Raw genomic sequence first — 71673 nt, 5'->3', positions numbered from 1 at the left:
ACAACTCTGCCTCTCCTTTAAAGTCTCACCATTAGAGCCACGAGTTTATGCATTCAGCTCTCAAATAGACTGAATCAAAACAGAATAAGCTATACATCTAAGATCACCAGCTCAACAACTAGTGAGAGATGCAGGACATTAAGTAGCCTGACTCTATTCCTGGGACAGATGCTCTATAAATATATGACGAATGGAGCAAAGGAGAAAGGTAGTAAGGCTATTTCTTCAGCGATTTAAAACAAGGAGGAGGATGTGGGCGGCTGTACCAGATGCAGTGTGGTGATTCACTGGTTTGCTGACCCAGGTTGGAAGACGAAGTTTCAGCAATTCACCCTGACAACCAACAGTATTACCAGCTCCAGACTGGTCCAACTGTTGCGTTAGTAATCAGTGTTGTAAGTGCGATGAGGTTCTCTGTCTCTGCAGGTTGTGATGGATGGAGCAAGGTCAGCTTGTGGAATAGACGCCCCCTCACCCCAAATGGAGAAAATAAAAAATCCAGTTTCCAGTCGGCATAACTAATAACTGAGACACTTATTCCTTCTAATCAATAGCTGCCCCTTTATAGGCTCTAGGTGATGATGACAATAAAGTCCTGGTCACATTAAACCAGAAATGTGGTGGTATTTATCGGCATGTCTTTATGAAATAGGTGCTGCTGGAATTATCAGGGTTTCTGTGGGTTTCAACAAGTTGAAATGGGAACTTTTTAAGACCATAATGAATAAAATTTAAGACCAAAGTCAGGTACAGCAGATATGAAGGAAGATCAGAGTCCCAGAATTCACTTCCTCATAATTGAAGATAAGGTTAAGTAGCTCAGTGGGGAATATGCTACATTATCTCTGTGGTGTACTGAGATCAGTTCTGAGCAGGGTGTTTGTGGACTATCAGCCATCAGTTCAACGTTGGTCTTGGTTGTAGTTTTATTGCAGCCTGTTAAGATCTATGTTATTGTGAGAGAACTACAACACTGACACACTCCAAACTAAGCACTCCACCAAAGCATTCTCTTTTTAAAAAGACCTTCCTAAATATATTTAACAGCTAGAATAAAACATTTTTATATTTTTTAAGGCCTGAATTTCTGATTATAGATTTTTGACTTTTGTAGGCTTTTTAAGAACCTGTGGAAACCCTGATTTGGGGGATGTAGGGAGTGCTCAGATATTAGCTACCTCAGTCACTATAACTTCATTCTATAAAGATATCTACCAGGCACTGGCAGGGGGCTTTAAATGTCTTGGTAAAGAGACAATTAGACGAAGAAAAGGAGGCAGAAAACAATATGAAGAGACGCAAAACTGCTACAAAGAGACAAATCCAGAGAGAAAAAGAAAGAGAAATGATGCAAAAAGTCCACCAAGACACCACAGAGATAAAAAAAAAAAAAGCCACCTAGTCGTCCCGAACAAGCACAGAGAAAAGTAGCATGACTAAAAAGAGACACAAATCAAATACAAAGCGACAACAAAGGACTACAGAGAGACAGTTATGCAGTGAATTGTCAAGCAGCAACCTGAAAAAGAGAAGAGACACAACACAAGCAGTGCACTCAGTGCATTGTTAGTCCTGTGACTAAGAGGATCCACATCAGTGGGTAGAACGAATAAAAGGAAACAGGAAAGATGATAGTTTAATCAAAAGGAAACATGTGACTATATGAATGAGTAATTCAGGGTTAACATTAATGGAGTATTTTTTTGTTAAAAGCAGTGACTCAGGAGTTATTCTAAGCAGCATGCCATATTCACCATTAAGAGATGCATTTTAAATATTAACTGTTGGATAAAGTCATTCCTCCAGTTTAATGATAAATCTGTCTGGGGTTAGCAGAGGGGACGCATGTCTTTCATAAGACGATTTCGCGGAAGCTGAACAAATACAAAGTGGGGAGCTTGAAGTTGTAGTCACCGATATTTCAATGTAAACTTTCTCAAAAGGTACAGCCAGCCCAGATCTGTGCATCGACTGAGAAAGCTCCCATCTCCAAGGAACTCCGGGCTTCCGACTGTGAACTATATAATGCGCTCTGTTAACATTGTTTGATCTGAAAAGAAAAAAAGGGAGGAGGACAGAAGGAGAAGGACGAACGCCAGGAAGGAAAATAAATGACCAGAGGAAAAAGTGAAACAAAATTTAAGAAAGATTTGACCAAGTGGAGATTTTGAGAGCATAAACAGAGAAGAGGAGATTGAGTATGGGAGGTTGTGGGGATTTGCAGAGCGCTGTTTACTCTCTGCCGTAAGGGCATGATGAAATATTGAAATATTGAACCAGATATTTTGCATGGCCAACAGGCTTTCATCAGTGCAGAATCTGTTCCCTGTAATGAGGCCACAGTCAGTCCTCTTATGTCACACAAGACAGATACAACTATGTGCTGTTGTATGTTGTCATTGATTCTGCTGCTGCTCTTTGCATGTGTGTTCAACCAAAGGCTCTGGTTGCTGACTTTGTGCAGGAAACAAAGCAGCTGAACAATCTTCCGCTAAATAGCAAGATGTTTTTTTCCGAAAAACAAATTTTTCATCATCATTTATTTAGTGACTATGATCAAACCCACTCATTAACTTAATTCCTTCACTTGACATCTTCCCCACCACAAACAGAAATACCACCAAACACGCAGCTATTGTAAAGAGTGCATCCTTGGATGTACTGCACTTGCCCACCCCCTGCACTCACTTCGTCCCGCCAGGTCTGAATATGATAATGATCATTGTGAGTTTGTTTTTGCTGAAGATGTGTTTGCATAATTGCGTCTGATTACAGGCGGAGAGAGCAGTGGGGTCTGCCGGTGAGGGGATGGGACATTTGCATAATGTCCCAGAGCAAGTAGCACAGGTGAAGAAGCCAGTCATTTAAAATGGACAGAGCCGCGGTTCACACCGTCTGACTTCTGGGTGCCGTGTGTTGCAGGCTGCATAACAACAAAGATGGATGAGACCTCATTAAGACCTTGTCGTCCCGGCTACCACAATAAATGAACCATTTTCTGTCATATTACAAATAATAATGCTTCGTCCCAATTCTCCCTCTACACAAACCCCCTGTGTTGTTTCAAAGATCCCTCTTGCCAAAGAGTTACACCTGATATGCACTCCACTATGGATTGGGACTCGAATTCATAATTATAACAGAGTCCATGTCCATAATCACATCTTAGGATGAGCTTGTGTTGTCTATTTATTTTTAGCCACTCACCTATGGTTTGTGAGTTACCTTTTTTCCAGGTGCAGGGATGAGGCGTTTCTTATAATCTCAACAAATCACACGACAAAAGGAATCAAATCTGGCATTATGCATTAAGTTGCTCCTTGAAGAAAGAAATGCTCTCAGTATAAAAAACGGCTCTCAGCCCCTGAAGAGAGGAGGCTAAAAACAGGGCTATGCTCACAGTCTCTTTAAAGCGTGTTCGAAGCTTTGCATCTTGCCAACATTTTGGACACACTGTAGCATGGGGAGCAATCTTTGATTTAACCCACTGAGCGGTTTGTTGCACTATAAACAAGATAATAAACAAGATGGGATAAAAGTATGCATAACCGTCCCGAGGTTCTGCTGCACAAACTAAACTACAACTTACATGAAACAGGGATGTGAATGTTTATCAAGCAGCTCAGCAGAGGGTATTACCTTAAATGTCTTCTCTGTGTTAAAAGAACAAACAGAGATCTCTGGTTGAGTTGCTTCTTTTAGGGTTCTTGCAGTTCCGCTGTAAAGTGGTTGATGTTTGCAAATGATCTTGCCGGATGCAGCATGTTTTACAGTTGAAAAGCAAAAAAATATAAAGGGCCAAAATAGTTTCTGAGGGAATCGGCTTTAGAAGCCAAACATGAAGAGACAGCTACCGAGAGGGTCATGTTCACTGGATAAGAACAGATCAGTGGTCTCTATGTCTGGATGTCCCTATGTCCCCTCAACTGCAGTTCTTTAAAAACAACCTGAAATCTCTGTTCTGGAGGAACCAGCTATGTGGAACAGAGAATAATGTACTGTTCTCCAAACCTGGATTTAGACATTTAATATATGTCTTAGAATTGTGAGGATCTGTAGCATTTGCAGGTTTGAATAAGACAAAGAAGTCTCCACATGCTGGTGGGTCTGTGAGGCTCAACATAGCTTCAGTGTTGTGCTGAGCTCTGTGCTAATTTGCCAACACAGTGCATGTGAGGCTGATGGACATTAGCTTGACAGGTACTGTTTATGCATTTCATGCCAATCACCGATAATTCTCATTAAAAACTACATATGTCAACCTGATGGTGTCGATTGAGAAAGAGTCAGGGAATCAACAAAGTCAGTCACTGAGGAACCATTAAAGCCTGTGTGACGGTGGTTCACCTGATTAGAGGACATTTGAGCAAACTGGCAAATCTAGAAGAAAAGTCAGGGGATTGATGAAGGTCCCTGGGGTTCATTCTATCAATGAATGTGTGTAATGTCATGAGACAGAGAACGATGGCTGCAAAATTGAATGCAGGGGTTTCTCCTGCACAGCATTTTAAATGTCCACTGCCCGGCTGTTGAGCTTTAACGTTCTGTTTTTCTATGCAATTTTTCTTACATTTTTATGGTAAATTGATGTGTCATGTTATTTTAAAATGTGACTTGGACCCTGATCTGTGGTGTACTGCATTTCACTCCCCTGTGCCCTGACATGTAATATGGAGGTGACAGATAAAGCTGAATCTAAAATATTAAATGAAATCCTCTTAGTGATTCTTCAGGACTACGCATGGGATCACCAATCAGAGCGTGGATACAAACATTAGGCTGTCAATTTCCTCTCGGGCTGGGTTGGGACATAAACTGCAGCCTAACCTTTTCACAGTGGACTTGATAGTCTTAGGACCACAAACAAAATCCTGTATCATGGCGATCCAACTCATATCTGTTCAAACAGTCTGAACCAACTGACATTGTCATCCCAAGAATAATTTCCAGTAGAATGGCTAAAACGGCGGGGACATCAGCAAAGGCAAATTTAACGGGGATGAAGTCCATTGAAATAAATGGGAATTTTATTGTAGAAAAGTTTTATTGGTTACATGTCCGATGGATTTTATTTGCAGGAAAAACAACATGTCTAATAATTATAATGATAATAAAGTTGAGGTAGTACAGGGTTGTATTAGCCTGGATGCCAGACGAACTTAGCCCCGCCCACAACATTTTAGGTCGGGCAGTTCGGTCTGGAGTCGCTCCGTTGAAAAAATTATGCCTGACCGGGCCAATCAGATTGTCAGGGCGGGCTTTATACGATGATTGACAGATGATCAACGGTAACGTAATCAACCACGTCATCACAGTGCCCTTGGGTTAATTTCGTTTTCAACAAACATGCCTGCCGCTGGCGAGCTGAGATGTGTAGATGCTGCCATTGAGTCTGTTTTAGAAGACATCGACAGCGCATTCATTTTGAAAGAGGAACACAGAACGTGGAGGCGACGCCAGAGCACCGCGCTAATCCCTATCGCCCCGGCGCTTGGCTGTTCACAACGGACACTGAAGCGACGCTGAACCGCCGGGCAGCGCTAATAATATCACCCGTTGATCCAGTAGATCGCTGCACGGCTTTGTGCCGGTCACACCGGAGGCTGAAGCACCGCGCTGCGCCATGGCTGCCTCGCGGTGCTTCAGCCTCCGGTGTGACCGGCACAAAGTTTTAACATGGGAGTGGATGGGAGCCAGCTGTTATTTAAGTCTTGGCGCTGCGCTGAAGCGTCCGGTGTGAACCCGGCGTTAGTAAATAACTCAGAATGCGTTGCTTAGCATACGTCACATACTACATTGCTCTGATTGGTTGTAGGTCTATCCAATTGAGCGAAGAAGAATTTTACTTCCTGGTCAGTTGAAACACGCCCCATAATCACAGCCCAATGGAGCGGTCTCAGACTCACATTCTGACTAGAATTGTGAGTCTGACAACGTCAGGCTATGGTTGTATATAACAAACAAAAAAATCTGCCTACAGTGCCTTGCATAAGTATTCACCCCCCTTGGACTTTTTCCCATTATGTACTGTTACTAACTGGAATTCAAATAGACTTAAATAAACTTTTTCCCGTTTGATCAACAAAACATGCATAGTACTTTGGAGGTGCAAAATAAATTTTATTGTGACACAAACAATAATGAGAACAAAAAAGTTGACATCTGTTGGGTGCATAAGTATTCACCCCCCTGTGTCAATACTTGGTAGAACCCCCTTTCGCTGCAATTACAGCTGCAAGTCTTTTGGGGTATGTCTCTACCAGCTTTGCACATCTAGAGATGGAAAGGTTTGTCCATTCTTCTTGGCAAAAAAGATGAAGCTCAGTCAGATTGGATGGAGACCGTCTGTGAACCGCAATCTTCAAGTCTTGCCATAGATTCTCTATTGGATTGAGGTCTGGGCTTTGACTGGGCCATTTTAAGACATTAACATTCTTTAATCCAAACCATTCCTTTGTAGCTCTGGCTGTATGTTTAGGGTCATTGTCCTGCTGGAAGATGAACCTCCGCCCCAGTCTCAAGTCTTTTGCAGACTGCATCAGATTTTCTTCAAGGATTTCCCTGTATTTGGCTCCATCCATCTTTCCCTCTATTCTGACCAGTTTCCCTGTACCTGCTGAAGAGAAGCATCCCCACAGCATGATGCTACCACCACCATGTTTCACTGTTGGGATGGTGTGCTCAGGGTGATGGGCAGTGTTGGGTTTTCGCCACACATAGCGTTTTGCATTGAGGCCAAAAAGTTCAATTTTGGTCTCATCTGACCAGAGCACCTTCTTCCACATGTTTGCTGTGTCTCCCACATGGCTTCTGGCAAACTCCAAACGGGATTTTTTATGGATCCCTTTCAACAATGGCTTTCTTCTTGCCACTCTTCCATAAAGGCCAGATTTGTGGAGTAGACGACTAATAGTTGTCCTGTGGACAGATTCTCCCACCTCAGCTGTGGATCTCTGCAACTCCTCCAGAGTAACCATGGGCCTCCTGGTTGCTTCTCTGATTAATTTTCTCCTTGTCCGACTCTTCAGTTTGGGTGGACGGCCTCCTCTTGGTAGGTTTGCGGTTGTGCCATATTCTTTCCATTTTCTTATGATGGATTTTATGGTGCTCAGAGAGATGTTCAAAGCTCTGGATATTTTTTTATAACCTAACCCTGCTTCATATTTCTCCACAACTTTATCCCTGACCTGTTTGGTGAGCTCCTTGGTCTTCATGATGCTGTTTGTTCAGTAATGATCTCCAACAAACTCTGAGTCCGTCACAGAACAGGTGTATTTATACTGAGATTAAATTGCAGACAGGTGGACCCTATTTACTAATTATGTGACTTGCAAATGTGACTTGTGAATGCAATTGGTCGCACCAGATCTTTGTTAGGGGTTTCACAGTAAAGGGGGTGAATACATATGCACTCAACACTTTTCAGATTTTTATTTGTAAATAATTGTGGAATCCATGTAATATTTCCCCCCACTTCCAAATGATGCACTATTTTGTGTTGGTCCATTACATAAACTCACGATGAAATAAATTTTAATCTGTGGTTATACCATGACAAAATGTAGAAAAGTCCAAAGGGGGTGAATACTTATGCAAGGCACTGTATATACAATGTGAGACATTTGTCAAAATAGGGAAATCAAAGGGATAGTAAGTGAAACGATGGTCAGGCAGAACTGGTTTAATGGCACAGCACAATGATTGATGGTTTGATATCTTAACTGAGCTAAAAAAAAACAACACAAGCATCATAGGCCCATTAGTATACAATCTTCTCCTGTGCTCCTCTGCCCTGTGGCACTAACAACTTTCAGGATTTGTGAGTGCAATAAAGAGACCATAGATTCAAGGTAATTTGCTCCACAATGAGGTGAGACCCAGAGCACTCGCAGAAGGCTTGCTACAATGCCACAGCAGTTAACCTATTCATCGGTCAAAAACAAACAAGCCTCCCCGTCAACTTTTATCAGCCCCTTATTTCATAACCTTGGTGCAGAAACGAGAGGCTCTCTGAGTGGTTTATAGGGGCGGCGTTGAATGCTCGGAGATGGGAGCCCGCCTGAGCAGCAATCGCTCTGATCTACAGCAATCTATTGATCCAACCAGCTTGTCCAATCAATACAAAGAGGCAAGCGGAAACAACATTAGAGGAGAAAATAGCCTATTTAAAGAGCCTGAAGAGTTGGACAGGGGGGCCACATATACATTTTGATAAAACAGGTACTGTATGTGGACGCACACATGGGGCTAGATTAGAGAAAATGCCTTTTTTCCACTGAGACCATAAGAAAAGCTCTGTATTATTTCCTTCGGAGTGCCAGGGATGTAATGAGAAAACGTGGATGGGGGGGGGGGGCTGCAGTGCAGGGGCTGGTTGGGATGAGATATGAGATGAGGCAATGAGGCATGGCCGACACACTGCGATTGAGTCGTCTGTATTAGGTGGACATTCCAAACTACATTTCTGTACCAGATGGAACAAATCAGGTCTGTCAGCTCTGCGTGCTGCTCTCTAGAAAGACAATAATTGTGACATCACAGGTTTTACTCATGTAACAACTGTTTCCACAAATAGCCGAATGAGACGAACTCTAACTTAGGAACAGATCCACTTCCTTTTCCCTCCACGCCCATCTCTCTGGAGAGAAACTTTGTGTTTGTAACTGACAGATGTTGAGATACTAAACCAGTGTGAAACAAAGTGAGGTCGGTCAGATACAAGGGAAGAGCTGAGGAGCACAAGCTCAGGAATAAAGCTTCTGATTTGTAAAACATCTATTGTTAACAAGTGAAGGATATCAGTGATGTTTGACTGTAAACATAAAGGGTAGAAGTTGAAGTTACATAACTATATTGAATATTTAGCATATAATCTCAATAAGGGCCAATACTAATATGTGAGATAAGAAATGTTTTGTTTTATTCAGTCTACATATAACTTTTGTGTTTCTCAACACCATGCTGTGCTTTTAATTTTTTTAAGTTTTAATAAATTAAAGGTGACTTCGACGATTTCACATCAGAAGAGGTATAACCAGTTGAAAGGGGGCATATCTCTGCAACCAAACACTGGCACCAATGACATTTCTTATCACAAAATTACCAATTTAGAACAAAAAATGTTGTGAAAAAATCTATTTTTGTTCTAAAGGGATCTACTGAATTAAACAGGCACAACTTCACCCATGCTTTTAGCCTTTATTTGTTGAAATTGGCACTGGTTCCATTTATTTCATATAAGCCAAGATATCAGTTCCTGTGACAAACAAAAATGACAATGATCTCAAACAAGTGAGGAGGTCTGGAGTGTCTTTGTCCTATAATTTGCCCCCTGCGATGTCTCCCCCACTAACATCTGCCTTCGACTCCCCCAGGGCCCCATATAGAGGTGTGCTAACCAGTTTTAGTTGTTAGCATGCTATCCGTGCTACATCCTGCCAATAATACATTGGAGTAAATTTCATCCCTTGAAATTGGGCGTGCAGCATTAAACACACTAATTAATTTTAAATGTTGACTGAGAGAAAACCGCCCTGAGTGCGCAGACTACCTTTGAGGGACATAGAGAGTGTTTTTAAGACTGGCCTAAAAACCTTTTTATTCAAGAAGGCGTTTTTACTTTGAGTTGAGTTTTATTTTTTTTATTTTTTATTTTTTTATGACTTTGATTTTAACTATGTGGCACTCTGAGATTCTCGGATGAAGAGTGCCTTACAAATAAAATGTATTATTATCATTAGAGTCCAAAACAAGAAAAGCTGTGATAACTTATAAACAGCACGTTCTGTCACGTGTTAGAAGCGGCATCAACCCCCCCACTCACTCGTGGTTAATCAGCGGAGGATCACTAGCTGTTTTCACACATCAACTTCTCATGGATTTCTGTGTAAAATATAAGTCAGGTCAGATAAAGTATGTAGAAACTACAGAGCGTCTTATTCTGACATTTGTGTCTCACATGCAGCTCCTCCGGAGAAAATACGGAGGTTCTGCAGAGTCCAGTGCATGTCTGATAGCAGCTTATGTCACAAGAGAATGAGCAAGGAAACGTGCAAACTTCCAGGATGTGAGCTAGCTCACAGATGATTTGTAATAATGGAGACTGTAGGAGTGATGCAACGTTTGGTATGGGCAAGGCAGGCAATTAACTGGAGCCTTGAGTTGAGTGTTGGCCCCTGAAAATAGCTGATTGCTTGCATCCACAGCAACGACTAGATGTTTGGAGCCCCGTTGAAATCAGTGATGATCGATGTACAGGAGACACCAACGGGACTGGAAACTCCCTAACAAGGCCCCATGCCTTTCTCATAGAACTTCTAGATGCATGTGTATGATACTCCTGAGATGGTCGTGGAAATTTACACTAAAAATACACTTTAGATTCCTTTAGGTGGATTTAGTTTACAATTTTGATACTGAGAGAATCTTGAAGATGTGATAGTTATGGGTCTCAAAAGTCCCTTAAAACACGTTAGCTCACCATCTAAAGTTGTTCACTAACTATCTATTTAAAAACTATATAATTTGCGTACCTTTACCACCTCAGTAAGCCCTCTGACTGAGAGGTGAAGCTAAAGTGTAGCTTCTTCAATGCACGCCTTCCATATTGCAGACCTAGTCAGTGCTATAGACTGGGTAAAAAGACGGACATCTCCTCAAAAGTAAAGAAAAGGGCACCTCAATCGCCACTTGGCACACATCATAAGATTGTTCTGTTCTTGTTTCTGTCATTGTAGGTTGTTTTGGTTGAGCACATATCTCAGCGGAACGGTCACTCCACCATCAATACTTCACAAGATGGCTGTGCTAGGAACCTTTCAGATGCAACTGTTCTTTAAAGGTTTTTACCACATCTTACCTCAGAGATGGTGTGCAGGTTCAAACAGTCGGTGCTGCCTTCAGGAAAAGTGTTTTTCACTGTGTATTTCATCCTACTGCAGTTGAAAGTCACTTTTTATTGTCTGTGGGAAAAGAGGAGCATCTATGCCACTCCTGCTGATTCACTTCCTGTTCTTTAACGTGGCAGTCTGTTTTCTCACTATTCCCCTGATTAAATGTGTTCTCAATAGTCATGAAGCTCAGTAGCACAAAAACAAGTTCAAAAAGAGCACTCTTGCAAGACATTGTGAGTTGTATCCTTTAAAGCCTGAATAATTAAAGTTGATATATAATTAATACGGCCAGGCTTAAAATCATAACAAAGAATCCTCTACATGCCACACTGATGCTGAGAATCTGTGGAACTGGCACACTAAGGCAATGCACTATGAAATCCAATCCAACATGCTTTCTGTCTCAGAGGTCATTGTCTGTTTCAATTTTCTATACTGCTCTCTCTCTCTGTGGAGAGCAGCCGTGTGTGCACGAGGCCATGTTTCTCTGTCTGTGTTCATATACTGTAAAGGACTCTCAGAGTCAGACGGGTTCAGGGCCGATAATTTATTAGAATAATTTATTTCAGACTGGCTCATTTGAACAATAAATCAACTCTGTTTCAAAAGCAGGAGAAATTAAATAATCCACTTCTCTCAAATAGATGGATAACACCTACGGAAGTTCTTGGTTACAAAAATCAAAATAATACTAAGTTTATTACACCGATAGAATGCTCCATCAAATAGAGAAAAAAAACTGGGAAGAAAAGAGTATGCACAAAGGACTTTAATGCTTTCTCCAAAAATCAATGCATTTCATCCAAGAGAGCTATATATGATAACCAGCTTGGAACAATTACATACACAGTAGCATTCAATTTTACAAATGAACACGTACAGATGTATATAAAAAGTATTATACTCTTAAATAAAAATTATCCTGACATGGTATTTAGTTAATAGTCACATGCAGAGAAGTGTGGAAGGGAGGTAGTGAGCAGTTAACATATTACCTCACAGGAAGCCTTTAATGTTTGAAAATCTTCTCTCTAATCAAACGTGTTCAGTTCAGTAACTCATTTTTCATTCCATCCTGCAGCTCCACTGTAAAACAAACAATAACGTTCCAGTTCCATCTCGCCCAGCAGTGTTACAATCAACAGAAATCATATAATGTTCTAAACCTACACGATTTGACATTTTTAGCCTCCTTCACAAAATAATACTGAGCCTGAAAATGCCAGCCATAAAATCGTAAAATATTACACATTCATTTTCATCAATTATCCTTCATTCTGTTATGAGGGCCTCCATATTTAACATTGACTAGGACAGTGGAGATGCAAAACAGGCCATTGAATGAGGATCTCATTACGCCACTAAGAGTCCCGTTCCCCCCCCCTCTAAATCATGACGCTGACGCGTCTAATAGGGTCCAAATAAAGTCAGTTCATTTATGAAGCAGTTACTGTTCAGCAGAACTCTTGTTTTTATAGCCATTATGCGATTCAAGACGATATTTCTCATTTTTCAACATGCTACAGTTAAAATCTTCTTCGCTTACAGTTTGCCGGAGTGAGTGAAATAAAACCTAACCGGGGCTCCAAGCACATCTCAACACAAGTCTGGAAAAAAAAATTGGCGGCAACTATTAATTTGGACGATTTGGAATTAAATACATTTGCATAATCTGAGCAGTGCTGCAGCTTGCCCTCAACAGCATCCACTCTTATGGCTGATTTCACGCTCACTGCTGCTCTGCTAAAAGAGATGCAGAAAAACAAATAATTAAATTAAGCACTTTATTTATGTAGCACCTTTCATATAAGACTTCAAGCTCCAACTGCGTAAGAGAAATTACCTATACATTGCAATAACAATTACTTTTGCTTACAAGGTACCCAAAACTGCTTTAGAGAGCTGGAGTAAAAGTAACACATAATATAGTAGCAGAAATGCTCGCTGGGGATAATGAAAACTAGTGATCAAAAGCTTTTGTGAATAGGTGGGATTGAAAGGAGATAATTAATGTAAGTAGTTTAAGTAAATAAAACCGAATTGAATTAAAAATTATTTAAAAAGTAACGATAAATCGAGTAATTATAATAAAGTCTGTATCTGGAAAGTTATTGACAGTCATTAAAGACTAGAGTAAAGAGATACGTTTTTTGCTTTATTTTAGCAGTTTTTTTTCTAGCTTTCTACCTTGATATCCATAAATGCTGTATCCCCAATTTTTATATCCACTACTAGAAACTTCCAATAAACCAGCAGCAGATGATCTAAGGGTCAGTGTGAGCAGGTAATGCTGACGTGTCCATAGACGGTATTTGGATGTGACGTACCACCTCTTGGGTCTGTACACAATAATAGGAGCTTGAAGCATCTTTCAAAAGAATATAATTCAAGTGTCTTCTCTTTGTCTCTCTGTTTCTGTAATTCAAAGTCAGAAAAAGAAATGGCCTTGTAACATGTCAAGATAAAAGACACCAGAGTGCAGTGTTATTATTTGCTTCAGCTTGGAAACATTTAAAAACAAATCTCAGAGATGAAGTATACTGCATATGCACGACAGGATGGAGTTGTACAGTGGATATTGCTCAACCTGCAACAAAGTGCACCCCCCCCCCCCCCCCCCCCCCTCCAAAGTGTAGAGATGATGATCAACCATCTAGTCTTTGACTTTGTGAAAATTTCACATCATATTGAGTAGTTATAGCTGTAGATAAATCATTCTCTGAACAAGCGTTACAGGGGGATAGAGATACAGATAACATAATATCTGAGGCTGATTTTTCAACCTGCCACATTATGTCCTCCCCCGTTCTAAAAAGCCCAGATGATAACCACCTATTAAGTGTTTGGTTGTGTGCATATTGGCCGACAAGCTGACAGGCAATTTGAAACTAAATCAAGCACACAGACGGCAGACCACCCAAAACAGGAGTCAAATGAATTCACCTACATCACTGTCTATCTATCTATCTATCTATCTATCTATCTATCTATCTATCTATCTATCTATCTATCTATCTTTCTATCTATCAGTCTGTCTGTCTGTTGTCTGTTTTCTGTCTGTCTGTCTATCTATCTGTCTATCTATCTATATATCTATCTTGTCTGATAACATGATTAACAGACCGTCTGTGCCTATTGGGCTCCCCTAACTGGATCAATGAAATGAATGGGTGATAATAGCCTGAACCCACTAGGTTTCAAAGGCCCCTACTGGCCCACATGTACATTATGGAACAGATGTGTGTTGATAGTGGACATTCAATGGCCTGAACACAGTCGGATCAGGTGGTTAAACTGTCATCACCCTCGGGTGACACATGTTTTGCACATACATGACTTTCAGAGGACCAAAAAAGAAATTGTATCTCACATTGTCACTTCTCATTTGAGTTCTTCTCAAACTAGTAAAATAATCTGCCGGGAGAAGTGATGGTTTTTCTTCTTCTAACTTTGTTGCTAATATGAAGAGAGTTGGGTTCAATTGACAATTGTGTGAGATTCCTGTCTCATTCAGTGGAGAAAAATTATTGAAATTGCTTCATGTGCCGGAGGAAGGTGGAATCATTATACTCCAAGGCCAGAAATGTTTCACTTATCTTGTGAAAAATTTAGGATTTCTAGACTTACAATAAGACTCAATACATTCTTTACTAACTTGCATCTTCTTCTTGTTGTTGTTCTTCTTCTCAGCCTCCTCACATCTACCTTCTTGCAGCTTCAGACTCCATAGAGGCCAAACCCTTGGGGCCCAGCACTCTATCCTCATCCATCATCCTGAAAGTGGGAAAGGGAGATTCACGTTTCCTTAGGGCGGGAGCCATCGCTGTGACTGTCAGCTAATGGTGATTGATGGGCGGGGTTACGACAGGGCACCTGGGCCAATGCACATGGCCTGTCCAGGGAGCATGTTGGCTCTTCAACACCAGCTGGGCACTATTCCCTGTACAGTACAGACACTTTGGAGCAGAATCTGTAGCAAGGCAGTCAAGTCACTAGGAACAGCAGGGGGTGTTTGACAGAGACCAATTCTTGTTAACAACAGTTTCAAGGCGCCAGACATTGCAGCTACGGAGAGAGCATCTCGGTGAGAGAGTGACAGAATATAGAGAGAAAGAGAGAGCGACTAACATGAGTGTGCACTCAAGATCAGTAGGGGGCAGCCATGCGCCTGTAAGCCATATGCCAACCGCCAACAAAACCCCAAAAGACGAATAAGGGACAGGCATGACAATGGCGAGCTGAAAGCGTGCGCAAGTCCACACATACAATACTAGAAATATATAAACTAGCCGGTGCAACGTGTCAAACTTTAGGAAACACCTGGTGTTTATTTATTTTTTCAACATCGGACGCTAACATTAGCAGCGACAAAGAAGTTTTGAAGAGACCTCACTTAATGCAGCGACATTAAGTGAGGTCTCTTCAAAAAATTCATCGCAATCTTCAGGTAATTAATTAGCTAGTTTGATTAAGTCTTTGTTGAAGATAACTGGGCTTTTTTGGTTTATAGCTTAGCATTTTTTAGGGCCATCACCTATCCACTAGCTGCCTGCGGATTTGCTTATGTGCGGACACAAATTCTCGACCCAATTATCTAGAGTTTGGGATTCACATATTGAATATAGCAAGAGATTTTTCGAGTCAAACATGTTGACAACAGCAGGAAAACGTCCAGACAAGAGGTGTGCCATCAAGGGCATGCAGGAAGCAAGATGCGTTAATTTGGCTGCAGAGAGCATGTGTTTTTCATTGGCTCTTGCATGCATGGCACCACTTTTTCATTCTGAGGTATTCGGATTCGTATAAGGTTTTCTTTTAAGTTTTGCATCTTTGGCATGATTGAAAGTCATCAAAACACCCTGTTGCTCAATGCGTATGCTTCCCTGCTATATTCTTAAGGGGCTGATGAGAAGTCTCTCTAGAATGTCAGGAGAAACTGATTTAAGGAAATGTCCTGTTAATAACATGTCAAAAAGCAGCCTGTGAGATTGTTTGATGGGTCGAAATTGTATTATGAAACCAATAGTACATAAGTTAGAAGGAAATATTATAATTTGCTCAACAAATAACAGAAAATGCAAGTTTTGCAGCTACAGAGAGAGAGAGAGAGAGAGAGAGAGAGAGAGAGAGAGAGAGAGAGAGAGAGAGAGAGAGAGAGAGAGAGAGAGAGAGAGAGAGAGAGAGAGAGAGAGGAAAAAGAGGAAAAAGAGGAAAAAAGCAAGCAAGCAATACAAAAGGTGGCATTGGCCACCAGTACCGAGTTCCACAGTTCAAATATGAACGGTAACCAACCCTAAAGGCAGCAGGAGTGAGAGAGTCATCCAGACACCCACTACTGGAAGGATGACACATACAAACACAGACACTGACGCTGCTGTTGCAATACAGTAACTAAGCAACTGGATAGCTCACACACTGACCATTGACACATAGTATTAGAAATATGGGTTAGCATCTCTCTCTCTCTCTCTCTCTCTCCCCCTCTCTCTTTCTCTCTCTCTCTCTCTCTCTCTCTCTCTCGCTCTCTCTCTCTCTCGATCCTGTACCTCCCTCTTCTCTTTCTCATCCCAGCCTCCTTCTCTACGGAGACGTGCACCACATCGCTCCCCAGATTTTCAAATCTTCTCTGTGTTCTGTACCGCCTTCTCTAATGTTGCAGCATTCAACAACAACTTGTTGCCCACCTCCCCCTCCTCCTTTGTTCGCTACACTCATTTCATTCCCTGCACCACCACCTCATCCTACTTTGCTACTGGGCCCTGCGCCTCCTTGTCCATCTTCATAGAACTCACTTTCTCCTTCACCTCCTCCTCGGAGACTCCTGCCAATGCAGCAGACAGGTGTGCATTTCACACGCTATTTGTTTCCCTGTTTTGTCATTCTACTGAGCTCCAGCGGTCATCGTTAATAACTCCAGTCCCTCTCTGTGCCTGTTTCTGTGTCTCCAGGCTGCTGTTTCCTCCAACCTGTTGGCAGCGCTGCCAGGCTCCGAGCCTCCGCAGCACAGAGAGATGGAGGAGTTAGATCGGACCAGACACACAGGTAGCTAAATCTGGACATCAAGCTGCACGCCGCAGCACAACAGCCAAAGGTAGCCTCCAGAATGCTAATTGAGACGGTGATGGTTCCACATACAGCACACAACAAAGCAGTAAATGAGCAGGGGTATAACACTAAATCAAGTCGTTTATTACACTTTTATGAAGCCAGAAGACAGAGAAATAATAAAGAAGATAGAGCACATTCTCCATCGTTCCTTATTTTTAATGAATTGTAATTTAATTGTAACTGATATGTGACACCAACATCACGTTGATTTTATATCAAAGTTTTCTTTTGGTTTGATGGCATTTGTGACAGAACAATCTTCCCCTCTCTGTTCTCATGGGTTTGACCGAGAAGGTTGTTTTCCCATTCAGCTGGTGAAAGATTTGAAAAACTCCCAAAAACACTTAGATTATTTAATGACATCAAAACTAGTTAAGAGGAAGACCGTGGTCAAATATGAAAGAGTGATGAAAAACCATGAGGCCTTCAGAGTAACTACACTAAGAGTTATATGTTTAGTGACAATAAGGACATCCTGTGTCCAGTGTCTAAAATAGACAATTTGCTTACTCATAGATTTTGGGATTGAAGTAGAAGAGATTCTAACACTTAATCCACACTAATATGTTTTAGTTTGAAAACACAGCACTTTTGCCAAGGATACGGGGTAAAACAAACTCAGTGTAGCTATATTAGAACATCGAGCTTGAGTCGGGTTCGGACACAAAAAGCAGAATGCCTGGTGGGTTCGGTTCTGGCTCGGTCGAATTCCCTCAGGCTTGGATGGGTTTGGACAGGCCACACGCTTGTCACCATTACTGTGGAATAGTTTGACTCTTAAAATGGGGACTGTTTCAGTTTGAAAACTCAAGGTTTGTGTTGATATATATTCATATGTATATATATTTTGTGGAACTGTGTACTTACATAATCAGGAATGTTTCTATCAATGTTTAAATTCAGTGAAATCCTCAATTTAAAGGATTAAATGGGTAAATGGGTTGCTGTATTGCTTTATTTTAGTCGTATCACATGCGCTTTAATGTCTCTGCTCAGGGACAAACGATGAACGAGGAAGAAAAACACCTGTTGGTTGTTTTTTTCCTTCTACTGTTTGTATTGGTCACTTGTCATGGACCTTGATTATTCAAGGTCCATACTGTAGCCTTGTATACTGTATACTGTAGTGGTCTTTGAGCTGGTTGGTTGGCCGGCATGTTTGCAAAGGCTCATGGGACTGTTAAGTGTGCTAGTAAAATGTAGCTGTATCGGTCATTGTGTTAGTAGCGTAGTTCATTTTCTGACTTTCTGACTTGGTTTGTGTATATTTTTGGGAGTTCTAAGTTTAGTTCATGTCTACTGATCAATGCAGTGTGGTGTCAAAGACGGGCTCCAGTCACTGTTCAAACGTAAAGAGTTCACTAAGATGTTCCACCAATTAGCTTTCCTGCTTTCGTGTGGTGCGGTGTGTGGGACGCAGGTCGACTGATGAAAGAAAAATATTTGTCTCAAGTGAGTTATTTCCCATGAGCTAGATACAACACTTAACATCATCCGTGAACGGGATTTGATCAGGTACACATTCGTCAGCAATGGAGGTGAAGAAAATAACTATTGAATTTCGTAATGCTAGTAACTGCAGTTTATGATGAACTAATACTTAAGTGATCTGCAGCATTTATAATGTTCATGTCCAGTTTACATGACAGGTCATGTTACAGAGCCAAACTGCTGCTCAAATTAGGTTTAAAGTATTAGTGTCGATGTAGACTAGGAACTTTTGTATTGAATTTCAGGCTTCAAGCTTCTGGCAAATATTGTAAGTGACATATTATATTGTCTGTTTCTTATTAGTATTATTCTGTAATAACAATTATTTAAACTTCAGGCATTTCTCCTCAAGCTGGTGTCTGCTCTCAGCCAAAGAAAATGAAACATCAGTCTAAAAATAACATAGTTCATCATGTCATTATGCACTGAACCCGTGAATCTGGGTTAAGTAGCTGAAGTAAAAATAAAAAGATAAAGCTAAATAAAATAATAATAACAAAATATAAACTGTAAAGTTAGTGAGCTTCACCTGTTATTTACTTTGTTGTTTCAGTCAAATCAAATTTTCAGGTTATATCTACCGGTAGTTCTTCTAACTCCTTGTATTTAAACTTAACTTACTTGCAGTGTGTCTAGTGTGTGCGGTGTGTGTGTGTGTGTGTGTTGTGTGTGTGCGGTGTGTTTGTGTGTGTGTGTGTGTGTGAGTGCTCTTGTACAAGCCTACAACCAACAGAGTGAGGACATTTTGGCCGGTCCTCACTTTCTGACCCAACTTTAATGGACTGTTTAGGGATTAAGACTTGGAACTAGGGCTCGGGCTAGAATGAGGTTAAGGTTAAGGTTAGGGTTAGTCATTTAGTTGTGATGGTCAAGGTTAGGGTTAGACGCTAGGGAATACATTAGGCCAATTAGTGTCCTCACTAAGATAGAAGAACAAACATGTGTGTGTGTGCGTGTGTTAGCCCCATAATGGACTGACCGGTCATCAAGGTTGCTCTTATTTTCTCTATAATATGTACACTGGACAGTCAATAGTTTGCTCTTACTCTATGCTTTACTGCCAACCTTTGATTTTATCATTATATAATTTCCTGAAATGGGCAACTGTTACCCTACGGCCACAGACACAAATACAATCAAAAGCCTAAGTAGTTTTAAGGTACCATATATGCACTCGTGTCAAATCTCCCCTCCCATGCAAGAACATCAATTTCCTTTTAAGAGTGGCTTTTGTGATGCTCTGGACTCTGACATCACTACATTTTCCAAGTTTAAAAGGAAGGATGTGGGTTTATCTGATTGATCATGACTAAAGCCAGATGCTCAGCTAATGTATTACTCAAAATTCAACCTAATTTCCCGCTACACTGTTTGCCTCGGGGCTTAAAATGACCAAAAAATCAATTGCCACACCCCATGCACTCACAACCCCTGCCACTGATTCGCGGAAACAGAGCCCAAAGTGAGATACGGAGGAAATACATATGTTCCCTTTTCTTCTCATCTGTTTCATGACAGCAGCCCTTCTTCACAGTTAACTCAGTGATTACAGGGTTATGTGTTCTTTCCCTCATCCTTTATTTTTTCTTCTGTGACTTCCCTGAGGCCTTCCTTCTTTCTTGCTTCTCCTTTCACTTCCCCTATCCGACAAATACCTCACCACAAATCTGCTTCCCTCTTTCTTTATGCTTTCTCTCTGTTCCCTTCTTTTCCCACGTCCCTCTCTTTTAAATCCATTTTTTCCTCATTCACTTCTTGCTTGCGGTCAGGTTTGGCGAGGTCATGGGAGAATCTGTGTCCCTTGGCCTCTGTGAGGCAGTGTCCAGTTGTTGTAATTATGATGGATGGAGTAATTTCCAGAGGCGCCTTTTGCCAAGAGGGTTGAGCCCACCATGCTTTCTCTCAGTTTTAATGACTTTTTAATAGAGCTCTCTCCCAAACCTACATCACAGTAGAGTGTGAGCGAGAGTCACCGACAAATCACTGCTGTTAAAGCAGGTAATGGCACAGCAGGACACGGGTGGTCCAGGCTTTTTAAAAACAACTGTCCCCTTAGGTAGCAGTGGTTCAGTAGATGTGTGTTGTGCTCTCTGTGTTACCGGGTCCACACCCAGCTGGAATCATTGAGTTAAGAGCAAGGTGCCTGAGGAAGTGCCAGCTCCTTTAAAAATTAAAGTTAAATGCTGGAAACAATAGAAAACTAGAGGGCCACTCAGAGAGTGCAGCCCGCCACCAAGGCTGCTTGGCCACTTTATCACCATATTATGCAGTATTGAGAACAGATGCATCTGGATCACCACCAAATATAATCTGATTACAGTACTACTCTACACATGACCGTGTGGTAACTCACCTAATATCCAAATACTACTGTGGGGTTCAACATTAAATACAAATCTAGATATAATCAACACAATTTTGTTCCCATTCCAAAAAGTGTGGTTTACATATAATTGTCAAGATGACAAAATACCATTAATATTCACGTACTTAGTGATGTGGTCATTGATCAGAATAATCATACTTGTGGTTCTCATCCAATGTAAAAGTATTCACCAGCAGCGACAATAAACTGAGCAGAAACAGAGCAACATCAGGTCATTTGTCATCCAACGCAGGTACAAAGTCAGTGTCTGACAAGTGGAGATGGTTCTCCTCCCTTTCATTGCTGCTGTTGCTCCTGTCAAAACAATCGCTAGTACTGAGATAATATTAGATCTTGTAACTACCACATTGTCACAGTCTGTGGGAGATAGAAGACCAGTCAGAGCGCTCAGCATCGGAGTTCTGAGCTTCAGTTCTCTACAAGTGTGTATGTGAGCTGCTACTGAGTCTTTACCTTTTCACTGCTGATAAAATACTTCAATATAAATGTTAAAATGTCAATGTGCTGCATTGCTGACTAATCCTTCTGTTATAGGGGCCTTTCATTCTTTGTAATTGTATAGACTAGATTAGGCTGAGACTGCTACGTCAGCTCTTTTATACAAAGGCCAAAACAACAATTTACAAAAACTCTTGTTTAATTGTTCTCATTTAACTTTTTTATATGACCTTTTTATCGTTTTTACCGTAAACCATGGGTAAAGATGGATGAGACATCTCAAGCTCCTCCAACTGTTAAAGATGAAGCCAAAATGTTGCAGATGTGAGTGCTGCTTTTTATCTTGTGCTGATGACGTCATGTGGAACCAGAATCTGAGCAGTAGTGATCATGGAGTCGAGCAACGGTAGTACTTATCTACTTGCTCGACCAATCGCAAGTCAGAGTCAGCTTTTACCAATTATTCATTTCACTTTTACGTAATAGATACATTTTCATCATTAAGTTCTTCTGAATATACTCAGTTTTAATACAATTTGTTTCAGTGACTTTTGAAATTCAAATTATTCAATTTAAATTTCGAATCTTAAACCATAGTGTTCTGGGTTGAAGGCCTCAACACCAAATAAAGTCTGGTTCCAAATAAAGGACTAAAATACAAAGAGGGAAACTTACCACCCACAGCATTCATTGTGTCAGTCAAACTCACCCCTCTGTTGCATTGGGTTTTATTTTGGGGCTATGAATGCATGTTTTAAACATCTGAGGGAGTTATTCTTAATCTGAAGTGTCGTATTAAGTGGCCCTGTATAAAGCAGAGCTGGTGTGCTGAGTTTGTATTGCTGTAAATGACAGGAGCAGCAATTAACACACAAAAAGGAGCAGATCAGAAAGAGCTTATTACTAACAGGTTAAACACAGAACTTAATGAAAAAGAAAATGGAAATTAGAAATAAAGCGGGGTGTTAAAAAAAGGCATGGCTTTCTTCTTCTTTAACCAAGACACACTGTTGACTTTAAACCTACTAACCCTTTATAATCGCAGCTATTAAACCTCAGTGTGTGTAACAGGCACGCTGCCTCAGAAAATTTACTTTTACCACATTACCATATTCATTGGCCACAATAGGATATTACATTCACTTACACTGATTTCTTGGGGACTTACTCTAAACTGAACCATAGTTACTAATTGCCCAACCCCATAAACAGACCCTAACTTAACCTTATCCTAAACCTAACCTTAGCCTAAGTTCAGGACATGTTTTCAACCTAAAATGTAATGATTTATGGGGACTTGATTTTTGTTACATTAGGAAGACAAGTCACCACACACACACACACACACACACACACACACACACACACACACACACACACACACACACACACACACACACACACACACAAACAAGGTAATTTTGTTTTCTTAACACGTAAGTACAAGTTACATGGACACAATGCCAAGTGTGTACTGGAGAACGGCTGCTCCTTGACATACACTGTGTGTGTGTGTGTGTGTGTGTGTCATGTGAGTGGCAAATATGTGTCAGATGCATTACAAATGAGAGTGTGTGATGGAGCCACAAACAGCCACAAGCTCTGTGTCAGCAGTATTCTGCTTTACACCCACACAGTCATAGACACACATTCACACTGGGGCACTGCTTAGTATGACCGCAGTGTTACACCCCGTGCCACCGAGCAGCTCCACTGGAGAAATGAGGGGACACTTCCACGAATTTAATTACATTACATTACATATCATTTAGCTGACGCGTTTAACCAAAGAGACTCACAAGTGAATTCAACTATGACTGTACAAACCCAGAACAGCAAGAATGATTTCTCTACATTAGCTTCAAAAAGGCCAAACTACAAAGTGCTACATGTAAGTGCAACATACAAGTGCAACTGTACCTTTTTTGGTGATTTTATATATATATATATATATATATATATATATATATATATATATATATATTACATAATTTAACAGTATCAAACACAGTGGTTGCTACCGTTTTTACAAGCAGCACATGTGGGAGCATTAATGACAGAATAACAAAACGGTGACTGAAAGAAGACATTTACCAGGGGTTGACCCAGCAGACCTGACCCAGCTGATTCAGTGGCTTTCATTCTGTTGAGCTTTGATTCATTTGTGTGAGGCTCGGGCCTGAGGTTCTGCAGGTGCCTCGGGACCAACTGGACCACTTCAGTCTCCACCTGTTTTGTGAACCTGAATCCCAAACTTTTTTTTTTTGTCTGTTTCATTCATAAAGGATAGTAGAGAAGAAATATGGATGGGTGTTCTAGATACCCAAACAAATTAATTAGCAACAAACATAAAGCTAACAACATTACATACAAATACAAAAAAAAATAACCTGCTCACCCTCTCTCACCAACAAGAGCTCAGCTAAAGGACAACAAAAATATCAAAGAAAAAGTTGATTTAAATTAAATTAAAAGCACAGACATGTAGATTTTCAAGGAACAACAGAAAGAAGTTATGCATCTAAAAAAAGAGGACCATTTTTCAAAACAGACGGAGCCTTGTACTTGAATGATCTGCTTCTGATTTCTTTGGAAATTCTGGGGACAAACAAACAGGGATATTGCAGTTGTCTGAGTGGTCAATATATCAATAAATATTGATAAAGTGTGGCGCCTGGTAAACGACTGAAAGTGCTTGCCTCCTCTTCCTCCTGTAGGTTATGCAGTTGCTGATGTCCACACCTACACATCAAGGATTTCATCCAAAGTCCCCTTTTTTCCTTTTTTTTTTGCCGTGTCAGCAATTATTGCACTATGTATTATAGAAACATTACAGGTCTTCGGTGGCCATCCCTGTTTATTTTGATTTGGGAACATAAAAAATCTGCCACTCTCATCAGAACTCTGGTTTTTATTTACCAGTGACTCAGTATGGTTTGTTTACCCGATTTGAATTTTGTATTGCATATGTGCAAAAAGAGTGCATCATAAAATACCAAGAAGTCAAATCTGAGCCACGACACATTCGTTGCCTTTTGTCAGCCTCATATCTTTGAAGCTTATTCTTAAGCTGTCTTCTTCCAGTTGTCTGTGTGTCACCTTGTTCCTAGGTCCAGCAGAGTGTCCTCACACAGAAACAGTGCAGTGATTTCATCTTTAGCTGCAGAGGCCCCTCGTTTCTTCATTCTCCCCCGGTCCGACTGAACACTGTGGGGTAAAAAGGCTTTGTTTGCCTCCACATTTTCAGTCACTGCTTTTATTTTGGCGGCCTCAGCCTTACCTGGGCTGATAAACTGTGTCTTCACCTGTGGATCAACCAATGCTTCAACACCATGTGGGTTGTCCTTTCTTTAACAACGTGGAGACCGATGTCTTTGGGTTATTTGTCAGATGTGTATCGTCACTGTTCTCCTCAGAATGTGTGCTGTGAAGAGAAAGATGTTATGTGTTAAGTTTGAACACACTTCCGTATGACTCAGCAAAGAGTGAAAAGGAAAACTCCAGCAGTTGCAGACTGGAACACATCAAGTGCCTGGTCTTCTTGTCAGAACTGAGTGAGGTGACCTTGTGCTGGTAGAAGACTCTGCCACCAGCTTTGAGAAGAGATATATGAGATGTTCTTTCAGTGCAGCGATCTGATCTCCTTTTTTAAAAGTGATCACCTTGAATAGCCATAATTTCTTTTTCTAGACATCAAGAGCTCATTTCCTCCTCTCGTAGTTGTCTGCTCTTCGAAGACGAAAGTCAAGTTGAGATGTATAAGAACATTAAGCCATTATAAGTTAAATAAACTTTGAAGAGAGGATATAACATTAAATCAAATACAACTTGCCTTGTATATGGCTTTTAAACACTGCATTGTCTTTTTGCGCTAATACATTCTTTCTAATTTTATTGCCATTGTTATTGCTCCTCTGCATTTGGCAATGAGGCAATGAAGCAGTGAGACAGGAGATCACTGCTGAGTGCATCCGCTGCCCGAAGCACTGCAGTCGGGTCCAGTTGTTAAGTTAAATGGCCTTCAGTACATTTGTCCCACTGTCAGCTGTAATGCAGACTTGTCTGTCTTGACTCAGTCCCCAGGAAGCCAGCGCCTCAGTTAGGAGTCGGGCAACAACCTTGCCTGTGTGTCCTTCAGGAAAGTAAGCTCTTTGCACGCTTGTATTCTGAGCACTAGTTGATGGTGACCACAGATCAGAGACAGTGGTGGGGAGGAAATGTATTATTGAGCCGTCTTCCAGAGAAATGTAAAGGGTGAGGAGGGATGTTTTTTAACAGAAAGCTCAATTATTTTCAACAACTTCTCAAATCCCCCGTCTCCCACTGTGCATGGAAATGAGGGATTAATATTAATTTCAGTTTTTAGTTAGTGCCGTTGCCTGACCGATCTTAACCCCAGAGATGTACTGGACTCCACATTGGCAACCTCACATGAATGAAAATAGCTCATCTGGTGCACAAGTGCAAATGTTTTCAGAGTTTTCTCCCATGTTGTGTAGCATTTAGACTTTGCATTGGGATGATGCCACACACTTTAAAATCACCTTCTAAGCTCAAAAAGGTTTTACAAATATAAAACCTCCATGGACTGTGCATCGTACATTATCTATAGGGTCGTGAGGGAGCTGCAGTCAATCCCAGCTGATGTTGGGCTGGAGGTGGATCACATCCTGGACACGTTCTGCAGGGCTGACTCCAAATTCCTAGCCTGCTTCAGAGGCAGAATTTGAAGAGTGAATGAGTCACAGTGGTACTTTGTAACTAGACAGTGGCCGACCAACATGTTATTTCGTCTTGGAGGAATGACGGCTCCGATGGGTGGATCCTTCCCAGGATTCATTGTGCTTCGGTCACAAACTGCGGAAAGCAATGAGACGAAAATATCGGATGCCCACACTTTTAAGTATCATTCTTCAACTCAACCAAACAGCTAATGGTAAACATATTACAAAATCAAGGGGGGGGGGTTATGATGTTGTTGTTGTGTCAAACTGCAAAATGTGTGATGCGGGAAGGGCGTGATATTCCGTTGATGGATATCCCAGCAAATCATGTACCTCCACACAGAAAGACCCTGATCAAGCCAGGGTTCAAACCAAGAATGTTCTTTCTTGCTGTGAGGTGACAGGGCTAACTACTTATCTCCAGGCACCCCAGAGTGAATAGCAATAATTCAAAACTTATTTGCAGTTGAAGGTTTTAACAGTTCAAGGATGGAGGTGGTCTCTGGGTGAAGTGCTCACCAACTTAACAATGTATTGGTAAGTGGAAGCACCAGATCTTAATAGATTCATCATGAAGCCTCTCAGTTTTTTACTGGTTTATACGACCAGCAGCTTATGCGACCAATAGACGGGCAGCAGAGAGAACAAAAATACACACAATTACCGCTCACCCCCAAACAAACTAACAACAGTCAGGCTGACATTGTGAATCCTGATGGGCTGCAGATCACATTTATCTGCGCTTCACAATTAAGCTGTTTGTCAGATTGGGCAGTGATCCTAATTTAGAGCTGCTGTTGTAGTTGAAACGATTCTTGATTGAGACACAGTTTATTGTTGAGCTTTTAATTAATGTTAGCTCAGTTACAGAGAGAGAGTTCTTGCCTCGCAGCGTCAAACACACCGTGTATTGATGCTTTGGTTAATAATAATTTAATGAAGGCTACATTTTACACTCATCTCGAATGGACGCAGAATCCCGGGTTTCTCCTGTGCATTTTTAATGTTCACCTGCGAGGCAATTACAAAAAGGTTGATTTTTATGTAAAAATACCAGTGTTTTCTAACTTGCCTGTAGTTCTCTCTTCCTCTATTGTTTGAATATATGAATCCACGTTTTCCTTTTCATCTTCCACCATCACCCCCCTCCTCAGAATGGTCTTCCAACTCCCCCTTCTCCTCATGGATCTATATGTCATGTTTTGCTCAGCTGCCTCCCCCACATGATCTGCTTCTCGTAACTGTCGGCCTTGTATGGTGGCTTTAATGTTCCACCATTCACTCCAGCCTGTTTTTCCCATAAATATGTCATGAGAGTGTTTCGTAACCTATACACGGACATACAAATAAACCACAGTCGTTAACAGGCTCGTAACTTAGAAGTGGAGATGCGCTTTAAAAAACCGGCATCCTCCTCAAACCTCAGCGTGGTCAAGGAGCCTGCAGGGGCCCGAGACAGCAAAGAGGCTGATCAGCAAATTGCCTCTACCCCTCCACCTCCTCCTCGACACCAGCCCATCTCCTCCTCACCCCAACCACAGTGCTGAGCTGTGGACTTGCAGCCTGTAAAGAGGTTTAGGTGCAAACAAACAGCCCATTTAGAAGCATCTCTTCTCCATTTAGGCCGTCATTATGGCCCTGAAGGCCCTGGCTCAGCACTGAATTATGAATTAACTTGTCAGGAGAGCCTCTGCTTATGAGCTGAGGGGGTCATTTAAATTTAATTTGAAAAGGGATTCTGTTAAGAATGTATGCTCAGCAACCTCCTGTGGAACTTCTCCATCAGAGTGAGGAGGGGTAAGTACTGACAAGGGCAAATGAAAAAAAAAATGGCTGGAAAAGCATTGACTTGCTGTGATAATGCATAGTGCATGATGTGATGAAAGTTACAAGACACTGACATCACCAGGGAGGGGATCTGAGATGGTTATCAAAGTCAGAGTAAATGCCTGGAGTTGATCTCCTTTGTAGCAACCCCTGCTTTTGCTGGCAGAGGTCTTGTGTGAGGTGTTGCCTCACTTCGAGCATTTAAAGTTCTGCTGAGCTGACTCCAACTCACCAGTTCCTCCAGGATCACTCCAGTTTTTGCTGTTGTTGTTGTGTTTATAGCTGCAGAGAATAAAGATATTGCGCAGCAGCTTTTCAGAAAGACTGTGTTCATTTGACTTTGTAATGAATTGCAATCATACTTACAAAATGAAACTCGCCTAATCAACTTAGTAAGTAACATTTTTAGGAGTGTGGGTTGGACATCTCCTCGGGCTCGAAAGAAATTGACTCTGACATTTTTATATGTGTTCTGATGTTCACATAGATCAAAGAATAGCTCAGCTACGGAAAAGTTCGTTAAAGACAATCTAATATCTAGTGGTTTTTGCTTGTTCTTTCTGCATTTTCAGCAGCATTTATTGGTGTGGTGGATGTGTTGCCACATCGATAAAGCTCTTTTTTTTATTTGCTTGTGTTTGAGTATTTGCATGACATTCAAACGGTGCATGTGGCTACCTCAGCCACCTTAGATTTGGCAGTTTTTTGTCAAGAAAAAGCGCACTTTGTAAAACAAATACTGTGCTTATAAATTACATAAAGAAAGAGAAGACGCATCTTCACTACTTTCCATTATCAAGAAATGAAGCTAAAGATACGAATGAACCCAAGATACGAACGCCACCATCTGGCCATTTGGAGCCAGAATAGATGCAGTACCAATGTAAAAATGGCGCCGTAGATACATATGCTCAACCAATCGTGAGTCAGTCGCAGGTATTAATCTTGACATTTTACCCCTTATTGTTTTTTGTACACAAAACTTGCCAAACAAATTTGCACTTTAAAAAACTTCACAGAGAAAGGAACCATCTTTGAGGACATATATGTAAGGTACAGCAGATTTGCAGCAGGGGGCGCTGTTGTTAGTGACAAGCAGTTGCCCAAGGACACTTAGGCATATAGATCGAGGAGACTGGGATCGAACTGCTGACCTTCTGGTTGGAGGACGGCCGCTTCACCCCTCAGCCACAGCTGCCATAGTAAGAGGCGGGTTGTATGACCTATACTGCAGACAACCACCAGGGGGCGATCAGGACGCTAGCAGTCATGTCGTCCATCCGTAATTAACACAAATGACACCTTATAGAAACCATAAATGGAAACTTAGTTTCTTGCTGCTTGGTCTCGGGGAAGAAGCTGAACTGCAGACACTTAAAGAAATGGGACTTCTGCACGGCTGCCACCATGCATACTGTATGCAACACAGTCTAACATCCTGTTGTCCCTGAGGACTCCCCATCAAAAGCTCTTTGTCTCTTATCATCCCAGTAACGTTCTGCAGCACTTTGATGGAAAGATACAGACGTCTCTGGTGTGGTGTACTGTGCCTCGCCGTTTGCAGTTTCCGTTAATGATGATAGAACCATCGAACATGAGCCTCGTTGCCACTCTCTCTCCCAACACCCTTCTGGACAAGACTTTGACTTTCCTACCATTCTGCCAGATGCTGGGTCCTGCTGTAGCAGATGTTGTCCTTCCGATCCCGGGGGACCTGAGACAGGAGCCGCTGCCAGAGAGTAGCTGCTCAGAAATCCCCCAGGGACCAATGATAGTCATCAGAAAGGTCTTTGCAAGGGGACTCGCCCTTTCACAGGCCACTGCCAAGAAACTCAACCCGTATCCATGAACATACTGCATGTGACTGTACAGCATGTGGGAGGTTTCCATTTAAACAGCCAGCTGACTGGATTTGGCTTCATTTGCTTCTGTGTCGCCAGTTGTTTCACATTTGTTGCCCTTTGATCACACTGAAATCAAACACCTCTGCCTGCTCGCTTTATACATTATACAATGTTGAACCAGTGCACTTGTTCCAGCCTACTTTCCATATGCTCCCAGTGACCTGGAGGTGAGATGACGCGCCGCTCCAGCTGGTGGCTGGTGGTGAACTGTTACCCCTCGCAGCCAATGAGATGGCCTGAAGGCTAGAAGGAGAGGAGGAGGGGTGCTTGGAGCGGGTGACAGTGATGGAGGGAGTCGGGGTCAGCGGAGGGGGTTGTCCGTCCTGACATGATGCCATCTTACCGCACAGTTCGATGTGACCTTAACCCTCCTGCTGTCCGTTCACACTCTCTTCTTTGTCACCCCACCTCCAACCCTAGCACTACATTTGTCATCCATCCATCCGCCTCCACCCCCCACTCAACAGTCTGTTATTGGAGTGACAACTCCCCGGGTAAGGAGGAAGGATCTGGGTCATACAAAGGAGCTGGTGGATCCAGACAGTCAGAAGAGGGGAGGAGGACTTGGCCTGTAGGCCGGACGTCTGCCTGCCAGACACAGTATGAACAGGGCGTGCGTGTTTGTGTGTGTTTGTTTGTGTGTGTGTGTGTGTGCAAATGCTACTGTATGAGGTGGAAGGGATGAGGACAAGAGGGATTTATGCGGAGAAAGAAAGTGTATTTTATTTCTACAAACTCTTGATTATATCACTTACAGTAACTTACAAAAAAAACTAAAAACAGATAAATTATGCAGGGCTTAACATCTCACAGCAAAATAAGCTAATGTAAAAATGTATTATGTATTCATAATGCAAATGACTAAACACAACTTTGGATGGAGGGATGGGGGGAGTAGGGCGAGGGGGATGGAAAGACGGAGGTGTGGAGGACTAAAGTTTTCTCCTGCAGAGTGGAGACAGGGACAGGAGGAAGCAGGAGGAGTGTCTGTTGTCTCCAACTGTTTCTCCACGGCAACATTGCACACGATCTCTCACTCCTTTGTAATACATGCACATTCATTGGAGCTGGACTTGCACAAAGCAGGAACAACCAAAAGTGAAATATGAGCATTTAGCTTGATGATTTAATGTGCTGCTTCGAATTAAGATATGGCATCGCTGTATACTTACTCTGTTGCAAATAAAATCTCCCTCATGAATTAAAATTCATACATTAATTCCAACATTTACATTTTTCCACATTGAAAATAACCATTCGTAGAAAAAATCCCCTTAACAATATTAAAAAAATATAAATACATTTCAAACACTATTTATCACTGACATTAACTTGCATGATTCTTGTGGAACACAGGTCTGTTTGAGCGCTGGGACCTCCGATTAACTTCTGCCTCTTAACTTATTTACAGTTTGCTTTTAGCATGACAACGCTTAACAGCAGCCTGCGGCCTCAAGTGGTAGATTCATAACACACTGAAATAGCTTTCAAAGATATTGTCTTGTGGACCTTTGCCTCACAGCCACCATGGACAATATTTTACATAAACAAAGAATGAAGAGACTAAGTGACCTGAACAGTGTTGCTCATGGCAACATAACCAGATTCAACTATTAACAAAATCTGCAATAGAGCATTTGAGCCTCTTTTGACTATTATAATTATTTAGTTTTTTCAGTCAACAACTTGATGTTGGAGAAGCTTTAAAAACTCATTGAATCATCAAATGTCCTACACTAAATAGCAGATAGACAAAGTTATCAACAAGTTCATGAAAACAGTGCTAAGAAATAAATTATATTTATATATAAGGACGTTTTGGAGACGAAAGCTTCAAAAGAACAGAATATTGGACTTTTGTATCTGTGAAGAATTGCTGCTTTTATTGCTTTGTGTCACCTGGATTTGTACAAAGCAACATTTGTCCAACACATTATCCATGTCAACTTTTTAAAACGTTATATTTCTATTTTTTAACTGTGTATTTGAAGACATGATAACTCTTATCTGTGACACACTAAAGGGTTCTAGTGCTTTATTACATCTGAAGTATAAGTCGTCTTTTTCTTCAATTGTATTGGATTCAGCTGCAGCGCTGTTTACCCCTGAGACTCCAGAAGTCTTTTGTGAAGATTAGCATCCATGTCACTATTATCTAGTAGCACTTTTCTCACAACTTATCCACATTAACACTCATTATATGAACACAACTTCCCTCATCGTAACTGTGAGTTCTGAACTCACAAGTTCCATTTGAAGGCAGCAATATTATTAATTTGTATGTATATATTAGTCAAAATATATTTTATTGCATACATATTGTCATGTTAAACAGTTCACACAACTTATACGCCTGCTAGGGGCTTTCCTCGGTTACTCCATAAGGTAACCATGGCCTTCAGCCAGGGGCAGATGTCATTGGGTGGTAGCCTCTTAATGACCTACAACAGCGTATATAAACTATATTCTTGACGGGAAAGATTACCTGTGAGGTCAGAGCAACGATTTACAACAGTCAGGCTGGAAGAGCCTATGTTCTGTAAACAGAAGCGGGGGAAGAGAGCCTAATGACCAGGCTAAAGACTAGGCTAAAGGCTAACTCCTACAGACCAGCGCTCCAGAGTCTGTTCTATGTCAACACCAAGTATCTTACAAACAAGATGGATGAGATCAGAATGAGAATTACGATACATTACCTCATAATGGTTTGGTTTGATATTCCAGTCAACTTTGAGCCTCTATACATTGAGTGACTTGGTATTGCCCACAACAAGAGAAACATGCTTCTGATGTTCAGAGTCTAGCCAAAAAAAACAGGAGTTTCCTGAGGGCATCCATGTTTTCCCGAGCAGATGCACTGGAACGCATTTAGATCGGAATTCAGAAAAAACTAAACGGAATTATCGACTTCCGACTTGCAAAGAACACAGCAATACAAACAAGATGGATGAGATTGGAATGAGGATTAGGATACATTACCTTATCGCTGTGCATCCTGCAAACAGCTGTATAATTTCAATATTGTTAGAAGATTGCCTTTACTAACAAATGGGTTCATATTTTATGTATTTTTTTTTTATTAATATGTATTTCAATTTTTTAATCCCTCTCTGCACATAAGAGGATCTCAACATATGCAGTTCTTGTTCATGTTGTATCTTTAAAGTAAAAACAATTCAAAGAGAGCTGCAGTGTCTGAGTGTCTTCTTGGTGTGTGACTGAACTCGCTACATGTCTGTCTTTTTTTCACTTCTTCCTAAACAAATGCAAACGCTGACACAAGGTGACAATGGGAACAATACAGCTTCTGAATCCGCTTCTCATTGCAACCAATGTTATTCTGCCACAGTTTCCATTATTTAATTTGAGAGATTAAAGTATTTTTGTGTCTTTCTGCTTTTCTCACTGGTTTGAAGTGGGCAGGGCTGGACAGATAGTGATGGTGATGGTGTTGGGTTGTCTGCTTTGTTCTAAAGGGCCACTGTTGATCTATTCTATTATAAAAGTCCAATATTTTCAGCGTTTCAAGCTGGCTTCAGGGGATCTTTGATTGGGGTCTCTTAAGAGTATTAAACTATAAACACTTGTAGAAGATTACAGAAGGCTGTTAAAAGAAAAAGATTGTTTGCAGTGTGCTCGCTAGCATGGACTGCTTCAGGGTAAAGCCATATACGTCTTTACATACCTCCACCAAGGAGGTTATATTTTTACCCCTATCTGTTTGTTGGTTGGTTAGCTGGTTTATCGAAAGGATTATGCAAAAACCACATAATGGATTACCATGAAATGAAGCTAGAGTCACCAGCAGGCATCTGTTTACCAAAAATATTCAGGCGAAAATAAAAACCTTCTACCTCACTGTGTGCCAACTGCTATTACTCAATGCCAGTAGCACTTATAGTGATTCTGACTGTTGGGAAGGGAAGATCAGAATGTTACCTTTCAAAAGAGCATGTACTCCAAATGGTTCAAGAACAGCTTTCAATATAATTTGGGTGTCCTCAAACAGGCGTTTTAGGCGAATTTCACCCTACTCTTAAGAGGTTAAAGGAAGAATGTGGTGTGAGTGTGGAAAGAAACCCGTTAGATTTAGGTGTGGATATGGATCTGTCGTCATCAAGCCTGGCTTGTGCACAGATTAGTGAGAATCATGGCCTATTCAGTTTTTGCGTAATCCTGTTAACTAACTAATAAGCAAACTAGGTACTCAATCAATTTCCATGACATTTTGTGAAGGGGTGGGACTTGACCCAAAAGAGAATCCCTTAAATTTTGTGGCAGATCTTGATCAGATCTTTCATAAGATTTTCTTTAGCATTGTAAAGTACGCTGTTTTACAGCATTTTCATTGATTTCTCTGAAAAAGTGCAAATCCAAATAAAAATCCACATTTAGTGAATTTGAATGTGCATATTCATAAAGGGACTGTTGGGCCTTTCACTGTTTGACATTCTAGCCTTTGCATTGTTTATACTATTTTCTAAATCTGGTACAGTGCTTTGCTGCATTACTTTGTCCTGGTGTCTGTGAGTAGTTACACTTTGGTTTAATCTAATTTAATCTGTTGTTGGAGCTCAGGTAGTAGGAGCACTGGGGAGTGAATGCACTTGAAACACAGTTAGCAAAAAGGCAAAATCTTACACAGCAGATGTCTGTATCAGCGTGTGCAGCTGTATAAAGCCAAAGCAAGATGTGGCTGAAAGTGTGCGTGCTTAGCTGACTTGTCACTGAATGATTAAGGGTAAGAAATATAGTGCAGTGCTGGTAGCATTGCATGCTGGGAGAGTAGAACTAAGGAGGGTGCTGGTTAAGGCGCTTAAGGTGGTCCGGCTCTGTTGGGATCCAGCAGCCTTGCTCAATCCTTTACCTGCATGTTCCTGTGCTTTATTGTGTCTCACATAAAGAGACTTAATAAGCGTCTTTATCAAATGTGTCGGTAAGCTGCTGTGAGCAACCGGCCTGCTCACGTCCCACCCACAGTCAGAAGAGATTTGCATAAAACACAAAATAAAGAAATAAAACCACTGCAGTGTGTAAACACACTTTAGAGAGACGGAGAGGGGGCTGCAGTATTTTTTATGTGAGTGGTGATGTGGAGCAGTCCTTCATTCTCAATAAGTCAGGTTTGAGTTGTAACAGAGCTGCTGTGTTTCCTACAGATGGCTGCTGTCTTCTGGAGCCAGGCTCTGTACAGAAGCACAGATGATTCTCCGCTCTGACAGGTCAGAGCGGAGAAATTTGACTGCGTCCTCTGTTGCTCACCTCGCTACCAAAAGGGTCCAGATTTACTCTGCCCAGTATATTTTCCTAGAAGTTTGTGTATTAATTATTACGCGATAAATGAACAAGATGTTGCATCCACGGACAGGAAGTGCAATGAACAATTTGGAGGATGCTTTTACCCCTGATAGAGCCTGACAGTGCCACAAGTGGGGGGGCTATTATTAGCACAGGTCACCCCAATGGAACTGAGCCCCTCAGCCTGGCACTGCCTCACTCAGTGCATTGAACTTCAAAGGATCACAAGAATAAGGTTAAAAAATTTCAGAGGCTGCTTTAAAGTCAGTTTGAAATCCCCTGCGACAACGGGGCCAGTGTGAATGTGACAGTGAGGCAGTGGAGGTAACATCCTGCAGCACGAGTTGAAAAGCGGCCATCAGCCACCTCCGAGCTGCGTGGCATTTACCCTTTCGGGTGGCGAAAAACTGTGAGACCTTTTCTTTGACATTTGTTATCTTGGTTTTTCCTGTACTTTCTAATTGGAGGACGAGGTAGACTGTGGACCAGCTTCTGGCAGGAAGAACAGCTGAGATACTTTAGTGGAGTGAAGTCGGGATCTTCTACCTCTGTCTCACCCTGCTGTTCAGGTGCACCAGTGTGTCTGTAACTTTATGTGACAGCTGATGTGTGCTGAGCCAACAACGGGTAAAAACTCCTCGTAATAATAGAAAACCGTAGAATTACTGTAAACACACAACACAGGGTAAATTCACTATTCCAAATAATTGGATATATTTAAATTAATGTGTCAATGATTTCACACGAATTTCAGGGGTACTTATCATGAGGAGTACTTTTCATGGTGAAGTTGAAGCATAATGTAAGCTACACAGTTTTCTGTCCCACCAAAGGGACCTTTCCTTCAGGGACCACTGTGATGTCATAGTGAGGTCATCAAGGTTAGCTCAGATTGGGCATGGAGACAAAAATTAAGAAAACATGAGAACAAAATGATGGTTTAGAGACATTAATCTATTTAAGAGCAATTCTGCCTTGTTTGGTCTGGACCTTCTGACCTTTCAGTTTAGTCTGAACAAAAAGAACAGGTGTGAAGGTGCCTCAGACCCCCCACAGACCAACAGACCAGTCTGACCAATAGAGGTGGTCTCAGTGCGGATCGAAGTGAACGAGGGTTCCGTTTGTTTGTGTTAAAATCCTTATCTAGAAAGTTGTGACTTTTGGACCAATTGCAGACGTTGAGATAACATTAAACATTAGAAGAAGAAAAAGAAAGTTAAGTGTCTCACATGATCACTTCTCCAGTCTTTCGTTTTCCAATTATATTATGTCGTTTGTAAACAAACAAATCTCTGTCAAGTATAGTTAGACGCAGTCCATGTAGCTGATGACAACAGGACTTATGTATAATCATACAAAAGTCTTTAGTGCCCTCCCTTAATTGCGATTTGAATCCAAAACTAATCGGATCAAATGTAAACAATGTAATAAAGACAGTTATGAAAACGTTCCAGCAGTCAGGGATAGTCAAACAAAAGATGCATTCAGTGCAATGTGAGATCTGGTGGTTTTGAATCTTCTCAGGCTCCACTGGTTCAATATTGTTTTGTAATGTCAAAGACTTCAGAGAGGCATATTTAAAAAAAAAAATGAAAGGACAAAAACTGAATCAGCAGTGTAGATTTGTATTCCTTCTAACTCTCAGCTCTACAATTCCCATAATGCAACTCAGTGGTATGTATTAGTTTCACCCCACCGAGTTAGTCATCATGATTATTTTCTGAGACGTGACAAAGCTTCTCCAGAAACGTGGAAGACTGTGTTCATAGGCTGAGTGGTATCCTTCTGACGAGTAAACTAAACATCATGTGTTCAATCTGTGCACTGCCCCTTTAAAGAGGACTCCTGAGACTCAGTGTTGCACTCCTCTAATGTTCAGGGACTGACAAGAGACCGAATTCTAAAAGGACATTCTAAATCAAAGCAGAAGAGGCTGGGATATCCTGGCCTTCATCATAATACACCTAAATAAGGTCTTCTACTTACACACCTTAATACATTATTAGCAGCTCTTTTCTGAGATTTGAAAAAGGTCATCCAAGGCCACTGAAGTTAAGTAGGGCCCCTCATGACTGTTGACTTTGACATGCAGAATTGGTAGAGTGGTCCTTTAATCTGTATCTATCCTGCATCTAATGTTAAATCCAACATGAGCAGCTACTTCTCCTTGTTATCGCCGGAGAGGTTCCACAGGAACAGATGGAGCTTCAGGTGTCTGCCTCCAGATAGAGAGTTTCTGAGTCCCATCATTAAGGGATGGTTTCAGGGCTGCGATAGACACTTTCATCACACTGTTGCTTTCTCTGTACCAGTGGTAATACCTTTCCACGTCAGGTACCAGGACTAGACTGACGGCAGCAGGAGGATATTTTTCACACCTGAACTCTTTTCTGTGTCCAATAGTTAGAAACGGCCTTCATCAGCTCGCCCTGACCTTCACATCTCCCGTCTCAGCTGACAAAGCGTGGCTGCTTCGAACTCGGCCAATCTCACAAACAGCTCGGCCCACAGGCTTTCACCAATCCCCGAAAAATAAAGATCTAATGCCAATGTCTACATCATTAATAACTCCTCGTCCCAGCAGACACAAATAGAAAGAACAGGCTGATAGCAGGCACAGAACGGGTCGGGAACATCAGAACGCTCTCACCTAAGACGAATTATCGGAGCTATTCTGAAGGAACATTAGCCTGCTATGATGGATATTTTGAGTATGAGTAGGAGGAAGCACAGTTGATCAGAAAAACTCTTTCTGCAGTCCCCCTCTCGAGGTCACACACACACACACACACACACACACACACACACACACACACACACACACACACACACACACACACACACACACACACACACACACACACACACACACACACACACACACACACACACACACACACACACACACACACACACACGCGTAATTATACAGCAGTGATCGTCTGCTGCTGGTGTGCAAATACTGCCATCTACTGTTGCCCAAACACAGCACTCCGAACAGCAGCAGTGGTTTCACTGCCAGATGCGTTATGCTGCAGTTCTTTATAAAAAAAAAAAAACTTACGAGTAGAAAAACTGCTACATTAAGTGGATGTGACATTTATTTGGACCAGAGGAATGTGTTTTTCCTGGAAACATTTCTGATGCTCACTAAGGTTTAACCGAGGACCGAGCAGAACCAGTAATTATAAAACATTAAAAAAAAAAAAAAACTATATATTTTTATATTAAAATAATTACATTTAAGTTTTAGTATTCGTTCAACACTTTTTGAAAAAAAGAATATGCTAAGTTAGCTACATGTTTTTAGTTTCTCGTATTTATTCCAAACATTTACCCATTAACTGTCCTACTCCCGAGTTAAACATAATCTCAATACTGTGTGGGAGTATCTTATATGCTTTCTACATTATTTGTACAATGTTTGACTCAACTAAATCTTAACATTTGAGGGTATATAACTATAGTGTTTCACAATTACCACATCAAGTGATAACTCCTTTTCTATCCGTGTGGTTTCCATGAGAATTGTCCTTGATTGACTTACGAGTCAAAACAATCACAGTAAAAAGCACCATTCAGAAGCTTTGTATAATGAAGCTAAAGCTACTTTTATTTATTTCTATGTGATTCCTCCTTGACGACTGAATTGACTTTTGAGAGTTTTTAAATAGCCACTACAAGCATGTCGCCCAGAACTGTCCTCATTTAAATGAATCTGGATCCACTAACAAATGAGCACGTGTCGCGTCACAGCTCGTCCTAATATTTGGGGCCAACCTTTCACTTTCAATATAAAGAGGAATTTAAAAGAAATGCATATTCAAGTTATTTCCTGCTATAGTTATTTTGACAGTGTTAGATATAAAATTTTGGTTAAGAATAAAAGTAGTGAATAATTTGGTGAGACAGCTATTAGTGCTTGAATGTGTTACCTACATGTGTTTTTCAGGAGAACAGAACTGAGAGTTTGAACTAAAAATGAAGCATTTGCATGAATACTAAATAATCCATTTAGAACAGGTTTGACACAGCAATGACATGCCGCCCTTGGCAGCCTGCTATTGGCTGACTAGTCAGGCATGAGAGGGCATGTTGAGGTGTCACTGCAGTTAGTAATGGGAAAAAAATCAATTTGCTAAACGTTGCCTTCAGCTTCTTTATACAAAGATGTTATATAAATACTAATAAGTTAAAGGTTAGGGTAAGGCTAGTGTTTTATCAACATTGGTGTGGATGGTACATGATCATATCGGACACAGCTGAACACCCATGATGCAAATATGTGGAAAAACAGTTTATTTAAACAGTTAAACATATGTGTCTTATTGACTGAGAGAACATTATATATTATAAGGACAACAGATAAATCACTGATATACTTTCTGGGACTCATAAATATTATTCTGTAAGTCAGTGTCCCTTGTAAATGTTCCAGGCTTCACAGGTCAAGGATGAAGCGTTCGACCTTCATCATGTATGCTGGCTTCAGGTAGCGCTGTAGTTCACTTTTCTGCAGCCACATGAAGGGGCCGTTTATGGCTGTGGTGGGAGCGATGTCTGACAGAACGGCTTTGAAGAAGAACACCTTTGTTCCCTCAGAACTGTCCGTCCGAGCAGCTTTGGGCAGTTTGTACTTGTACACTCCGCAGGGGGCATTGCTCAGGAAGGTTGCACTGAAACCAGCTGCTGTGGGCAGAGGACACGCTGTGAGTTCATGCAGCTGGAGACAAAAGGTGAGCTTAAGTGCAAACGCTCCTTAACTTCACAGATCAGGTGATGCTGCACTTGTATTCCCCTGGATTACGAGCGTTTGACTGCTATAATGAAGTGTTATATTACCCTGATACTCCGTTTCCCATTCTCACATTTTCCTCAATTAAGTTTTAATGTACTCTCATGTTATCTAAATCCCACGGTCCCAGTCGGCTCGACATGCAAAGTGAGGCAGCAGCAGCAGCACGGCCATGTTAGAGATTCAATCCCCGCTCGGTCCAGTGATATTAAAAATGGATCAACTCCTGCTACTGTACGACACTTTAAATACAACCCTGCACGAAATGGCACACGCGAATGTCAAGTGGAGGGTTTTAATGGTAAGTGATTGATGGAGTTGTCACATTAATAGTTGATAAGCAATGTTGTGAAACAGTTTTGGATACTCAGTCCCTGGCATTTTATTTCAATACTTAAGAGTTTAAAAGCTTAATTAGCCACTCACAGATTTCTTTTTCTTTTACAGCCGATGTTAAATATCTCACATGAGGGATATGCTGCATTTCATCCTTTGCAAGCTTTGACCTCTGACCCTTAACGTCCTCCCCATCAGTAGCTTATCATGCAACTGATGAATTTGTTGAAGTCAGAAGTACAGCTGACATCTCTATCGTTCTGGATGCAGAGCCAATCACAGACAGGGACAACAAACCAAAAACATGATGATCATGTAGTGAACTCGTCTGTGTGTCCTCTTCATTTCTTAGCACAGGATTCAAATTTAAAAAAAACTCCTACAGTGTTTCTAAATCGTCCTGTTTGAAATGGACTGTTCTCTCGGTGTTAAAGCCCCGGTGCGACTTTGTCCTCCTTAAACATTTCTACAATATACTGTCACTTTTTATTGTTTGTGTGCAGAGCTTTTAATAAAGCTTGAGTGATGGTAGAAAAAGCTGTGTTCATCCTACCAGGTTTATCTACAATGTTATCTATAAAAAATGAAACTTGTTTTTATTACTGTTCACATGTGTGGCTTGTATATGAGAATGGTTTACTGAACTGGTGTTATTTTTCCATACATTACATGTTGACTATTTCAGAGGTCTTCAATCTTCATACCCAAGTTCACAAGTTTTCACAAACATTGGGCTTTTACTTTGAAGACAACTTGCTAACCAGAAAGTGGCTCTTTGAATGTTGCTGCCATGAGGAAGATCAACACCTGCGATTCCTGTGAATGCCTGTGCCAGAGCACTGGTCGCTTGTGTATTAAAATGTTATTTCTAGTGAACAAATTGCTTGTCCACATCACACCTAACTCTGTTATGCACTTCCTTGGGCAATTCACAACACACAAGCCAAGAGTGAAGTCGATAAAATGAATGGTTTGCAATATGCATTCCACATGTAGACAGACATTTGTGGAATTAATAGTAAACACATAAATAAAACAATCTAATATTTACTTCATACCATCATGACTTTCAGATGCTGCACTACGTGAGGGAGAAGCTTAAGCTACGACTACTATGCTATTCTGAAATTCAGTTTCCAAATGAGTAGAAAATCAATCTCTGGTTTCAAATCCACTCAATTTAAAGTGAATCAACTTCCGTGTGTTGGTGATAAAACCATATGAGTCATATCACAGTTTTTTATGTTGCAATGCAAAGGAAAGATGTAAACGTCTCAGGCCTGTGTCTTTATTAAATACTGCAGTGCAACACCAGGCAGCCGGGATTACTTGTCATTGAAACTGCGATTACTTGTCAGGGTTTAAAGCATGATCACATTAGGGGGATCTATATTAATGCCTGGCCTTTAGATTTCCAATTTTCACATTGTTATTATTTCTTTATTTTCTGACCCTGACCGGCAGAAAAACAGTTTGCAGATCCAGGACTCTAAAATGCAGCACCATCGACAGTTACATTAGCTGCAAGGTGCAAAATGACAGGGTGAGAGAGAAGGTCTGCAGCTGTTATGATGAGCGGGCCGATGGGAGGAGGTGGGATGTGTCCGGTGAATATTTTAAAGGGTAGGCTGCTCTTGCTGACTTTCCATGATTATAATGAAGCTTGAACGTGGGCAGCCTACACAAGTGGCCTACAATGTGGTGGGCCTTTACACTTGCGTACTGATGAGTTTCACTCCTCAGTCAAAATACACTGAGTCCACTAATCGGAGGGTCAAGACACTGACCGTAATTTGCCCCTGACAACTGTACCGACAACGTGGTGAGATGTTATCTGCACTTTAAGGCTTTGAGGGGTCCTAAGTCCAGAAGAAGACTTGCAGCCCATTAACCTGTTATTTAACTTTCCTCCACATATTTGCACGCACACATTTTGAAGGGCTTGGAACTCTCCAGTAGTATGGACGACAATCAGAAATATTCTAAGACTATGTAAACAATGTATTTGCGTGGATGTAGACTCAGTGGCAGTGAGGGTTCCACTGGAGGTGTCACAGCTGCTGCTGCAGCCACGATCTGAAGCTGCTCCTGCTGTCAGACTTCCTGAAGCTAGACTCATACTAGGGACTAAAATTCAGCATTTCTCTGCCTCTGCTATTTGATTTTGAGCGTTCTATCTGCTAGTCACCCAATCACAACTTTGGCACCTCACTAACAACTTTGTGCCACAAACAAGCCAAAGTTGTTGTGGGAAGTCAACTGAGTTTGCCAGTGGAAGTGCTACAGAAGCTGCCACTGCCACTATTTGAGGCTGACTTATACAATACCCAAAACGCTAATAGGTAGCATCAGTTACTATATTAGATATTGAATGACCTAAGCTCTTAATGGCAGTATTACAAAACGCTTACAGAACTAGTGACAGTAGAAACAGTAATATGAAAGATAACAGTATTATCATATAATAATTATAAACATGGATTTAGCTGTCTGATTTAGGATATTTTTTGATTAACATAGTCCTCCCTGACAAGAGATAAGTCTATGCAAGACTGAAGAAGTTTCATGTTTAATTTATTAGTTATTTGATGGTAGTTATCTGTGCATTAGAGTGCAACATTTCCAACTGAAATAAAAATGTTTTCAGGATTTATATTCTGTGATTTAACAGAGTCCACAGGAAATCCCTGAAAACTTAAAACTTCACAGATTAAATATTAGATTAAAATATCAGCAGCTTTATTTTAATTTGTCGGTGTTACCTGGCAGGGAGGCGAGGGCTCTCTCTGCGGTCTGCCGCAGCGTCTCTCCCTCCTGCCACGGAGCCTGAGGCAGCAGCCACAGCTTCCCGCCGCCGACCTGCTGCTCAGCCAGAAGAACCAGCGAGTCGGCCAGACAGCGCTGCACAGAGGACAGGTCCTTATCTACATCAGCTAAACAAGAGAGAGACTGTCAGCAGCTTCCTCCCTCTGAAACTGTCGAGCAGGATTTACATAAACTTTGCAAACATCAGAGGGAAAAAAATGCAAATCAGGGAGGGAAAAATGATTTAGTTAAAACTCAGATGCCTTTATAAAATCTGTTTATAACAATGTCTTTGCTGTTCTGTTTCTGCCTAATGATTTGAGGGAAGACAACAGACTATTTCAATGAGTGTATTTATCATATTTTGATACATGTTTATATTGTGAATATTCAGGTTTACTAGTTTAGCCCACAAGTCAAAGACTTAGTTAATTTGTCCATACTGACCGCTGACCCTCGGTGCTGGCTGGAAGTTCTTCAGCTTCTGCTCCCAGGAGTCGTCCAGGTCCTGAGCTAACACGATGTCCTGGTCCCTGCCGCCGTCCTCCTCATCCGAGTCATAGTCGTCCGACTGCTTACGACTCATCCTCTCAGCGTCCTCCAGCAGCCGCAGCTCGTGGTCTGACAGCAGGCTTTTCTCCAGCTCCATCTGAAAGCAAGTCAGCGCAGGTCGGCATGTCAAACTGCAGGATAATCACTCTCGCTGTGTGTCATCTGATTACTGTGGTGGAGAAATATGGCCCACATTGACCCTTCTTCCCTCCTCATAAATCACAGCTCAGCATTTAAATCAGAGAGCGCTGATGTCAGATTATGTAAACTAACAGAGGGTGTCGGTCTACAGCAACAAAAAGAGACAGTATCACAGAGAAATGTGGCCAATCAAACAGCACGATAATCCTACATTACTCCACATTTAAAGAATGACAAATTAAGGCCTATACACAAACTAGATGTTTGACCATTGGGACTTTCTGAAAACATATCAAATTAGTCTCAATGTGAGACAGAATCTTATTTGTCTCATTATTAACTTGGGCAAATAATGTTTTTAAAATCTGAATTATTTCATCAGGATATCATTATGATAAATGTATTGTGATACAGCAATTTACTGCACTGAGGTGTCCTCAGATATTCAGAAATGTGATGAATCATATTTATGAATGATAAAAAAGCATGGCTGGAGCTTTGGGGGAGTGTGCTGCTGTTGAGCCACTAGTGTAAACGGAAGTTTCATTATTGCCATACACAATACTGTGGTCCTGTAGAGCTCGAATGGTTAGTTGTTGTCAAATTTATGGGAAATGTAAAGATTGTTTTCATATGTTTAAGCAATAATGCCCCAGTTTTCTAACAGTTAACACAACATATTTGTATATATACACCTCTGAATGTTGAGATAAGCATTTTCACAACTTTGACATTTATACTTGGATCATTTGATCCATAATCAAAAAAAAATACCTGTCAGATGTATTGATACTGAAAACCAGCGTCACGTATTGCCTTACATTACTCATATGAATAAGGCTGAATACAAGACAACTTAGAGCAGTTTGATCAAATACAACTTTACAACAAATAAGCTTCAACTTTAAGTAAAACAATTAAGGGTCTTACAATAAGAGTGTCTCTACAAAGCAAGGGCCACCAGACATGGGGAGGGGCCACCAGTTGAGGTAATATTTTACTCCAATGGAGCAAGTGTCCAATACAGGTGTAAACGATTGCACAGAAATGATAAGGATTCAACTTGGGGCTTCAGTACCCGGGAAGGTGCTGGTTCTGCCCGATGTGTAACTCAGCTGTGTGAAGCAGAGCCCTGGCCATGTGACCTCAGCAGAACTGATCAGCTCACAGATTTCCCTGTGATACTGTGACAGGGAGTATGAGGCCATTTCTACCTGTAGCTAATGCGTCCTTTAGTTTTCCTCTACCTGCCGCCTGCTCCTCTTTGCGGCTGAGCCACCTCACCTGCTGTATCATGTGTCTGAAGCGCTGCTCCAGCGGGTTGCTCTCCGCGGAGATGACAGGCAGCCTCTGCAGACACACCGCCGCCATCAGGTTCCAGGGGGAGGTCCCTCTCTCCGTCGCAGTCGCTGCCTGAGAAGCTGCCCGACACATAGAAGAAGCCGAAAACTGACGAAGCCCCGTCCTCACTGCCATCGTCCTCCTGAAACGGGACAGAAACTGCCCCAGAGGCCGACCTGCCATTCCTGCACAGGGGGCCGCCATCTTTTTCTGCTGCGTTCAGAGCACAGGCAGAAAAATTGTAACGCTGGCTGATTAGTTTGAAATCACACGGAACGCGGGACTTTCACCCACATTATTCCACTCACAACCCAAGAATACACAAAATAAAAAAATAGGTGTTCCTGTTGTAAACTATTCTCTAGTAATATATCTGGATCAAGAAGAATATAGATTTCATATGGCGCCTATAAGTGAGGAATTTCAAAGGTATGGTCCTATTTACGAGGGTTTGCGAAGAACTTGAAAGCAGCATATTCCTATTTCCTACCCACAATCCTTTGTGGAAGAAAGAACAGTCCATTCTGATAAAAGTGGGGTACGGGGAAATTAGAATGCCCTTTAAAACACGCAAACACATACTGTTACGCACAATTTGGTATAACATAGTATCTATTAGCTTTATAATTCTATTTTACGATCTATTTTGCAAGTTAATCATATATATTTTGTGATAACTATAACGTTATAATTACTTTACGACCCGTCAAAACACAACGTGTTTAGTGGCACGGTCTGTTACGTTAGCATCTTCAATGTCACGTTTGTGGTGTTAGATTTAGCTGAATGTGGCTGCATTTGTTAAAGAACCCTATAGAAGATGTACAAATTTAACTGTTTATTAGTTGGCTCTGTCGGTAACGTGTGTCGACAGCTGGCTGCCTCCCTGAGTGGGAATGGAAGCTCCCTGTAAGTGTGTTATTGATACAGTGTGACTAGCATCATGCTAGCTGTCACAGTCTGCTGTTCGCTCGCAGCTGTGCAGCATGTGCAGCATGTGTTGTGTTGTGTTTTCTCTCTGAGGTAATGGACGGTGCTTTGTGTTGTTAATGAACTGGTGTGTGTGTGTGTGTGTGTGTGTGTGTGTGTGTGTGTGTGTGTGTGTGTGTGTGTGTGTGTGTGTGTGTGTGTGTGTGTGTGTGTGTGTGTGTGTGTGTGTGTGTGTGTGTGTGTGTGTGTGTGTGTGTGTGTGTGTGTGTGTGTGTGTGTGTGTGTGTGTGTGTGTGTGTGTGTGTGTGCAGATGTGGAAGCAGCGGCCTGAAGCGGACACTGTGCAGCAGCGCGGTCGGACTCCAGCAGACTTCACCCTCCCCGGACTCCGGGAAAGCCACCAAAGACTTCAGGTCACATCTCTGCTGTTAACTCCTGTTCAACCTGCTCGGATCCCCGGTAACCACAGTAGAATCAATCCGAATCTTTGTGTTTACACCCGCAGCCATTTCCCTCCCCTGCCTGGTCAGGACAGCGCGCTGAGGTGGGCTGGGAAGAAGTTTGATGAGCTGCCCATCATTCACATTAAAGCCACATACAACAAGTAAGTGAAGCTAGTGACATCAAATTGTTGAGTGACACATCCTCAGTTGTTATAGAGACATAATACTTTAAATATTAATACCAGATGATCGAAGTTTACTTTGATAATTTGATTCCTCATATTATGTAGGTGTTATAATGAGATACCAAACCAGGGTGTGAATGATAAGAAGGTAAATAGTAGAGTAGAAATAGTCACTATTTTATTACTTTGTCACAATGGGAACTTTTGATTGAGTGCAACTTATAATATCATATTATCAGAGTTTAGTTCCACATTAATCTAGCTAAAACATAAATTCGTATGACTTTACATTCTTTGTAGGAAAACTACTCTGACTTTTATACGTTTTCAGATTTTTAAATTGACACCTGGCTGATTCCTGCAAAACATATTAAAAATGTCATTTGTATAAGGATAACAAAACAAGTAGAAAAAATGTATTTTCTTCTAGCTAGCTTCAGTCCCCTTCAGAAAATGCATCATACAGTTTGTACAAGTTTCCTCTCAAGAGAGTTGTGCAATGTTAAATCATCTTTCATTTCATATTATGCTCTTTCATTCACACTCTTTATATAAAAATGGATGACACTTGGGTCTTCCACGCGGCACTGGTGATGAGTGAACGTGCCTCAGAACAGGGTCATTCTGAACAGGGCAGGGATTCCAGTATGAGTTACAAGGAACAATGTCCATCTGTTGGGACATGAGATTCTAGTTATATCACACCTTCCTACTTCACATGTAGAATTTCAAACACTGAAAAAACAGACTGAACATAAACAGTAAATTATAAGTCTACATTGATTTTGTGTTTAGTAATTAATAGCTGTTATGAATCAGACCATGGTGAAATATATATACAAGTGGCAGATGCATTTTCAGGAGTCTAGTGAGTGTTGATCTGAGAACAGAAGCAGATTTTGCTGAGCCAAACACAAAGCAGAGGAAGCTGGTGTAAAGCTGCAGAGCCGTACAGAGGATTACCTTCTTATTATTTAGTGACGCTGTCAGGTCTGTTATGGGGGAACATTCGGCTTGTCATCAGTGTGACAGTGTATGAAATTCAGCCTGTTTAGTATTCAAAAAACAAACTTTCCAATCAGTCTGGAGTCAGTGGCTCAGTAAACTGTCCTGTCCTGTGGCAGCACACACATACAGCTGACAGACAGCGCGGGGCAGTCCATGGTCAGGACGTCTTGCGGAACAGAAGGTTTCAAGAACATCAAGAAGTCGACACCCATCGCCGCTCAGACTGCAGGCATTTCTGCTGCTTCGGTAAGTTCTCACACGACGCTCTGACACACAGTCACTGTGAGACGGCAGGTCGGAGGCTAGCTGTCCTGCTCAACGACACTTGGACAACAAGGCGACATGACAGGAGAGGTTCTGTCTTAAATGTTACAGGACAATCTGGCTAATTGTGAGAAGAGCGAGTTGTTTCAGCCCCAGCTGCTCCTCCACTCTGTTTAACAACCTGTAATTTCAGACTCTTAAAGGCTGCATATAATCTGCCCTCTCTAAGGACTCAGACAGATTGGAGCCGTCATTGTTAAAAAGCTCATTTAGACTTTGTATTGGCCTGATTTATAAAGCCACAGGCACACCAAGTTAAGGTTGTAGTTTTCTCCTCACAGAAATCACACTGGAGAAATAGTTTGTAAAATGGTGAACCTATTCTGACCTAAACTGTTGTTGTCACATTTGATTGGTTTTTACTACAGTTAAAGATACAAATATAAGAAGAGCTTTAACCAGAACTTTGTCGATTTCATTGTCAGTAGAGCGAGTCTCAAGGTAATACTGGTTATTTTCTGCTACGATTTATTTCCTGGTCCAGAAAATATCACAAAATAATGAAAACCACAGCTTCGGAAAACCCAGTGTGATTTGTCCAATTACTAGTTTTTTCTGTCCCAAACTAAAAGACTTTAAGTTTAACTTTAACACGAGACAAAAGCAGCAAATCACCAAAGCTATGAAAGTAGCATAAGCAAATGTTTGGCCTTGATTAACTTGATTCTTTCACCTCTACAGTCAAACCTTTCTTTGTGCTGTTTCCTGTTTATCTCAAGTTAAAAAAATTGGTTTTAAACTCATTACAATTTTTTTTTTTTTTTTTTTATGCATCAAGAAAAGTGCTGTGAAATAACTAATCGATGTTATATACTGTTTATGGTTGTTAATTACTTCTGTCAACCCCCATGGTTTGACGTCCATGCTCATTTTAACTTTTTGAACTGACTGTTGTGAACAGGCAGTCAGACAGATGCCACGCATTCATCCTCACTGTCTCTTCCTCTGAACAGAAAGCCACAACCAAGGGAATAACGTTTGTTCGAGTTGTGGTCCAAGGTCTTGGTCCTGGACGTCTGGTGAGTACAAGAAAGAAATCCAGTGTATTACTGCTGCTATCGTGAGTTGTTGGCTCGTGATCCCATTAGAGAATCTACTGTACCACCATACCCTTTTAGCTGTTGTTAATCTTGTTATTCAAACTTTAGACATTTTTTATGTTGTTGCTGCTACACCAGTAATTATTATCTTAAATTTTAGAAAACAGTGAGATTATCCAGTGCTTAATGCAGCCTCCTCGGAGACCAACAGTCCAAAACCCATAAAGGGATAGTTCACCGAAAAATGAAAATGAACTATCTACTCACCACTCAGTGTTTGAGTCCACAAAACACTTTCTTTCTGAAAGAGTCCCTAGTTACTTTATTATTGGATTTGGCTGCAGCACTGTTTACCCCTGAAACTCCTAAAGTGTTTTGTGAACTCAAGCACTTCACCCACTCCTCCATCTGCATAATGGGGAGTAGATTAGTTCATTTTCATTTTTCGGTGAACTATCCCTTTAAGAATTTCTATCTACATTGATTTACAATTTAACAGATTTACGGACATTTGAAAAGCTGGAACCATCAAATCCTCTGTTTCTGTTTATTTAATATTGATCAACTAATTGCTTAAAGAATAAATTGACACCAGCACTATTCCAAAAGTGTCCATATATTGATAAGTCATCAGTTTCATGTCTTGGTCATTGTATTTACAGCAATGGTTTGTATATTTTTAGAGTAACATGCACATGAGTGTTGATTAAGTGCAAATGGGACCAGTGGAACAATCGACATGTTTTTCATGTTGTATGATTGACTGGTTTGTGTTGATCTAATGATGGGCAGCAGATAAAAAAAACCTGTGACTGCGAAATGATCCCGTAATTCATATCTAACTTTTTTACAATGAGGCTGTCAAAGGAGCCACAGGCAACTCTATCTGTTCCTGAGAGTTTCAATAATGAACAAATGCCTTTTATCTGTGTGGTGCAGTCTGCGATCAAAGGCTTGACGATGGGAGGCCTGGAGGTGGTATCGATCACCGACAACACCCCCGTGCCACACAACGGCTGCCGCCCACGAAAAGCCAGAAGGACGTGATCTCCTTGTACCAGAGCGAGAAGCAGGATGGAGATGTTGTGTTGAAATATGCTAATAAAGTGTTAAATTGTGTAACTGCCTCGGAGCTGTCCACACGTTATTAGTCAGTGGAAATAATGGCAGAGCGTGTTGTTAATGAGCTGAGAACAGGTGTGTCTGTCTGCCGCTCACTGCAGACACCGATACGGTCATTAGATCACTGATGTTTACACACACACTCTTGTACTTCTATCTTAGTAAGGACCACCATCTGAATAATGCATTCCCAGGCCCCAAATATGTTAAGCACTTGGCTTTTAAGCACTTTACTCACCATAATGTCAATGTATAATTATATATGGACATGCCAGATGTTCTTAATTAGTTTGAGATAAAATAATTGTAGGTCTTTCTTTTATGAATTCCACAAGCTTTCAGTTATTTATTCATTCATTTTACAAACTGTCATAATAAAATGTCTCATCTTATTTAACTTGACAGTCTGGGGAGAGCCCATTGAAGTCTGGAGGATTTTAATAAGAACTTGCTCATGCTGCTCTAGCCTCCAAACCTTTTATTTAATTTATGGTGGGATTTTAAACAATCAATGTTGGTGTTTATGAGGTACATCTGCCCTCGTAGCAATAATTTAGTGTGGTGGGTTTTAAATCCAATCTCACACTCAATACCCAGCCCTAACCTTAACCTAATGTATCCCACAAACAGCCCTTTTAACCAGTGAGGACCAGCCACAATGTTCCCACTCTGTAAGGTCTTTCCTCAAAAGGTACCTCACAAAGATAAGTACACGTGTACACACACACAATGAACAGATGACGCGACTTCAAGCTTCTGGTATGAATAATTTCTCTATATTTAACATTAGACAGTCAAACATCAGTTTAATATGATATGAACACAGCAGTATAAAGCTTTGGGGGGAAAGCTGTCATTTACAGATCAGTCCAGTATGAAAGATGTTAAATAAGAGAAACCACTGCCCCTGGTGTTGAGTATGTGTATGACAGAGGAGTCATCATCACAACAGACTTCCCTTAGCGTAACAATCTTCTGGACGTACGTTCTCATGTAAAACCTGGTAGACATGTGTGATGAGAACAGCACAGCCATGGTTAGAGTATTAATCACAAGCTCTATTGGTTGAAATGTGATTATGATTATATACATGAGCTGAACAGAACATTTGGAAACGTTACATTTCAACATCAGACAACAGTTCAAGTCCAATGTGGCCATTTAGTGTCAAAGAGTCAAAGCAGAGCATCGCTGCTGAAGGGAGATGTTTCTACAGAGCAGAGGTCAGGGTTGAAGCTTCATAGCGAACGCACTGAGATAAAGACTCCTTATAATCCACCAGACTCTCGCATGCAAACGCTTTATTTAATATATTATGTGCACAAAAAAAAATAGCTCTTTATAAGCAATGTACCGACTCCCTGTTGCAGCTGGAGATGAACAGAAACACGACACAAGACGCACATCTTGTGCACTTTCTCAGCCACACGGCAGCAGCCATGTTGTAAAATGCACACAGCGGCCCTTTATCGTCCTGCTGCTGAGACTCCTCTGCTGCCAAACAGCTCGTCAACGCCAACCACACCGAACATGTCCTTGATTCGCTCTTACATCCTTTTGCAGAGTAAAAGCCTGAGGTGTTTCGAAAAAAGAGTCACACTCGCGTCAATGAAGATTTAATGAGGCCGTCTATATTCTCGTTTTGTCAACACTGCAGCTGCTTTCTGGAACATCCAAACTGAAAGAGGCTGCAATCTACTCTCAGAGGTGAAAGTGCTTCAGACGGGCCCCAAATAAATGAAACCGCTGCTGCTGCTGCTGATCGAGTTTAAGAGGATTTTCAGGGAAAGAAAATAAATAAATCTCGTAATTAAACGGAGCAAATCAATTCATGATTATAACAATAAAGTTGGAGAAACCGTAAATAGACAAACAAGCAACATCCTTAAACAAATTCAATAAACATGAACATTGATTTAGCTGTGGCTCTCCGCTTAAATGTACATGTGTTCCGTCAGTTAGCCGGAGAGAGGTGGGTTGTGTTTTACTTACATCTGGATCACAGATTTTACCTTTAATTCTACCATCCACCCTCCTAAAGTCAAGGCACTCAGGCAGAGTACGTGACCAAGGCGACCTCTGCTCTTTCATTTGGCCAGACAAGCGAATGTTCATGTTCCCACAGTTTGCTGCAGAGCCTGTTGACACCAGGAGACGGCAACAAGCTAAATCCCTACCAGCTCCAGGCCTGCTGTTCTGTGGCTCCCCCACACCAAATTATATTATAGACGTTCTGTATTCAAACACACAGGTTGGAAAACATCGAGCTGCAGCTGCATGTTGGGAATATTCTGGAAAGCATTTGAAATAATCCATGATCAGAAGGACGACTGCAAGGACGACACTGCTCAAACTGACTATTCATATGGCCGATATATAACTTAAAACTGACATAGAAAAAATGTGCAGTACAGAAAATAGAGATTTTATACATACTAGCTATACAAAAATACTTTGCTTTATCTTAAATGGAGTCCTTCCTTTACAGAAATCTCCAAACTCTGAATCAGGCAAAACTCAAATTGCCAATGTAAGAAAACGTGGACTCCAGTTAACAGGTCTGGGCTTGCAGCTCCGCTTGCAGCTCTCCCAGCCTGGTTTCACCATTTATCTGCCACGCATTCAACAGCATGAATAGAACAAAAAATCTGCTTCAGAGGTGCAACGCTGATTCCAAACAAGCACAGAACATAAATAACAGGTCGGATTATATTACAGCGAAACTCACAGCAAAATAACCCCAGAAAAGAAGATGGTTAAAATGGTTAAAGAAAATCGGTTGAGGCTTTTAGGAAGTGTTTTCATCAGGAGTGCAAGTGGCAGTAATGGGCGGCACACAAAGCAATGGTTTCATAATGATAATATCAGGCCGTTTCCCACCGACTGGGGAGGATAATTTCCCGTTGTAAGACACGTAACATCACTCGCATTCTTTAAAGCAGCAAATGTTTCAATTTGAGGAGCAGAGTCAACATCTACACAAACATCAGCTCTGAATTTCTTTCAGCCTCGCAACAATGACAGAAACACGACTGGAGACGATTGTCGGTCAAATGAAAATTCCATTCTGGACGAGTTAAAGTAAACAAAGTGAACAAAGTTCTCAAGACCTAGTGTTGGTGTTGCCCTGACAAAGGCACTTAACTGCAGGTTGTCCCAGTGAAGGAGGCTCTCAGACTGTGTGGACTGTGTTTGATTGTTAAGGAGGAAAGGACTGAAAAAGAACAACAGACTTACATGACACAGGAGCTCAAGCACTTGGCTCCTGTTAAATATTGCACTTTGAAAGAGGGAGACGCGATGTAGAAGTTAAACATTAAAGGGACCAGGAGTGATTGTGCAGTCAGCCCTCTGAGCTGAAGCCAGAGAAGGGAAGATAGGTTGGCACTGTGAGATAAGTGCAGGAGTGGATTTGGTGAACTGAAGGAGTATCAGAGGATTTTCTGTTTCTCTGCATCACTTCCCCTGGAGGTTGCTGAGCTCAATGTCTTCCTTTCGGCGTTTTTGTTGAGTGAACAGGGAGCTAAAGGGGTAGAGTTTGGCTTTGGCTGGGTAGCGCTGGCCAGCAATGTCCACCTCATAGTCCCCACGGTTGATGAAGTCCGGGGTGATGGGTGTGGGGAGCCCCTCTCGGCCGGGTGGCGGAGATACAAAGCCAAGGCAGACGTGGCGCTCCAGGGTGTAGCTATAGGCGCTGCTGGTGGTTGTCCCGGCCAGCTGGCCGTTGCGGTAGATGGGCTCCCCCCACCACGGCCACAGGTCCAGCTCAGTGTCGTGATCGTCGAGAACCAGCATGACAAACCGCCGGAACACACCGTCCTGACGCTGCTGCAGCAACGCCTCACGGCCGAGGAAGTCTTTGTCCTGATGGTGGGGTGAGATAGGACAGAGGTACAGACACAGGACACGATGGGAGGAGGATGAGGAGGAAACAAGAAGATGAAGAACATGAAACAAAAAGGAGTGAGGGAAGTGGACAAAAAGTGGAGGGGAGGAAGAAGAGAAGAGGAATATGTAGAAGATGAGGAGAGATTAACAACAGAACTGTTCAGCTGCTTTCAGACCTGCATTGAACTTCTGATAATCTGACATTCTCCAGAGGGGCTGTATGTGAGAACACAAATGAGTGAGAGGCTCTGGACTTTCTCCAGAGCTGCTCCTGCCAGCCCTCTAGTAAAAACTCTGCTTTACACAGAAAAGACACAGACGTCAATTTAAGCTGCCTTCAGACATGCACTGAACTCCGGAGCTTCTCTGCACTTTCTCTGAAAGAGGAGCATGTGTGAACGCAAATGTCGGACTGAGAGTCCATATTGTCCATATTGTCTGTGGACTACTCCAACTGGCCCCCTCGTATAAAGTCAGCATCAAACCAGAAAAATCTGATGTCCTGGAAAATGAAAATAACAAAAGGAAAACCTATCTCCAGATGAAAAAGACACAGACAAAGACTTTAACTTCGAGAGAGAACACATGATCTCAGCAGCTGAATTTACATCCTGCCTCTGCCTGCTGTGCAACCTCTCACTTGAATGCTCCAGAGATTTCTGGGTTGTTGTGAACACCTCTGAGCGAAGAATCTCTTGCTGCATTTAAGGCAAACTCCAGAGATAATCCAGACCCAATTGTGCAGTCATTCTGCAGAGTAAATTACTGAAAACGGCTTTAGATTATGAAGCCTGTCCTACAAACAAATAACATCCTCGAACATGTCACTGAGCTGTGTGAAGACAGGAGCAACAGCAAACCACATTTTTTTAATCTAACACATGTCTTCATTAATAAAGACTGATCATCTGAAAGCAGCTGAAACAAATTTTACACTGTGGGTTCCAGTCTTTAATACTTTGACTCTGTCATTATACTGTAGATGTGTGCAGCAGACAGTGTCAATGTGACTGATGGTAAACCTCAGGTAAACTAAACCCCTCAGTGTTCAGGTTCACCTGATATGCCTGCAGCAGGAGTCTGGTGACATTTCTTTTCCATCCCGGCAAAGACTACAACCGATATGTTGAAGGCTTCAGTACAGCAGAGCCTCTTACTATTCTGCTCCTCTCTCATCTTCAAACCAAGTCAAACTTAAAAGAGAGCTTCAAAAAAGCATTTTGTACAATAATTAATATAATGCATCAATACTGATCTTGTTGAATCTCTTCTTCACCTACATCACCTTGGCAACACTAAAGTCTTGCAGTTTAATGACACGATAAGAAAACAGTTTTGTAACCAGAAATACGAAGCAGAACTCAGACTCCACGCTGGACTGATATCGTGCAGTGTGATGGGGTTACAAAGCCCGAGTGTTTACTGACCGTGTCAAACTTAACCCTGAACTCTCGTCCACATTCCAGCGGGGTGGTGAAAGCGTCCAGGTCCTGACCCCAGAAGGCAAAGAACTTCTCTATGCGAAGGCTGCGCAGCGCGTAGTACCCTGCGTTACGAATCCCGTACTTCTGACCCACTGACATCACCTCGTTGTACACATGCAGGGCATACTGTGGGGAGCAGAGGAAGACAGTGATGAACATCATGTACCGTGTAATAAAAGCATAGAAACCATCCTGTGACTCCATGTTAGTGTGCGTGCAGGTTGAACCTCTATGGGGATGTAGAGCATGAAGCCGGGCTCTCCAGTGTGAGTCATACTCATCACTCTGATCCCGTTGGCATAGCCCACACTCATCTCCTGTAAACGCACAAATACACAATCAGTTAACATTCATGTCAACGTGGAGATAATGATATAATGTTAATGTTACTAGCCATTGTTTCTTACCTTACAGAACATGGAGGGGAAGTGGTCAGGTGTCATGGAAACATATGACAGCTCAGCCAAAACATCCATTGCACGCGGTCCAATCAGATTTAAAGCTGCGGGTAATAGAGAAAGAGAGATCACCTGATTAACAAAGCTCAGCCCAGGTCAGATACCTCCTCCCTCCATGTTTCCTGACCTGGATCACAATCAGTAGTAATAATATTAAAATTTACAAAGGAGCTGAGAGGGACTCAATTCAGAGGTGATAGTGTTATTTTTCTGTTTTAATAAAAAACCTGAGCTAATTGTATTTTATTAACACTAAAAATAATTAGTCTTAGTTGCCACCAATAACACGTGGATCATTAGAGTTAAGGATATACTGCACATTGCCTGCACAGATTTTGGTATAGAGATTGTTGGTTGGTGTATTATTTTGTATACAGAAAATGTATGTTTAAGTGTTAATGTTGCTCACATGTCAGATAGTTAAGGTAATTACATTACAAACACTCATTATATTTTTAATGTGTGATTAACCACCAACTTAATCACACTGATGTCTAACAATTGCCAGAATCAGGTAATGTAATAAGGATTCTGAGCAGATATCTGATGTGGCACTTACCTGTGTACTTCCAGCTGACATCCTCTAGGTGGAGCTGTGGTTCATTAGGCATGTGTTTCTTTATCCAGGACCAACAGTGGACCTGCTGGTCGGTCGGAGAAACAATGAAAAAGCTGCAGAGGAGAAGAAAAGTGTGAGTTTTTCAAGTGAATCTTTATAAACTACAGGTGTACAGTGTTATTTGTGTTTCAGACCTGTTCTTGCTGAGGCGGACAACGCTGCAGTCGTTCTCGTAACCTCCCTTCTCGTTCAACATGCCGGTGTGGACGATGTGTCCAACAGGAACATCCAGGTCGTTGGCACACAGATGCTGCAGCAGCTCCATAGCCTGGTCTCCTGTTGCCTGGGACATCAGGACAGAGCAAAGGGGTTAACTTGGTAAACACATGCTGACCTCACTGACTGGCTGTGACCAGAGGGGAAATATATCATTTGAAATATGAAGCCACTAGCAAGTGCAGCAGCACTTTAATGCTTTATGTGATCCAGTGTTGATTAACAATTATAATGATGTCATGCATCATCACTCACAGTCAGTTCAAACTTGGTGAAGGAGGACATGTCAATGACACACACAGCCTCTTTGCAGCATTTCACTTCTGCTCCAACAATGTCAAACCAGTCTGGTTTGTAGAAGGTCTTACTCTGGTCCAGAGAGAGCAGATCTACAAACACATACATTAAAACAAATCAATAAATTCAGGCATTAGAGAAAATATACTTGCTGCTGTGGAAATGTCCAAACCACATCAAGACATTTCATTTATAAGAATTAAGTAAGATTCAAATTGCCCCCTTGCTACTTTTAAATCTACAATTCAAAATAGCTCTTTAAATGGAAATTCTCTCAAGATTATGAGCAGCATTTCTCAAGAGACTTCCCGATGTGACAATAAGAAAATTAAGCAAAACTGTAAATCATCTGCTGATAGAAGCAATAACAGCCAGTTGATCCTCAGTCTTTCACAGTCCTTCAGTGTACAATATCATGTAATATCATCATCAACAGTTCAATCCCAGCAGCTGGTGACTCCAGTCTGTTGTACAGTTTCTGTCAGAGAGGAGGAAACTTATCGTAAAAGTGTCATGAGATTGTGTCATTGCTAGTTGCTTTATTCATTGCTGTATTATGATTCTCCTTCTTCGGTCGTGTCAGCTCCGCCTACACATGTGCCCCAAAGAACATTCAAGCGTGCAAGAGATTTTTGATGAACGGTTGTCACCAGGGAGTGTGTGTTATCCGAGCTGTCTTTCTGTCTGTTAGCAAGATTATTCAAAAATTACAGAACTGTTTCTGAGATGTGCAGGAAGGAAGAAATCATGACACATTGGGTGGATTTAAAGATACAGGCAGAATAGGATTTTGTTTTACGTTCATTAATTAGAGAAATATGGTTTTGGCCTTTGCAGAAGTATGTGCTCTACAAGTATCCTTCCTAGTTTTATTATTAAAGCCTGAAGAATTTCATGAAAACTTACTGACCTGGCAGTTCTTCATAAGTTTAATAAATTAATTGATTTGTGAAGCTCACTCAAAAAGGTAAGATAAAGTGAATTTATATTGTATGTTTGCTGTTCAGTAATTCTTACCTTTCCCATGAGGAACAAAGTATTTGGGCCTCTCAAAGCCATGTTTCTCCATCCAGCGTGCTCCCTGAGTATCCAGGCGGTCGTACAGAGGACTGGTCCTTAGCTGACGGCCAGTCTGAAAGTCCCAGCGAGGAACCTTCAGTTCATACAGCAGAGCTGGACCAAAACACACACAGACTCTTTGAAGCACCAGAGCAAAACTGCCAAAAACAGTTTACATTCATAGAATTATAAGCACAGGAAAAACTAAATTATGAACAAGAACATGTTAATTGTTTTTTAGGCCATCAGCACCAACTAATTTACCAAATATCAGCATCTTTCAGTCTCTGATACATTTTGGATGGCAAAAAAGCTAATCTTCCAATCTGCTGCTTAAACTCTGTTCAGTTACTGGTTTCATGCCTGAGAGGGAAGTTTTTTTAATAAAAAATATTGCTTTTCCCTTGGCATCACCCATGATGTGTGAATAATGGGGAAATAACTAGCTTGTCAGAATAGAGAGATTGGGTTAATAATTCAGTGAATCATTTTTTTATTATCTTTAACAGATACACATATTAAAACTTGTTAAAAAAAAAGTAACGATTAAGAGTTTAATACTCACGCATGACTTCCATTACTCTGTGTCTCAGGAAGGTTCGGCTGCTCTGCAAGTTACCAAAGCGTTTGATGTCCAGTGGCCACACGTTGGCGGTGGGGTAGCCGTAGGTCATCCACTCTGCCAGGTACCTTCACAACAATTCACACACACACCATTTGTGCTTCATTGCAATGCAACCAAAACATATCACAATTCTGATCGCTGCCATTTAGAAACAGATTAGTTTCTGTGTCAGTCATAAACCTTAATAATACATTAAGGTGTAGAAGAACTTTCAGTAATGCCCTCACACCCATTTGATTATGTTCATTCAAATCTACACCACAGGCTGTCCTCCAGCAAATACATGTATATACACATCCTTACTTGCCAGCTCCTCCAGCGAAAGACAAACCGGAGGAGTTCATCCCTGCCAGCACGTAGTATCCAGAGATGCCCGGTATCTCCCCCATCAGGCAGCGCATATCAGGCGTAAAGGACTCTGGACAGTTGACCAGCTGATGGATCTCAGCGGTCTCTAGACCAGGCATCCTCCTCATCAGGGATGTGAGCATTGGCTCTGGAGGCAAACAAGACAATGAGGTTGATCTAAATTGCCTTTTTAGAAAGTTCATAAAATATTCACATTAATGTGTAACATTTTAAATGATTAACAAACCCTTATATGATAAAGTTAACTAGGCCCGCTCCGTATTTCCCCATAAACCACAGTCTTTCTGTCAAAACACGAGGCGGCTACTTGTCTTTGTGACCTTCTCTGTTGTTTCTAGCATTAATAAAAATAAATACTGGACTTGGCTTAAATTGCCTTTTGATTTACCTCCAATACCAACAGCCCTGTACAACTGTGAAAGATTCCACAAACTCAAGCTCCTTCTGCACAGCAGGAAGTGTAACCTTATCTCACATTGTGCCATAAACAAACCAGCAGGTATTCTTTCATGAAAGACGACCCTAAGGCAACAGTGTTCAGTGCTGTGTCAGTAGAAACTACATTGTGTTACCTCTCTTTCCTCCAATTCTGTGAATTCATTGATTTCTTGGATTTGATCACAGACTTGAAACACAACACAATAAAATGGAAAAGTCTGTGGTACGAAAAACAACAAGCCCTGACAGCTTGGTCCGACTCAGTGTGTTGCTGCAGTTCAGGGCCAGTTGTTGACACACTGCTGTCTTTATGACAACCTGTCAAACTGAATAAGGAATCTCAGATTACCAGTGTAAGTCTGAGATGACTTTGACAGCGTGTCTCGAGTGATGTGTCTGCCTTGTCTACCATTACTCTCTCGATGTACAATTGCTCAAAATAATTTTAAATATACAAAATAAGTTTAAATGTGCAAAATAAATCTTTGTATGCAAAATATAGATTGGCTCTCCACCTCCCTCGCCCCCCATCTCTCCCTCCAGCTCTCTCATTTACCAAAGTGGTCCCAGTCCTCCTGCATGTTCTGGATCTCCAGCTGGTTTCGACCCTCTGTGAAAATGGGTTTGGGATTCTTCTCAAAGCCCCCTGACAGGAGGCCACCCTGCCATGGCCGTGCATATATCCTGCCGTCCATATCGATCACCACTAAAGACAAGACACAAGTCAGTTAGATCACCTTCTCTCTCTTGTTTGTAACAAACCTGCCAAAAAAACATTTACATTAACACAAAGGATTATAATTTTTTTTTACTGTAAATAATTATTAATTTTCTGAGTATATTATCAATTATACCAGACTGAATCAAGTAGCATTCAATTCAATAAAATAATCAATTAATTACATACACCTTATACTCTCCCTCTCAACCAATAGTTTCATTCCTAGATGTATTTTTTAAAGTCTGGATTCCCCAGTCTATATATTCATTCGACAACATTACTGCTATCGTGCATTGCCCTGTAGTGATGGTGGTGTTAATAGAGGAACCAACTACAGTTGGTTAGATGACTACATCTTAAAAGGCTGGATGATGCTTGTGGTAGTATTGTACTGCACACTAAATTCTTCTTTATTACAGACATGACTTTTTGCAGGATATTAAGTGATTGGAATTTAAAATCTGTTGGTAAATGTGTATCTGCTGCAAAAGATGGTTGATGTGAGAGACCTGGCGTGTCTGCAGGAAGTGGCTCCTGGAGAGGTTTTGTGAGGAGGTAGAAGTGTTCACAGCCATGAAGAGGAACAGAAACCTTCGTCTCACTTGCCTGTCCAAGCTCGTAAGCCCACTGGAGAAGAGACAGGCATTACAAATATGTCTGTGTTGCTGCTAAGAAAACAAGTATATTGCTCACAATAGCACATTTCACATAAAACTGACTATTTGTACAGTCGGGACTGAAACTCAGATCTAGCATGTCAGGCTAACTTCAGCCGCCCCCATTAGAGTGGCAAATGGTTCCACTGCTGTAATAAGGATATTTGCTGTGTGACATGCTACAGTCTGTGATCTCAATCTTCCCAATGTTTAGTTATATCTTGTTTTTATAATGTGACAAAGCTTTTCCCTCACAGACTCATTGATTTAAGATGGCACTGCAATTCATTGATGCTGACATGTATTCCTCAATTCCACTCCGGGGTTTACCTGTCCCGCACAGTTGACGAAGTATTCACACTCAATGGAGCCCCGGTCAGTCTCCACTGCCATCACATGGCCCTTCTCCACCATAACCTGTTGAACAGTGGTCCGCTCCAGGATTTGAACCCCTGGATAGTATGAGAAAGATGAGGGGATGATAGAGTAAGCAAAAAGGAGACAAGAAAGGAGGAGGGAGGGTAGAGACGACAATGAAGAGGATGAGCAGAAGGTGGCAGAACAGTAAAATAGCTTGAATTAAAGATTAGTTAGTAAGTACTACTGGGTAAACATTTCATAGAGGCGTTCCATTACTGGTCCATCAAAGGTAAGTTCTGAGTTACCTTGTCCAGCAGCAGCCGTAGCTAAGGCATGGTTAACTTCAGGTGGAGACACCACAGCATCTTCAGGGAGGTGGAGCGCCCCTACCAGGTCATGAATATTAACAAGAGGGTGGAGTTTGGCTACTTCCTTAGGTTTAATGATGTTACAGCTGATCCCCATTACCCTAAGGATAGGAGATAGACACGAAGGATTCAAATGAATAAAGAGTTTACATTTGCTTACTTGTTCTTCGCATCAGTGTGACATCAGCTTAAAATATCATGACAAATGTTTGTGCGATGACAATATCAGACCAACACTTTTACAAAGATATAGCAGCTGTGTGATCATAGTTGTGATTTTCTAACAGTAATAAAATTGTCCAGTTAAAGAAACAAGGTAATCTGACTTGTTTATATGTCGGAGCAACATATATCCACCAGGCTCAGAGTTTATGCCCTGGAGTGGCAGAGTCAGACAAAACTCAGTTACAGTATATCCACTAACTCAGGCTGGACTTGAATAGTTGTTCGTAAAAATCCCTTGGCCGCTTGACAGCCACCCCCTTACATAGAAAAGATGTAATATTGAATTGGGGTTTTCAGGTCTTACTTTAGTCGGGATGCCAGGCGCTTCAGAGAGATGAAACGATCCTGATTTTGAGCCAAACACAAAGACCCCGTCTTCACATAACCTAAAACACACACGAACACAGAAAAGTAAAGTCAAAATGATTGTCCCAAAACTCAAAGTGATCATCATTCAAGCAAAGACTGTAATATGGATGGATAAAATAATGAAACAAAAAGCTTATTAATCCTGAAAATATTTAAGGGTTTAAGGAAACGTATAAGCCACATGGACAGTAATTATTCACAACAGTGAGTCATATCATAAACCTTTGTCTTCATGAGTAGCATCATGGCTTGGGCGAATATAAGTAAGACATAACAGTGTCACAGAGGCAGACCTGTTTTGATGCCAGTGTCCCCCTCAAGCTGCTGGTAAAGGCTGTTGGAGTAGTTGGCCATTTGAACCTCTATGGAAATAGGCTTGGCCACACTGACGATGCCAGCACACAGTCTGGTGGTTCCTGCACCAAGTCTGTTATCAGGACAATAAAGCAATAAAACATTATTTCAACATTCCCCAGGTTTCTCCAAAAGCTAAGAATCTGGAGCCCTAGCCAGACAATGAAAGAAACATCCCAGACTGCAGAACCCTACGGCCAACGGCTCTGGATCAACTGAGGCCAAAGATGTGAGAGACACACACCCAGGTCTGATCAGCTTGTGGTGGGCCTGCCTTAGTGGAGGATGTCTTCTGACTAAAAGGTCAAAACACCCGATGACACTAAGGTAAACAACTGATTATATGTCCCTTACAGCCGCTGGTTGTCGCCATTGTCCTATTTTAAAATAATAGAGCAATATGCAACCAACTCTATTTACTTCTATTGCCTCCACACTTAAAGACTGTCTATTTCTGCCCCCCCTCCGAGAGGCCTTAAGAGGTCAGAGTTGGTGGCAGAGCTGCGAACTTTGGGATCCGGTGTCCTAAAGGCCAACCACAAAACTGGGTCTGATATATGATTCATTAAATTGAGGACCCTTAAAATTCATCAAACCCCCTTCCACCCCTACAATATCACCTAACACTTTAAAGACATGTATCTCACCTGCCCTGCTCCAGGAGCACAATGTCAGTCCAGCCCAGTTTGGCCAGGTGGTAAGCTACCGATGTCCCCACTATGCCTCCTCCACAGATCACCACCCGGGCCTGGCTGGGCAGAGGCAGCAGCTGGGAGTCTCCATTGACGGCCAGGCAGTGCGGTGAGGTCCAGAGGGCCCTGCCGGACAATCTGTAGCCGGTGTGGGGAAGCAGCAGCCTGGGGAGCAGGGCAGGGGACAGAGCCCTGGAGCTCCGCACACAGCTGCACATAGCTGTGCTCACTGCACACAAACAAACACACAGCCTCACACACTGGTCATGTTACCGAGCCAAGGTTAATATACATGTCAATACTGCAAATGTCAAAAGCTAACTCCCTGTAGGTTGTATGAAGATGAATGTTCATCGTCATTCAGTGCAGTTGTTAAGAGAATGCTTTCTAGGTGAGCTAACAAGCTAACACTGGGTGACATTAACCCTAACCCTAACATCCAGCAGTGTGGGTGGTGGAGACGGGGCCTGAGAAGTCGACAAGGTTGACTTGAAATAGACCTTGAGCTGTCACAGTCATATTCCTCTCTGGTGTTAGCTCCCAACCTTCGCTGCACTTACACTTTTAGCAGCACAGCTAGTTGTAGTAGTAGTAGTAGTAGCTGCTACTACAACAATTAGCTTAGCTGTACAGAGCCCATCCTGACCTGTACATAGTTAAAGTTTCGAGGAAGTTTACTGACATGTTCTTGTTTTTCTCATATAGTTGCAGTTAGCATTGCAGTTAGCTAGCGACAACAGCTTCAGATATGGGACAGCTAGCTACTGTTGGTTATTTAGCTGCACCGGTGCTAAGCCGTGAAGAGACAGTGCTGTCCCGGGGTTTTCTCTCACTGTCCACGGCGACAGAAACTCACAGATCCGGTCAGGTCCAGACGCTGTTAATGTGAAGAGCGAACTGCCGAAGCTCAGAGATACGACACAAACAGCAGCAGCAGCAGCTCCACTGTCAAATGCTTTCAGCACCGAGAGGAACATCCGGTCTAAACCTTCACAATTAAAGCTTACACACGCAAGTGTGTGTTTTCTCCTTAATACGTCTACCACCAATAAAGCATTATTAATGTATTAATGTACTCTGTGATACTCTGTTGAATCATTTTAACTGTCTTCTTCATATTTTCCATACATTTTGTTTTTAATAAAATATAAAATCTTTGGGAATCTCAAATGCAGTGAATGCAGTACTACAGATAGGCGTGTACACCAGTGACCACTGAGGGGCGTCAGAGGACTGGTTTGTCTGTAAATTGGAAATTGGTGCACTTTGTCTGCATGGTTGATGCAGTGTTTGAATGAAAGTTGCAAGAATTACTCTTGTGAGTACTTCTTGTTTTCATGACGCCTCAGAGTAGAAGTAACACACCATAACAAAGGAGCATGGAAGAGTGAGTTGGCGCATTATAAGAAAATAATGAATTTCAAATCATTCAATAATTCCAGTATATAAGTTATACATTGTAAGAAAGGTATGAATTATTATATAATTATGAATTGTAAGTTCTTATAATACAACCATGAATATGACCTGAAATGTTTGGACCCCAACATTAACTATATTCAAGGTTTTTTAAAGGCCACATGTAGACTATAGATAGCAGCATACATCTATCGAGACTTTATTTGTAAGGCAGTGACAAAATAACCTACCAAATTGGTTCCACTTTATAATCAGTCATCCATTATAAATAAGAAACTATTTAAAATAATGGATTTATTATTAGTAAATAAAATATTATTATTAATGCTTCATAGATGAGTAATAATTCATTGATAGTTATAAGCCACTAATTAGTTTATCATGTAGCTCAATAGAGCATTTGATCTCTGAGCTGGTCGAAAAGAGGTCTAGGCATCGGAATAACAACGCCGTTACTAAAGGTTCATTAATATTCATATATGCAGACTTCATGTTTTATAAATATCAATAATTATGAAAGAATTGGCAACAGTTATAACTGCTTTATTTTCTAATATATCAGACAACACTAGTCAAAGAAAAATTACAAAACCCGGCAACCATACTGTTCTTATCAAAGGTTCATCACTGATCTACAATTAATAACTGACTGTTAAAAAAAATACTTCAAGACACAGAATCAGTTGCTGCATGACAGGTAAGGAAATAGCAAACTATTTTTATTGACATTAAATTCAGGTATTTACAAATCCCCATAATGGCCAACAAAAACATTTCACACACCGTTAGAGTTAACAGAAAATATCAAATGAATCTGGCGTCTGGACACAGGAGCCAGTTAGAGATGATGCCCACTAGTAAATATCGTCGGTTTGGCAGACAGATTAGTAGTTTACTGTATAATGCATGAATATTAAGTGTTGTGTGTCCGTCCATCATTGCACCAAACTGTGGGAGGTATCTTTTACTTAAACCTGCCCCAGGAGACATGTTTTTTGGCACAGTGATAAATCAGTGTGTTTTTTAACACAAATCACATACATTATACTATATATTACTTCTGACATTTCCTAACCAAATGGCAAGACATTTAAAAACACTGGTATTTGTCTTTTTTCCTGGAGGTCTTCCTTGTAGATTTAATAATGGAGGTTCTTGCAAATTTTTCAAGGGCCCGTCCCCCCCACACAGCCAGAGGCCTCCATGTTAGAAAATGTGGCACTTTTTACACATGACCCAGCACATAAATGATTATGTAAAGGAAGGCTACTGAATGATACAGGGCATCTTTTTATTGATGACTTATCTGGTAGATTACACTAAATATTGATATAATCCTTTATTTTGCTGTAAAATACACCAGAATTCCCACTTAGGTAGCTTTCTTCAAATCTCATAAAGTGCAGCTATGATCAAATAAAACAAGATTGTTTAACTGGTACAGCCATGTGAAGTGAATGCAAGTTTCAGTGGGACCCAATGTTTATAATTACTCTACAGGAATCTTTGAGTTTTGGTTAATAACTTAATTTGAATAGGTCGACCTTGGCAACGCCAGTTAGAGTTTGAACTGTTGGTGAGTAAAATACAAAACAAGATTGGTGAAAATACATCTGTTTTATGTTGTTGGCTTAACGGTGCACTCTGCTAAATTTCATTCTGTTGGGTGAGGTCCTCTGACACACTGTTGAACTCATTGGCCCGGCTGCTCATGCCCAGATACTGCTTCAGAAACTGGCTGAAACGTTTTTGGTTGTTCCACTTGCGGGCCGACTTCCGGATGCCGATGAAGCCACCATATCTCTTCTGGTACGATCTTCCCGGAGTCATCAGCTTTCTGTAGCTGTGCCTCCCTTTGACGAAGCCACCAAATCTCTTGGAGAAGCTCAATCCTACATCACTCTTTCCATCTGCTGCCATGTCATCATTCCCTTCTTCCTGCCCTTCTTCCGCTTCATACTCATCCTCGAGGGACATGGCATTCTGGGAATTGTAGGCAGCGTTCAGCTGGCTGTCTTTGCCGCCCAGATCCCTCTCATCCACCCCGAGCGCCTTGGTCACCTGATCGAACTTTTGCAATGCTATGGGCAGAAACAGACCTCCTTCCACCTGCTCCTCCTCTACAGGAAACAGGGCCTCCACCTCCTCCTGAGATCTTTTCCGCAGCGTACCGCTGAGGGAGGACCCTGGAGACGACAGCACCTTACGACAGAGGTCCCAGGAGAAGGCTGGAGAGATGCTGCCTTCACATTCAATGAGACACACCTGACAGAAACATATAGAATCTTCTTTATATCCTCTTTGAAATCAGTCCAGGTCATTTAAATCACATTGCAAAACAGATTCAATTACACAGAGTTTTCAACACATGCTCACTTTATAGATGCTGAATGTTGACGTGTTAACAGTTTCATTGTGAGCATGTTATTGTGCTATTGTTAAAATGTTGCTTTAAGCGGAGTCCTTCATTTAGCTGCAGTTTGTCAGACTTGCAACTAGTTATCTCGGCCAAGGATGTTGTGTTTACATCACTGTACTTTGTCTGTTGGTTTATTTGTCAGCATGATTTTACTAGTTGACGGATTAGCAAGTAACTTGGTGGAAAGATGTGGCATGGGTCAGGAAAGAACGCAATTACTTTTGGTGCAGATCCAGATGAGGGGGTGGACACTAATATTTATCAGTCCAATTTGGTGCAGATCCAAATAAATATACAGATCTAGTGAATATAAAAATCTAGGTATACACTCTGATGAGAAGCATTGTGATCTTAACTTTGGAAAGGGAAAATAATAAAACCACAGAGGGTGGGGAATTTTTTTTTAATTATACATTGTATACCCTAAAAATGAACATGAAGTACTCAAAGCCTCTTGTAAGGGCTGTTGGATAGGAAGGTCCTCAGCTCATACAATACAAAAATCAATATGACAGCGAAAGATGGGTTGGATTTCCAGGTAAGTGTGTGTGTGTGTGTGTGTTTGTGTGTGTGTGTACTTGTACAGATATCTTTTTGAGGCCCATTTTGAGCCTTGAACTTTACGCTGTTTGAGGTTTAGGTTGATGCTGGGTAAAGGATAGGGTGAGGCATTTAGTTGCGATGGTTAAGGGTAAGGGGCTAGTGAATGCATTAAGCCAATGAGTGTCCTCACTAAGATAGAAGTACAAACATGAGTGTGTGTGTGTGTCTGTAACTGTTTATGAAAAACCGTATACTCCTTTGAACATTTAAGTGAAGCAGGCTGATCATATAAGCCCTGGTTCCTCATTGATCAAAGCAAAAGTTTAATTAATTTCATCTAAAAAGCAGAGATGGAGATGCAAGAGAGCAGAAAATATAAAAGTAAGCAAATGAGGTATTAAAATAAGGGGCAGTAAAGTCAGTATGGCAGTATAGCAGTCATGTACATGCACACAAGGCAATAAATGCCCAGTCCCATTGGTTAACTTCACGTTACCTTTGAATCAAAGTCCCTGGCACTATAGAACAACACTGACAGATCCACACTTATGTTTGAAGCACATGTGCACTTAAGTATCTTCATGTTCATTCCCTGCCAAAGTGCATGCCTTTAACAAGAGAGAGACAACCGGCAGGCACATCCACAGTGAGGAGCAACACATCATCATTTAGCCACAACAAATTAAAACTCAAATGCCAAAAGGGTAATTTGTTGAGTAAGAGGAAGATGGAGAGACAACAGGATTACTACATGGAGGTGGGGTGAGGGTTTGTACTTATTTTATCTCCAAATTAAAAGAGCTCTGGGGACAGATTGTATTAGTATGAATTTGTATATGTATGTGGGGGAACAGTGTGGTTTTGTCTGGATGGAGAGCATGCTCATTATTTAGAGCATGATTTTTAAGTACTGGCCTATCACTTTAGACATTGGCTTGGCTCTGTTTCCTTCAAGTCTTCCTGTGGTGGTGGTGCATTAAAAAGACCAGAGCCCAAAAGCAGCTAGTTTTATTATTACACCTGTGCTCTTCAATGTCTATGATATTAAAATAATAAAAATAAAAATTCTAATGTAGGATGAGGAGCAATATTTTAGGATCTTTTCTTCCGTCCACATATGTGGTTCCAATAGATGCGATAAAGTTGTTTCAATTTGCGTTAATGTAGTCTTGTAATACAAATCTGCACAGGAGTACCACTCTTGCAATCTGCAAGTGTGTGTTTGTGTGTGCAGACTCCTCACCATGGTGTTGAAACTGAGCTGTTTTGGCAGGATGTTGCTGCAGGACAGGCAGTCAGTCTGGCAGTCACTCTGTCCAGGATCACACAGACAGAGCAGCAGCAGAGCCACCAGAGTCTTCATAGTCCCAATGTCCGCTGCACAACACGGGACACATCAAACACATGTTCAACACAACAATGAAATACAATCTTTACAAATGGAGTATAGACAGGATTGGTATAGTATAGTATAAGTTAATTGTATTAAACCCAACAAACATCCTCGTAAGCTGTGAGTATTGCAGTTATGTGCTATTGCAGCTTGCTGTACATGTATATTTCCTTTTACATCAGAGGTCATTTCTCCATTATCAACAGTACTTATCCTTTGAGGGGGCAGACTACAGCTGACATGGGCCGAGAGGTGGAGTTCCCCCCTGGACACGCTACAGACAATTTAGAATCTCCAATTAACATAAGTCCAGAGGAGACATTCATAGTGCTCATATCAGAGTTGCACTAAAGTTAACTTTTAAATCCAAACAGATGCATACAAGATAATTTTTTATCGTAGGTAAAAATCACCTGTATTAATGCTGAATATATACAAGAGAGACAAAAAAACGTAGTCAGATGTCTCGCGCTCATTCAGAATGCAGCAGCCAGAGTCCTTAGATGTATTTGAACATTTGAACAATACACTCCTGTTCTAAAATCTCTCTATTGGCTTCTGGTACAACCAAGAACCAACTTCAAAATCATTTTAGTAGTTTTCAAAGCAATTAGTACATTTCTGACTGGGTCACTGGTCCCACCCCAGTCAGACATCTCAGATCAACAGGCAATGCTATTCGCGCCGTACCCAGAATCAGTTCAGGTCTGGTGAAGGTGGCTTCAGTTATAGTCCCTGCTGAGGTAAACTTTCAAACCTAAACTGCTTTCTCAGGCCAATGCCGGAATTTTCTGCATATAGTCTGTCCATTTGTGGTGCATATCTTTTTTTCAGCCTCTGTGTGATTGCTGTGAGTGCTATTGTTTGTCAGATTGATTAATGGACGTGTGGAGCATTGATGTATACTTTATTTCATTATATTCTTGTATTTGTCGTAGTTTACGCCTTTACATATGTTTATATGTATAGTTTTAATCCATTCTCTCAATGTGACGCACATTGAGTTTCTTCGAAGGAAATTTGCTTTATAGAAAAAAGTTGCCATTTATTGCCAATAGTGTTGAGGGTGGTAGAAGTGACTACACAACTGGTTTTATATTTGTGGCAGTATATTATTAACCATTTTACATATAAGCTGTATCTTTGTGTCCATTCAGTAAATAACAACCTTCCAGGCCTAAATGGTGAAGGCTTCCAGCTCAAATGGTCCGAGTACAATAAGAAAGCAAAAATGACATGAGTGATCTAAAGGAGAACACGATGTGAGACTGAAGAACAGGTGGAGCAAGTGAGCAAAGCAGACATTTTTATTTAAAAAATTACAGAAAGGAACAGGAGAATAAAGACAGAGGACAATAAACTAGTTTGACCTTATTCTGGGAGGAACATCCCAGTCTGGTGAGTCTGACGTCAGGAAACAACCAGAATTTTCATCTCATTAAACAAACTCGTTAACTCTTTTAATTGATGCCTCAAATAAGGCCTCAGGCAACAGACTGACTCACTGTTGCTGCCAAACACACACTCAAATGCAAAAAATACACACAATCATCAGACACAGAAACGCACTAGACACACATGTATACAAATATATACACGCTATGTATGCCTAGCACACACTACATTTGCAGACACTCAAATACACACACATACACAATTACTCTGTTCTTTTGCTAGTCATTAAACTGAAATGGCAGTAGAACTAGTTTGTCTTCTTTCGAAATTTTGAATTTATTCAGAGTAATTCAAAAAGGATAAAAAGTGTAATTAAAGTACAGTCCCTTCCAATTTCTAACTCATAAATTCATAGAAAATAATTTGTCTTCCTTTGAGTACAATGAAAGGGTGTGACTTGTATTCTTAATTTGTCTTTCATAGAAAAGAGGATGTGTTTGTCAGTGAAGGACAAGAGCAGTAAAGTAATTTTAGACAGGGACATTGTATGACAGCAAGACACACCTGGACGATTTATTGTCCATCCTCCATGCTTCTAAAAATGTGCTACTTTATATGCACAAAGCTAGGAACCACATGATGATGATGGTAGTTAATGTGACATACATTAACTTGTAAACCTATTCCCAACATGTCAAAAACCTATGTCACCCTATCAGCTTAACACTTCGCATGTGTATCATAAAGGGAAGTGCAGTTTTGAGTTTGGTGAAACATGGACATGTAACATGTTTACATATTTGTAAACCTTAAAAACGGACAAGGAGTGCTCTGTAGCAGCAGTGGTGTTGCAGCTTAAGGGTCATGCAGCCGGTCTTTATTTGACACAGCTCAATCACTGCTGGTCACTTTGACAGTGTCAGAAAGAAAAGCTGCCGCCAGCATCACCACATGCCAAACAAACAGCCCATTCCAAACAGGAACGTTTACAATGGGCACTTTAGGAATCTCAAAAGTTATTAGACTTGATCCCTGAAGAGACACAACTGTCTACACCTAATGTCATGATAATCCATTCAGTGTAGTGATGGAGAAGGAAGAAAAGTGAAGGGATCACAATAGTCATTCAGATTTATCTTCACAAAATCATGAACATCTGCAGCAAACTTCTCGCATTTAGCCCAGCAAATGTAGAGACATGTTTGGACATGTTTAG

General features: G+C 41.3%; 4 protein-coding genes across 6 annotated transcripts; 1 reads left to right on the top strand and 3 right to left on the bottom strand.

Moving 5' to 3' along the window:
- Positions 1–39352: 39352 nt before the first annotated feature.
- Positions 39353–45250, bottom strand: mrpl46 (mitochondrial ribosomal protein L46). Of its 2 annotated transcripts, none has more exons than XM_053418009.1 (4): positions 44982–45250; positions 43452–43653; positions 42962–43132; positions 39353–39757 (listed from the first exon to the last, which is right to left on the bottom strand). In XM_053418009.1, exons 1-4 carry the CDS (start codon positions 45240–45242, stop codon positions 39510–39512), a joined length of 882 nt encoding a protein of 293 aa, XP_053273984.1. In that variant the 5' UTR covers positions 45243–45250; the 3' UTR covers positions 39353–39509. The 2 variants fall into 2 exon arrangements, with proteins under 2 accessions (XP_053273984.1, XP_053274021.1); XM_053418046.1 differs by having other exon boundaries at positions 39353–39754.
- Positions 45251–45608: 358 nt separating this feature from the next.
- mrps11 (mitochondrial ribosomal protein S11) lies at positions 45609–50090 on the top strand. Its single transcript, XM_053418001.1, has 6 exons — positions 45609–45947; positions 46280–46381; positions 46474–46572; positions 47721–47850; positions 48882–48947; positions 49908–50090. The coding sequence occupies exons 1-6, from the start codon at positions 45859–45861 to the stop codon at positions 50013–50015; spliced, it is 594 nt and encodes a 197-aa protein (XP_053273976.1). The 5' UTR covers positions 45609–45858; the 3' UTR covers positions 50016–50090.
- A 754-nt stretch (positions 50091–50844) lies between these two features.
- pdpr (pyruvate dehydrogenase phosphatase regulatory subunit) lies at positions 50845–64242 on the bottom strand. Of its 2 annotated transcripts, XM_053417978.1 has the most exons (18): positions 64145–64242; positions 63244–63517; positions 62536–62669; positions 62178–62259; positions 61586–61749; positions 61251–61372; positions 60774–60891; positions 60100–60249; positions 59040–59232; positions 58677–58801; positions 58070–58225; positions 57011–57144; positions 56674–56822; positions 56480–56592; positions 55870–55964; positions 55690–55779; positions 55406–55588; positions 50845–53954 (listed from the first exon to the last, which is right to left on the bottom strand). In XM_053417978.1, the coding sequence occupies exons 2-18, from the start codon at positions 63504–63506 to the stop codon at positions 53547–53549; spliced, it is 2679 nt and encodes an 892-aa protein (XP_053273953.1). In that variant the 5' UTR covers positions 63507–63517; positions 64145–64242; the 3' UTR covers positions 50845–53546. The 2 variants fall into 2 exon arrangements, with proteins under 2 accessions (XP_053273953.1, XP_053273963.1); XM_053417988.1 differs by lacking the exons at positions 62536–62669; positions 63244–63517; positions 64145–64242 and having other exon boundaries at positions 61586–61668; positions 62179–62211.
- A 1914-nt stretch (positions 64243–66156) lies between these two features.
- Positions 66157–69032, bottom strand: pnoca (prepronociceptin a). Its single transcript, XM_053424323.1, has 2 exons — positions 68913–69032; positions 66157–66972 (listed from the first exon to the last, which is right to left on the bottom strand). The coding sequence occupies exons 1-2, from the start codon at positions 69030–69032 to the stop codon at positions 66355–66357; spliced, it is 738 nt and encodes a 245-aa protein (XP_053280298.1). The 3' UTR covers positions 66157–66354.
- Positions 69033–71673: the final 2641 nt, after the last annotated feature.

The sequence above is a fragment of the Pleuronectes platessa genome, chromosome 1 (genome assembly GCF_947347685.1).
Source record: "Pleuronectes platessa chromosome 1, fPlePla1.1, whole genome shotgun sequence".
NCBI classification, from domain to species: Eukaryota; Metazoa; Chordata; class Actinopteri; order Pleuronectiformes; family Pleuronectidae; genus Pleuronectes; species Pleuronectes platessa.
This window is presented reverse-complemented; position numbering and strand designations above follow the sequence as displayed.

Bases quoted from the DNA above. Each gene is read 5' to 3' on its own strand.
- pnoca (XM_053424323.1), bottom strand. From the start codon at position 69,032: ATGAAGACTCTGGTGGCTCTGCTGCTGCTCTGTCTGTGTGATCCTGGA. The intron at 66,973-68,912 runs GTGAGGAGTCTG...TGTTTCTGTCAG, and splicing joins AGCTCAGTTTCAACACCATG to GTGTGTCTCATTGAATGTGA.
- pdpr (XM_053417978.1), bottom strand. From the start codon at position 63,506: ATGTGCAGCTGTGTGCGGAGCTCCAGGGCTCTGTCCCCTGCCCTGCTC. The intron at 58,802-59,039 runs GTAAGGATGTGT...ATTGTTGTGAAG, and splicing joins TTCGCTGGAGGAGCTGGCAA to GTACCTGGCAGAGTGGATGA. The intron at 56,823-57,010 runs GTGAGTGATGAT...CTGATGTCCCAG, and splicing joins TCACCAAGTTTGAACTGACT to GCAACAGGAGACCAGGCTAT.
- mrpl46 (XM_053418009.1), bottom strand. From the start codon at position 45,242: ATGGCGGCCCCCTGTGCAGGAATGGCAGGTCGGCCTCTGGGGCAGTTT. The intron at 43,654-44,981 runs GTGAGGTGGCTC...ACTTGCTTTCAG, and splicing joins TCAGACACATGATACAGCAG to ATGGAGCTGGAGAAAAGCCT. The intron at 43,133-43,451 runs GTCAGTATGGAC...TCTCTTGTTTAG, and splicing joins GCCAGCACCGAGGGTCAGCG to CTGATGTAGATAAGGACCTG.
- mrps11 (XM_053418001.1), top strand. From the start codon at position 45,859: ATGTACAAATTTAACTGTTTATTAGTTGGCTCTGTCGGTAACGTGTGT. The intron at 47,851-48,881 runs GTAAGTTCTCAC...TCCTCTGAACAG, and splicing joins CAGGCATTTCTGCTGCTTCG to AAAGCCACAACCAAGGGAAT. The intron at 48,948-49,907 runs GTGAGTACAAGA...TGTGTGGTGCAG, and splicing joins GTCTTGGTCCTGGACGTCTG to TCTGCGATCAAAGGCTTGAC.